This window comes from Salmo salar, chromosome ssa06 (genome assembly GCF_905237065.1).
Source record: "Salmo salar chromosome ssa06, Ssal_v3.1, whole genome shotgun sequence".
Classification (NCBI taxonomy): Eukaryota; Metazoa; Chordata; class Actinopteri; order Salmoniformes; family Salmonidae; genus Salmo; species Salmo salar.
Genome location: NC_059447.1, coordinates 7,503,996 through 7,564,943, shown reverse-complemented (window position 1 = coordinate 7,564,943; position 60,948 = coordinate 7,503,996). Strand labels below are relative to the sequence as shown.

Below are 60,948 nucleotides of genomic sequence, written 5' to 3'. Positions count from 1 at the left end.
AGACCAGGACACAAAGACACACCTCCACTCCACAGATGGCAGATACACACTCTGACATAGAGACAGTCCACAACAGCTCTCCATCACTTTCATTGAGCTCTCCATCTCTTTATCTTTCACCCCCTGTATTTCTCTTATTCCCCCTCTTCCCCTGTGTGTGTGTTTGCCACTCTGATATCTCACTCACACCTAATCTCTCTCTCTGTTCCTCTCTCTGTTTTTGTTCCTCTCTCTCTCTCTCTCTCTCTCTCTCTCTCTCTCTCTCTCTGCTTCAATTATTATTATTATTAACTTTTTCTCGCTCTCTCTTCTGACTTTCACCCTCTCTCTGTGTTTCCCTCCCTTTCCCTCACTCTCTCTCTCTTCCTCTCTCTCTCTTTTCCTCTCTCTCTCTTCTTGTCCTCCTCCTCTCTCCCTCTCTCTGTGTTTCTCTCCCTTTCCTTCTCTCTTCCTCTCTCTCTCTCTTCCCCTCTCCCTCTCTTTTTGTCATCCTACTCTCTCCCTCTCTCTGTGTTTCTCTTCATTTCTCTTTCTCACTCCCTCATGCTCTGTACACCTCTTTCTTTCTCGCTCTTATTTGCCTCACCACGTCTATCACTCTCTCTGTTTCTCTCTCTTCTCTCTCCTCTCCTTTTCCCAGTATGGTGAGGCTGACTCTGGGAGCACTGGCACTGTTTGTAGCTGTGTGTGGAGTGTCCAGTTTTGTGTTGCTGGGGGTGGCTATAGGGACAGACTACTGGTACCTCATAGATGTCGCTCAGAGGCAAAACAACTCCAACCTCTCCCTCAGCTCACACTCAGGACTATGGAGAACCTGCAACTGTAAGTCACTGCATGTTACTTTTATTTGATCAGGGAATCAGATACTGGTCCTTTGTGGCTTAGTGTGACCATCTGTAAACTCAGCTGGTAGAGCATGGTACTACCAGGGTTATAACATGTATAGTGTAGTCCTCTGTAGCTCAGCTGGTAGAGCATGGTACTACCAGGGTTATAACATGTATAGTGTAGTCCCCTGCAGCTCAGCTGGTAGAGCATGGTACTACCAGGGTTATAACATGTATAGTGTAGTCCCCTGTAGCTCAGCTGGTAGAGCATGGTACTACCAGGGTTATAACATGTATAGTGTAGTCCCCTGTAGCTCAGCTGGTAGAGCATGGTACTACCAGGGTTATAACATGTATAGTGTAGTCCCCTGTAGCTCAGCTGGTAGAGCATGGTACTACCAGGGTTATAACATGTATAGTGTAGTCCTCTGTAGCTCAGCTGGTAGAGCATGGTACTACCAGGGTTATAACATGTATAGTGTAGTCCTCTGTAGCTCAGCTGGTAGAGCATGGTACTACCAGGGTTATAACATGTATAGTGTAGTCCCCTGTAGCTCAGCTGGTAGAGCATGGTACTACCAGGGTTATAACATGTATAGTGTAGTCCTCTGTAGCTCAGCTGGTAGAGCATGGTACTACCAGGGTTATAACATGTATAGTGTAGTCCTCTGTAGCTCAGCTGGTAGAGCATGGTACTACCAGGGTTATAACATGTATAGTGTAGTCCCCTGTAGCTCAGCTGGTAGAGCATGGTACTACCAGGGTTATAACATGTATAGTGTAGTCCCCTGTAGCTCAGCTGGTAGAGCATGGTACTACCAGGGTTATAACATGTATAGTGTAGTCCTCTGTAGCTCAGCTGGTAGAGCATGGTACTACCAGGGTTATAACATGTATAGTGTAGTCCTCTGTAGCTCAGCTGGTAGAGCATGGTACTACCAGGGTTATAACATGAATAGTGTAGTCCTCTGTAGCTCAGCTGGTAGAGCATGGTACTACCAGGGTTATAACATGAATAGTGTAGTCCTCTGTAGCTCAGCTGGTAGAGCATGGTACTACCAGGGTTATAACATGAATAGTGTAGTCCTCTGTAGCTCAGCTGGTAGAGCATGGTACTACCAGGGTTATAACATGAATAGTGTAGTCCTCTGTAACTCAGCTGGTAGAGCATGGTACTACCAGGGTTATAACATGTATAGTGTAGTCCTCTGTAGCTCAGCTGGTAGAGCATGGTACTACCAGGGTTATAACATGTATAGTGTAGTCCTCTGTAGCTCAGCTGGTAGAGCATGGTACTACCAGGGTTATAACATGAATAGTGTAGTCCTCTGTAGCTCAGCTGGTAGAGCATGGTACTACCAGGGTTATAACATGAATAGTGTAGTCCCCTGTAGCTCAGCTGGTAGAGCATGGTACTACCAGGGTTATAACATGAATAGTGTAGTCCCCTGTAGCTCAGCTGGTAGAGCATGGTACTACCAGGGTTATAACATGAATAGTGTAGTCCCCTGTAGCTCAGCTGGTAGAGCATGGTACTACCAGGGTTATAACATGTATAGTGTAGTCCTCTGTAGCTCAGCTGGTAGAGCATGGTACTACCAGGGTTATAACATGAATAGTGTAGTCCCCTGTAGCTCAGCTGGTAGAGCATGGTACTACCAGGGTTATAACATGAATAGTGTAGTCCCCTGTAGCTCAGCTGGTAGAGCATGGTACTACCAGGGTTATAACATGAATAGTGTAGTCCCCTGTAGCTCAGCTGGTAGAGCATGGTACTACCAGGGTTATAACATGTATAGTGTAGTCCCCTGTAGCTCAGCTGGTAGAGCATGGTACTACCAGGGTTATAACATGAATAGTGTAGTCCCCTGTAGCTCAGCTGGTACTACATGGCTGTAAAATGCTTTGGATAAGCTCCAGCTAAAGTGTCAGCTAGATGGCAGATATTCTATTATCAGATATTCTATTATCAGATATTCTATCATCAGATATTCTATTATCAGATATTCTATTATCAGATATTCTATCATCAGATATTCTATCATCAGTTATTCTATTATCAGATATTCTATTATCAGATATTCTATTATCAGATATTCTATCATCAGATATTTTATTATCAGATATTCAATTATCAGTTATTCTACCATCAGATATTCTATCATCAGATATTCTATCATCAGATATTCTATTATCAGATATTCTATTGAGACCCAGGTGTCTTTTACAAATAAAACCCTTTACTCTGCTGTTCTGTTCTTCAGTCCTGGTCCTGTGCAAGTCTTTTGTTCTAACCCAGCACTAACACAGCTGATTCAACTTATTAGACATCATAATGACCTTGATTACGTGGAACAGGTGTATTAGTACTGGGCTGGAACAAAAACAGTCCCACCCTGACAGTCCCCAGGACCAGGGTTGAGGAGAGCTGCTTTACTGCAGTGTGGGGTTAAGAGCCAGTGTGGGTGACGGCATGTCTGGGTTGTAACAATGTCATAACAGACAACTCAACCTAGGCTAGGACTGCTGTGGTGTTTAGAAACAGACTGACACCCAGGCTAGGACTGCTGTGGTGTTTAGAAACAGACTGACACCCAGGCTAGGACTGCTGTGGTGTTTAGAAACAGACTGACACCCAGGCTAGGATTACTGTGGTGTTTAGAAACAGAGTTGAGGGGGAGGTGATGAGGGGGAGGATATGGGAGAGTTGAGGGGGAGGAGATGAGGGGGAGGAAATGGGAGAGTTGAGGGGGAGGAGATGAGGGGGTTGGAGATGGGAGAGTTGAGGGGGATGAGACAAGGGGGAGGAGATGAGGGGGAGGAGATGGGAGAGTTGAGGGGGATGAGACAAGGGGGAGGAGATGAGGGGGAGGAGATGGGAGAGTTGAGGGGGTTGGAGATGGGAGAGTTGAGGGGGAGGAAATGAAGTGGAGGAGATGAGGAGGTTGGAGATGGGAGAGTTGAGGGGGATGAGACAAGGGGGAGGAGATGAGGGGGAGGAGATGGGAGAGTTGAGGGAGAGGGGATGAGGGAGAGGAGATCAATCAAATATATTTATAAAGCCCTTTTTACATCAGCTGATGTCACAAAGTGCTGTACAGAAACCCAGCCTAAAACCCCAAACAGCAAGCAATGTAGAAGCACTACAGGGGGGGTGTGGTCTACCTAGAGAGGGAGAGAGATGAGGGGGAGGAGATGAAGGAGAGGAGATGAGGGGGAGGAGATGAGGGGGAGGAGATGGGAGAGTTGAGGGGGAGGAGATGAGGGGGAGGAGATGAAGAATGAAGGAGAGGAGATGGGAGAGTTGAGGGGGAGGAGATGAGGGGAGGAGATGAGGGGAGGAGATGAGGGATGGAGGATATGAGGCGGGAGGAGATGAGGGAGGGAAGACATGAGGGAGGGAGGAGATGAGGGGGGAGATGAGGGGGAGGAGATGAGGGATGAGGAGATGAGGGAGGGAGGAGATGAGGGAGGAGGAGATGAGGGAGGATATGAGGGGGGAGGAGATGAGGGAGGGAGGATATGAGGGAGGGAGGAGATGAGAGAGGGAAGATGTGATTGGTTGATCCATGTGTTCTGTCTTCTCTCCCAGCCCAGAAGCTCTGTCAGCCATTTGTCAACCCGTTTGAAGGCGGACAAAACCTCACAGACTCTTACAGACAACTTTTAAGTAAGAACACAGTAACTAAAACACTTATCATCATCTTCATCATTACCATTGTCATCAAATGATTACCACCTTTTGGCCAGTATTTGCTGTGTGTAAATGTTAAATATATTGGTGAGTATTTAGCAGTGTTTAAATGTAAGATATATTGATGAGTATTTAATCAAATCACTCCAATTTATTTATATAGCCCTTCTTACATCAGCTGATATCTCAAAGTGCTGTACAGAAACCCAGCCTAAAACCCCAAACAGCAAGCAATGCAGGTGTAGAAGTACGGTGGCTAGGAAAAACTCCCTAGAAAGGCCAAAACCTAGGAAGAAACCTAGAGAGGAACCAGGCTATGAGGGGTGGCCAGTCCTCTTCTGGCTGTGCCGGGTGGAGATTATAACAGAACATGGCCAAGATGTTCAAATGTTCATAAATGACCAGCATGGTCAAATAATAATAATCATAGTAGTTGTCGAGGGTGCAACAAGTCAGTAACACAAGAGTAAGTGTCAGTTGGCTTTTTCATAGCCGATCTTTGAGAGTATCTCTACCGCTCATGCTGTCTCTAGAGAGTTGAAAACAGCAGGTCTGGGACAGGTAGCACGTCCAGTGAACAGGTCAGGGTTCCAGCAGGTCTGGGACAGCAGAACTGGGACAGGTAGCACGTCCAGTGAACAGGTCAGGGTTCCAGCAGGTCTGGGACAGCAGGTCTGGGACAGGTAGCACGTCCGGTGAACAGGTCAGGGTTCCATAGCTGCAGGCTGAACAGTTGGAACTGGAGCAGCAGCACGGCCAGGTGAACTGGGGACAGCAAGGAGTCATCAGGCAGTTAGTCCTGAGGCATGGTCCTAGGGCTCAGGTCCTCCGAGAGAGAGAAAGAAAGAAAGAGAGAAAGAGAATTAGAGAGAGCATATTTAAATTCACACAGGACACTGGAAAAGACAACAGAAATACTCCAGATGTGACAGACTGACCCTAGCCCCCCGACACATAAACTACTGCAGCATAAATACTGGAGGCTGAGACAGGAGGGGTCAGGAGACTCTGTGGCCCCATCCGATGAAACCCCCGGACAGGGGGTTTCATCGACACAACACAAGGGGGGGCGCCAACCCAGACAGGAAGACCACGTCAGTGACTCAACCCACTCAAGTGACGCACCCCTCCCAGGGACGGCATGGAAGAACACCAGTAAGCCAGTGACTCAGCCCCTATAATAGGGGTAGAGGCAGAGAATCCCAGTGGAAAGAGGGGAAACCGGCCAGGCAGAGACAGCAAGGGCGGTTCGTTGCTGCAGCCTTTCCGTTCACCTTCACACCCCTTGGCCAGACTACACTTAATCACAGGACCTACTGAAGAGATGTGTCTTCAGTAAAGACTTAAAGGTTGAGACTGAGTCTGCGTCTCTCACATGGGTAGGCAGACTATTCCATAAAAATTGAGCTCTATAGGAGAAAGCCCTGCTTCCAGCTGTTTGCTTAGAAATTCTCGGAACAATTAGGAGGCCCGCGTCTTGTGACCGTAGCATACGTGTAGGTATGTATGGCAGGACCAAATCGGAAAGATAGGTAGGAGCAAGCCCATGTAATGCTTTGTAGGTTAGCAGTAAAACCTTGAAATCAGCCCTTGCCTTAACAGGAAGCCAGTGTAGGGAGGCTAGCACTGGAGTAATATGATAACATTTTTTGGTTCTAGTCAGGATTCTAGCAGCCGTATTTAGCACTAACTGAAGTTTATTTAGTGCTTTATCCGGGTAGCCGGAAAGTAGAGCATTGCAGTAGTCCAACCTAGAAGTAACAAAGGCATGGACTAATTTTTCTGCGTCATTTTTGGACAGAAAGTTTCTGATTTTTGCAGTGTTAGGTAGATGGAAAAAAGCTGTCCTTGAAACAGTCTTGATATGTTCTTCAGAAGAGAGATCAGGGTCCAGAGTAACGCCGAGGTCCTTCACAGTTTTATTTGAGACGAATGTACAACCATCCAGATTAACCTGTTGGGTCTAGGGGGCAGCATTTGCACGTCTGGATAAAAAAAATGTACCCGATTTAATCTGGTTACTAATCCTACCCAGTAACTAGAATATGCATATACGTATTATATATGGATAGAAAACACTCTAAAGTTTCTAAAACTGTTTGAATGGTGTCTGTGAGTATAACAGAACTCATTTGGCAGGCAAAACCCTGAGACATTTTCTGACAGGAAGTGGATACCTGATGTGTTGTATTGACTTTAAACCTATCCCATTGAAAAACACAGGGGCTTAGGAATATTTTGGCACTTCCTATTGCTTCCACTAGATGTCACCAGCCTTTACAAAGTGTTTTGAGTCTTCTGGAGGGAGATCTGACCGAACAAGAGCCATGGAACGATGATGTCCCATTAGACACCTGGCGCGCGAGTTCATGTTGGGTACCCTCGTTCCAATACGTTATAAAAGAGTATGCATTCGTCCACCTTGAATATTATTCATGTTCTGGTTAAAAAGGCCCTAATGATTTATGCTATACAACGTTTGACATGTTTGAACGAACGGAAATATATTTTTTCCCCTCGTTCATGACGAGAAGTCCGGCTGGCTTACATCATGTGCTAACGAGACGGAGATTTTTGGACATAAATGATGAGCTTTTTTGAACAAAACTACATTCGTTATGGACCTGTGATACCTGGAAGTGACATCTGATGAAGAGAATCAAAGGTAATGGATTATTTACATAGTATTTTCGATTTTAGATCTCCCCAACATGACGTCTAGTCTGTATCGCAACGCGTATTTTTCTGGGCGCAGTGCTCAGATTATTGCAAAGTGTGATTTCCCAGTAAGGTTATTTTTAAATCTGGCAAGTTGATTGAGTTCAAGAGATGTAAATCTATAATTCTTTAAATGACAATATAATATTTTACCAATGTTTTCTAATTTTAATTATTTAATTTGTGACGCTGACTTGACTGCCGGTTATTGGAGGGAAACGATTTCCTCAACATCAATGCCATAGTAAAACGCTGTTTTTGGATATAAATATGAACTTGATAGAACTAAAAATGCATGCATTGTCTAACATAATGTCCTAGGAGTGTCATCTGATGGAGATTGTAAAAGGTTAGTGCATCATTTTAGCTGGTTTTATGGTTTTGGTGACCCTGTCTTTGACTTGACAAAACATTACACACAACTCTTGTAAATGTACTGTCCTAACATACTCTAAATTTATGCTTTCGCCGTAAAACCTTTTTGAAATCGTAAAACGTGGTTAGATTAAGGAGATGTTTATCTTTCAAATGGTGTAAAATAGTTGTATTTTTGAAAAATTTGAATTTTGACATTTATTTGGATTCAAATTTGCCGCTCTTGAAATGCACCTGCTGTTGATGGAGTGCACCACGGGTGGCACGCTAGCGTCCCACCTAGCCCCAAGAGGTTAATTGTCAGGTTCAACAGAAGATCTCTTTGTTTCTTGGGACCTAGAACAAGCATCTCTGTTTTGTCCGAGTTTAAAAGTAGAAAGTTCGCAGCCATCAACTTCCTTATGTCTGAAACACAGGCTTCTAGCGAGGGCAATTTTGGGGCTTCACCATGTTTCATTGAAATGTACAGCTGTGTGTCATCCGCATAGCAGTGAAATTTAACATTATGTTTTCGAATGACATCCCCAACAGGTAAAATATATAGTGAAAACAATAGTGGTCCTAAAATGGAACCTTGAGGAACACCGAAATTTACAGTTGATTTGTCAGAGGACAAACCATTCACAGAAACAAACTGATATCTTTCTGACAGATAAGATCTAAACCAGGCCAGAACTTGTCCATGTAGACCAATTTGGGTTTCCAATCTCTCCAAAAGAATGTGGTGATCGATGGTATCAAAAGCACCACTAAGATCTAGGAGCACAAGGACAGCTGCAGAGCCTCGGTCTGACGTCATTAAAAGGTCATTTACCACCTTCACAAGTGCAGTCTCAGTGCTACGACGGGGTCTAAAACCAGACTGAAGCGTTTCGTATACATTGTTTGTCTTCAGGAAGGCAGTGAGTTGCTGCGCAACAGCTTTTTCACAATTTTTTGAGAGGAATGGAAGATTCGATATAGGCCGAGAGTTTTTTTTATAATTTCTGGGTCAAGATTTGGCTTTTTCAAGAGAGGCTTTATGACTGCCACTTTTATTGAGTTTGGTACACATCCGGTGGATAGAGAGCCGTTTATTATGTTCAACATAGGAGGGCCAAGCACAGAAAGCAGCTTTTTCAGGTGTTTAGTTGGAATAGGGTCCAGTATGCAGCTTGAAGGTTTAGAGGCCATGATTATTTTCATCATTGTGTCAAGAGATATAGTACTAAAACACTTGAGTGTCTCCCTTGATCCTAGGTCCTGGCAGAGTTGTGCAGACTCAGGACAACGGAGCTTTGGAGGAATACGCAGATTTAAAGAGGAGTCCGTAATTTGCTTTCTAATGATCATGATCTTTTCCTCAAAGAAGTTCATGAATTCATTACTGCTGACGTGAGAGCCATCCTCTCTTGGGGAATGCTGCTTTTTTGTTAACTTTGCGACAGTATCAAAAATAAATGTCGGATTGTTCTTATTTTCCTCAATTAAGTTGGAAAAATAGGATGATCGCGTAGCAGTGAGGGCTCTTCGATCCTGCACGGTACTGTCTTTCCAAGCTAGTCGGAAGACTTCCAGTTTGGTGTGGCGCCATTTCCGTTCCAATTTTCTGGAATCTTGCTTCAGAGCTCGTGTATTTTCTGTATACCAGGGAGCTAGTTTCTAATGACAAATGTTTTTAGTTTTTAGGGGTGCAACTGCATCTAGGGTATTGCGCAAGGTTAAATTGAGTTCCTCGGTTAGGTGGTTAACTGATTTTTGTCCTCTGACGTCCTTGGGCAGGCAGAGGGAGTCTGGAAGGGCATCAAGGAATCTTTGGGTTGTCTGAGAATTTATAGCACGACTTTTAATGCTTCTTGTTTGGGGTCTGAGCAGATTATTTGTTGCGATTGCAAACGTAATAAAATGGTGGTCCGATAGTCCAGGATTATGAGGAAAAATTTTGCCCAACCTATGTCGAGGCACAGACACGGTCTCAATGGGGATAGCTGAGCTGTCTACACTGACTGTGCTAGTGGCAGACTCCACTAAGCTGGCAGGCTGGCTAACAGCCTGCTGCCTGGCCTGCACCCTATTTCATTGCGGAGCTAGAGGAGTTAGAGCCTGTCTATGTTCGTAGAAAAGATGAGAGCAGCCCTCCAGCTAGGATGGAGTCCGTCACTCCTCAACAGGCCAGGCTTGGTCCTGTTTGTGGGTGAGTCCCAGAAAGAGGGCCAATTATCTACAAATTCTATCTTTTGGGAGGGGCAGAAAACAGTTTTCAACCAGCGATTGAGTTGTGAGACTGCTGTAGAGCTCATCACTCCCCCTAACTGGGAGGGTGCCAGAGACAATTAATCGATGCCGACACATCTTTCTAGCTGATTTACACGCTGAAGCTATGTTGCGCTTGGTGACCTCTGACTGTTTCATCCTAACATCGTTGGTGCCGACATGGATAACAATATCCCTATATTCTCTACACTCGCCAGTTTTAGCTTTAGCCAGCACCGTCTTTAGATTAGCCTTAACGTCGGTAGCCCTGCACCCTGGTAAACAGTGTATGATCGCTGGATGATTCGTTTTAAGTCTAATACTGCGGGTAATGGTGTCGCAATGACTAGGGTTTTCAATTTGTCAGAGCTAATGGTGGGAGCCTTCGGCGTCTCAGACCCCGTAACGGGAGGAGCAGAGACCAGAGAAGGCTCGGCCTCTGACTCCGACTCGCTTAATGGGGAGAACCGGTTGAAAGTTTCTGTCGGCTGAATAAGCGACACCGGTTGAGTATTCCTACAGCATTTCCCTCCAAAAGCCATGAGAAAGTTGTCCGGCTGCGGGGACGGTGCGAGGAGATTTATACTAACGTTACTATCTGTACAGCCAGCCGAGCGGAAATGGAGGAAAACTCGCCTCCCTGCGGACCTGGCATCCTTTCACTCACTCCTCTCTACATTCTCCTCTTCTGTCTCTGCTGCTAAAGCCACTTTCTACCACTCTAAATTCCAAGCATCTGCCTCTAACCCTAGGAAGCTCTTTGCTACCTTCTCCTCCCTCCTGAATCCTCCTCCCCCTCCCCCCCCTCCTCCCTCTCTGCGGATGACTTCGTCAACCATTTTGAAAAGAAGGTTGACGATATCCGATCCTCGTTTGCTAAGTCAAACGACACCGCTGGTCCTGCTCACACTGCCCTACCCTGTGCTTTGACCTCTTTCTCCCCTCTCTCTCCAGATGAAATCTCGCGTCTTGTGACGGCCGGCCGCTCAACAACCTGCCCACTTGACCCTATCCCCTCCTCTCTTCTCCAGACCATTTCCGGAGACCTTCTCCCCTTCCTCACCTCGCTCATCAACTCATCCTTGACCGCTGGCTACGTCCCTTCCGTCTTCAAGAGAGCGAGAGTTGCACCCCTTCTGAAAAAACCTACACTCGATCCCTCCGATGTCAACAACTACAGACCAGTATCCCTTCTTTCTTTTCTCTCCAAAACTCTTGAACGTGCCGTCCTTGGCCAGCTCTCCTGCTATCTCTCTCAGAATGACCTTCTTGATCCTAATCAGTCAGGTTTCAAGACTGGGCATTCAACTGAGACTGCTCTTCTCTGTGTCACGGAGGCTCTCCGCACTGCTAAAGCTAACTCTCTCTCCTCTGCTCTCATCCTTCTAGACCTATCTGCTGCCTTTGATACTGTGAACCATCAGATCCTCCTCTCCACCCTCTCCGAGTTGGGCATCTCCGGCGCGGCCCACGCTTGGATTGCATCCTACCTGACAGGTCGCTCCTACCAGGTGGCGTGGCGAGAATCTGTCTCCGCACCATGCGCTCTCACCACTGGTGTCCCCCAGGGCTCTGTTCTAGGCCCTCTCCTATTCTCGCTATACACCAAGTCACTTGGCTCTGTCATATCCTCACATGGTCTCTCCTATCATTGCTATGCAGACGACACACAATTAATCTTCTCCTTTCCCCCTTCTGATAACCAGGCGGCGAATCGCATCTCTGCATGTCTGTCAGACATATCAGTGTGGATGACGGATCACCAGCTCAAGCTGAACCTCGGCAAGACGGAGCTGCTCTTCCTCCCGGGGAAGGACTGCCCCTTCCATGATCTCGCCATCACGGTTGACAACTCCCTTGTGTCCTCCTCCCAGAGTGCTAAGAACCTTGGCGTGATCCTGGACAACACCCTGTCGTTCTCCACTAACATCAAGGCGGTGACCCGATCCTGTAGGTTCATGCTCTACAACATTCGCAGAGTACGACCCTGCCTCACACAGGAAGCGGCGCAGGTCCTAATCCAGGCACTTGTCATCTCCCGTCTGGATTACTGCAACTCGCTGTTGGCTGGGCTCCCTGCCTGTGCCATTAAACCCCTACAACTCATCCAGAACGCCGCAGCCCGTCTGGTGTTCAACCTTCCCAAGTTCTCTCACGTCACCCCGCTCCTCCGCTCTCTCCACTGGCTTCCAGTTGAAGCTCGCATCCGCTACAAGACCATGGTGATTGCCTATGGAGCTGTGAAGGGAACGGCACCTCCATACCTTCAGGCTCTGATCAGGCCCTACACCCAAACAAGGGCACTGCGTTCATCCACCACTGGCCTGCTGGCCCCCCTACCTCTGAGGAAGCACAGTTCCCGCTCAGCCCAGTCAAAACTGTTCGCTGCTCTGGCACCCCAATGGTGGAACAAGCTCCCTCACGACGCCAGGACAGCGGAGTTAATCACCACCTTCCGGAGACACCTGAAACCCCACCTCTTTAAGGAATACCTAGGATAGGATAAAGTAATCCTTCTAACCCCCCCCTTAAAAGATTTAGATGCACTATTGTAAAGTGGTTGTTCCACTGGATATCATAAGGTGAATGCACCATTTTGTAAGTCGCTCTGGATAAGAGCGTCTGCTAAATGACTTAAATGTAATGTAAATGTAAATACTTACTGGTGGCACAGACGCTGTTTCATCCTTTCCTACACTGAAATTGCCCTTGCCTAACGATTGCGTCTGAAGCTGTATCTTCGCCATAAAGCGATCGTTCTCCTGTATATTATAAGTACAACGACTGCAATTAGAAGGCATCATGTTAATGTTACTTAGCTTCGGCTGTTTGAAGTCCTGACGAACAATGCCCAGATAAAACCTCCGGGGTGGAAAAGTTGAATGAAAAAAGTTGAGTGGGGGAAAAACTAAAAATATACGGTAATGAAAAAGTAAAAACTGTGAAGTAGTCAAGTAGCAAAGTAAGATTGGCAACAAAACGCACAGCAGCATGTAAACAAGTCTGCAAGTGTTAAAATGTGTTAAAGTGTTAAAATGTAAGATATATTGGTGAGTATTTAGCAGTGTGTAAAATGTAAGATATATTGGTGAGTATTTAGCAGTATTTAAATGTAAATGATATGGCTCATTCTTTTTCAGTGCTTCTGCAGCAGGAGGGGTTGTTGGAGGTGTTCATTATTGTTTAGCATAATTAACCATGCTCCTGTAGAGGTATTGGCTGGCTATTGATAAAAAACATTTTAACAGATGTTCTTATCCAGAGCAACTTACAGTTAGTACATTCATCATCAGATTGCTAAGTGGGACAACCACATACAGTGCCTTCAGAAAGTATTCACACCACTTGACTTTCCCCACATTGTGATGTGTTACAGCCTGAATTTAAAATGGATTACATAGAGATTTTTTGTCACTGGCCGACACACAACAGCACCATAATGTCAAAGTGGAATTATGTTTTTCGAATGTTTTACAAATTATATGTCACGACTTCCGCCGAGGTTGGTCCCTCTCCTTGTTCGTTCGGCCGTCGACGTCACCGGCCTTCTAGCCATCGCCAATCCACTTTTAATTTTCCATTTGTTTTGTCTTACACACCTGGTTTCAATCCCCCAATTACTTGTTCATTATTTAACCCTCTGTTCCCCCATGTTTGTTTGTGAGTAATTGTTTATTGTATTGCGGTCCGTATTTGTGGCCTGGTATTTTTACTACGTGTAATGTTATATTATTGAGTAAAATTGCTTTCATTACTCATATCTGCTGTCCTGCGCCTGACTCATCTCACCAGCCACACACAGACCTCATGACATTATAAAAAAATGTAAGGCTAAAATGTATTGAGTCAATAAGTATTCAACCCTGTTGTTATGGAAACGCCTAATAAGTTCAGGTGTAAAAATGTGCTTAACAAGTCACATAAGTTGCATGGACTCACTGTGTGCAATAACAGTGTTTAACATAATTTTTGAATGACCACCTCATCTCTGTACCTCACATATACAATTATCTGTAAGGTCCCTCAGTCGAGCAGTGAATTACAAACACAGATTCAACCGTAAAGACCAGGGAGGTTTTCCAATGCCTTGCCAATAAGGGCACCTATTGGTCGATGGGTAAAAATGATAAAAGCAGACATTGAAAATCCCTTTTGAGCATGGTGAAGTTAATATTTACATTTTGGATGGTGTATCAATACACCCAGTCAATAGAACTCATTTGCCGGAGAGGTAGGAAACCACTCAGTGATTTCAACATGAGGCCCATGGTGACTTTAAAACATGGCTGTGATAGGAGAAAACTGAGGATGGATCAACAACATTGTAGTTACTCCACAATACTAACCTAAATGACAGATTGAAAAGAAGGAAGTCTGTACAGAATAAAAACATGGATCCTGTTTGCAACAAGGAAATAAAGTAAAACTGCAAATAATGTGGCAAAGAAATTAACTTTATGTCCTGATGTTTGGGGCAAATCTGAGTACCACTCTCCATATTTTCAAGCATAGTGGCTGCATCACGTTATGGGTATGCTTGTAATCGTTAAGGACTGGGGAGTTTTTCAGGATAAAAAAATTAAATAAAATGGAGCTAAGCACAGGCAAAATCCTAGAGGAAAACCTGGTTCAGTCTGTTTTCCACCAGACACTGACTTGAATTCACCATTAACCTCAAGGCCAAATCTACACTGGAGTTGCTTACAAAGAAGACAGTGAATCTTCCTGAGTGGTTGAGTTACAGTTTAGACTTAAATCTACTTGAAAAGTCATGGCAAGACGGGAAAATGGTTGTTGAGCAATGATCAACATCCAATTTGACAGAGCTTGAAGAATTTTGAAAAGAATAGTGGGAAAGTATTGAACAATCCAGGTCTGGAAAGCTCTTACAGATTTACCAAGAAACATTCACAGCTGTAATCGCTGCCAAATGTGCTTCTACAAAGTATTTATTTTATTTTATTTAACCTTTATTTAACTAGGCAAGTCAGTTGAGAACAAATTCTTATTAACAATGACGGCCTACCAAAATACAAAAGACCTCCTGAGGGGATGGGGGCTGGGATAGAAAAATAATAATAAATAACATATATAACTGTCACGTCCTGACCGGTAAAAGAGGTTGTTTGTTATTGTAGTTAGGTCAGGGCGTGGCAGGGTGTGTTTGTTTTGTGTTGTCGGGGTTTTTGGGTTGTGTTCTATGTTTTGTATGTCTATTTTCTATTTTTTCTATATCTATGTCTAGTTTATTGTTTTGACCTACAATTGGAGGCAGCTGTTCCTCGTTGCCTCTAATTGAAGGTCCTATTTAGTAGGGGTGTTTTTTCTATGGGATTTGTGGTTGTTGTTTCGTGTATAGCTGTATGCCTTACAGGACTGTTTGTCGTCGTTGTGTTTTGTATACTTTTGTTTTGGTTTTCCTTCTTTCTGCCAATAAAAAAGAAGATGAGTATACAGACTCCCGCTGCATTTTGGTCCACTTTATACGACAGCCGTGACAATAACATAAGACAAAACACACATCACAACAAGAGAGACAACACAACACTACATAAAGAGAGACCTAAGACAACAACATAGCAAGGCAGCAACACATGACAACACAGCGTGGTAGCAACACAACATGGTAGCAGCACAAAACATGGTACAAACATTATTGGGCACAGACAACACAAAGGGCAAGAAGATAGAGACAACAATACCTCACGCAAAGCAACCACAACTGTCAGTAAGAGTGCCCATGATTGAGTCTTTGAATGAAGAGATTGAGATAAAACTGTCCAATTTGAGTGTTTGTTGCAGCTTGTTCCAGTTGCTAGCTGCAGTGAAATGAAAAGATGAGAAACCCAGTAATGTGTATGCTTTAGGGACCTTTAACAGAATGTGACTGGCAGAACGGATGTTGTATTGACTCAGAATGAAATGAGAGATTGACTGTGTGATATTAGGTGCTACTTGTGTAAATATTTTCCGTCTGGATTTTAATGATTTGTATGTAAATGAGATATTTCTGTATTTCATTTTCAATACATTTGTGAACATTTCTTAAAACATGTTTTCACTTTGTGATTATGGGGTGTTGTGCATAGATGGGTGAGAAAAAATCAATTTAATCAATTTTGAAATCAGGTTGTAATGCTACAAAATGTGGAATAAGTCAAGGGGTATGACTACTTGAAGGCTCTGTATCACAGTCATAGTAAGTACATTTTTCATCAAAGTTACTATCAGCAAAGTCAGAGCCAGTAAGGGGGGAAAGGTCAAGTGTCAGTGTTAGACAATCTCAAACCCAACACTTGGCCCCTAAGCCCTTTATCGAGTGGCCACTTGCTGTTGTGTTCGATAGTGATTTATTTTATTTTATTTTTATTTAACCTTTATTTAACTAGGCAAGTCAGTTAAGAGCAAATTCTTATTTACAATGATGGACTACCAAAAGGCAAAAGGCCTCCTGAGGGGACAGGGGATTAAAAATAAAAATACATTAAATAAATGTATATAGGACAAAACACACATCACGACAAGGGATCACTTGAGTCTGCAAGTGTTTTGGTCAAAAGGAACATTGATGACCCATCTGACATTTTGCGAGCATCGTCTCCCGCAACCTGTCTTGTAGCATGGCTCACTTGCTATAAAACATGGGCACCGGGGATCTGCAGCAGACACAAGACACACACTCTGATAGACAGTGAGAAAGTTGTAAAAACAAAACGACATCTCTCTACTCCTGCACAAAATATGTATAAGTATATCGGTCGCCAGTGATTCCATCAGCTGAGTTAGCTTGTTGTAGCCTGTCTTCTGCTAGCTAGCTTCACTGACAAACACAGCCAACTAATGATGTTGGGGCACTGCACTGATAAACAGCATGCAGCTTGTTACTTATTTAGGATAGCTTGACAGCTTGCTGACGAAGTTGTAGACATGTTCCCAGCAGTCAGTCTGTACTACAGCCTGTTTCCAAAGCACCACTCTGTAGAGTCTAATATACTGGCTTAACAAAACACCACTATGTAGAGTCTAATATACTGTCTTAACAAAACACCACTATGTAGAGTCTAATATACTGTCTTAACAAAACACCACTCTGTAGAGTTCAATATACTGTCATAACAAAACACCACTATGTAGAGTCTAATATACTGTCTTAACAAAACACCACTCTGTAGAGTCTAATATACTGTCTTAACAAAACACCACTCTGTAGAGTCTAATATACTGTCTTAACAAAACACCACTATGTAGAGTCCAATATACTGGCTTAACAAAACACCACTATGTAGAGTCTGCTAACATCACAAACTGCAATGGTCTCTCCAGAGGCCCATAGATACACTCCTCATACAATAAGATGACGAGGATTCTTTAAAAGGGAATTGGCCGCCCTTTGTGATGCAGACAGTGGAGGTGGGCAAAGCAGGAAGCAGATTTTACAGTCAACTTTCCTGCCAGTTCTTGGTGAAACTATTTATCAGATTGCAGCAGCCACTACTCTTCATCCTTCGGATGCTGGACTTCTAGCATAGAGCCCTTTGCTTTATCACAGGTGACAGTTTTAAAACTCACCATTGCATCCTGTAACAAAAGGTTGGCTGGTCCTCATTAAAGTCCTGTAGATCACTTAATTATTCCCTTTACTGCACAAGCTTTTGACTAACTTCACTGTTAAAATATAAAAACAGTACATTAGTCAACAAGCTTTGTTAGGCTTGAGCTGCTTCATCTACCCCTCGGTCAGTACATTAGTCAACAAGCTTTGTTAGGCTTGAGCTGCTTCATCTACCCCTCGGTCAGTACATTAGTCAACAAGCTTTGTTAGGCTTGAGCTGCTTCATCTACCCTTTGGTCAGTACATTAATCAACAAGCTTTGTTAGGCTTGAGCTGCTTCATCTACCCCTCGGTCAGTACATTAATCAACACGCTTTGTTAGGCTTGAGCTGCTTCATCTACCCCTCGGTCAGTACATTAGTCAACAAGCTTTGTTAGGCTTGAGCTGCTTCATCTACCCTTTGGTCAGTACATTAATCAACAAGATTTGTTAGGCTTGAGCTGCTTCTTCTCCTCGGTCAGTACATTAATCAACAAGATTTGTTAGGCTTGAGCTGCTTCTTCTCCTCGGTCAGTACGTTAGTCAACATCGTTTGGACTGGGTGGACGAAAGCAGGTGGAAATACCGGGGGGATGGTTAGCTACTCCACGTGCTACTAACTCAATGGAGACGTGCTCTATGTAGTCAATAGGATGTAGTCTATCTGGACAGGATGGAGGGGTAAGCATTCTGGATGTAGTCTATCTGGATAGGATGGAGGGGAAAGCATTCTGGATATAGTCTATCTAGACAGGATGGAGGGGTAAGCATTCTGGATGTAGTCTATCTGGATAGGATGGAGAGGAAAACATTCTGAATGTAGTCTATCTGGACAGGATGGAGAGGAAAACATTCTGGATGTAGTCTATCTGGACAGGATGGAGAGGAAAACATTCTGGATGTAGTCTATCTGGACAGGATGGAGAGGAAAACATTCTGGATGTAGTCTATCTGGACAGGATGGAAGGGAAGACTACATCCAGAATGTTTTCCTCTCCATCCTGTCCAGATATACTACATCCAGAAAGTTTATCTGGACAGGATGGAGGGGAAAGCATTCTGAATGTAGTCTATCTAGACAGGATGGAGGGGAAAGCATTCTGGATATAGTCTATCTAGACAGGATGGAGGGGTAAGCATTCTGGATGTAGTATTTCTGGACAGGATGGAGGGGAAAGCATTCTGGATGTAGTCTATCTGGACAGGATGGAGGGGAAAGCATTCTGGATGTAGTCTAAGGCTATCTGGACAGGATGGAGGGGAAAGCATTCTGGATGTAGTCTATCTGGACAGAGTGGAGGGGAAAGGATTCTGGATGTAGTCTATCTGGACAGGATGGAGGGGTAAGCATTCTGGATATAGTCTATCTAGACAGGATGGAGGGGTAAGCATTCTGGATGTAGTCTATCTAGACAGGATGGAGGGGTAAGCATTCTGGATGTAGTCTATCTAGACAGGATGGAGGGGAAAGCATTCTGGATGTAGTCTATCTAGACAGGATGGAGGTGTAAGCATTCTGGATGTAGTCTATCTAGACAGGATGGAGGGGTAAGCATGCATCTCATTGATCTGAGTTAGAATCAGTCTCCTTCCTCTTTCCCCTCTCCCATATGATTACTGTCCTGCAATAACCTGGTTATCAGACCATGCTGGTTCATTTATCCAACACCGAACTCCCTCTCTCACTCACACTCACACACACACACACACACACACACACACACACACACACACACACACACACACACACACACACACACACACACACACACACACACACACACACACACACACACACACACAAACAATCACCCCAGTGCTCAACCTCTCCCTCAGCTCTCTTCCTCCCCGTTGATTGTGTGGTCAGATGCTGTCACCCGTGGGGTAAATGTAAGTTACACAGTAAGTCTCTCAGCAAACACAGGTTTATTTACCAACGGAGCCAGCTCCTCCCCTGCCTCCTCCACCATGTTACTGGAAAGGGAGAAGGAAGGATGGAGAAAGGAGGGTTGTATAAGTATAGACTATGATTTCCTGCTGAGCACATATCACATATTCCATTTTTTGTTGCGTGTGTGTGTACGTGTGTGTGTGCATGCATTTATGTGTGTGCGTGTCTATTGCGTAGGTAGAGGAGGACATTATCAGTGTGATATGCAGCAGCTGTTTGGGATCAGAGTTCTCCCACTGAGAGACAAAGGACGCTGATTGGCGCCAGTCTAGGGTAGATTATCAGCTTATGTTTACTAGGACCACAGGTGCATAATTTAACAGGTACTGGCCACTCAGGCTCTGTGGCCAAAACACTTACCCACTAGTTTTGTAAGGAACCTGATGCCCCTCTGCTTGGCACTCAACATCAAAAGGTCCTTCACAGTCATTCTTATTCCCATGTAAAATAGCCTTTTGAGCGACAGAAACATTACCCATAATAACCCCCCCTGATAAATGCTCAGAATAGAAAGAAAAAATTACCAGGAAGTCTGAAAACACAGACTGAGTGGGCAGGGAGTAGAGTGAGATTGAAAACACCTGTGTCAAACAACATGGACTCAGTGAGCAGTGTGATTATCTCAAGCAAATTTTCTGCAACCTCAAACAACATTGAAATTGCACGCAACATCTAATCCTGTCGTACATCATCACATCATTACATATAAGTTAACTAGCTAGCCCAAATGGAATTGTCAGCACGGTTTATCAAGACAGCTTGCTAGTTATTCTTGGACTATTTCAGTTGGGGTACAATTCATAACGTATTTATGTATATATATATATATATACACACACACACACACACACACACACACACACACACACACACACACACACACACACACACACACACACACACACACACACACACATACATACATACATACATACATACATACATACATACATACATACATACATACATACATACATACTGTCACGCCCTGACCATAGAGAGCCTGCACCCTAAACCCTATACCCTACACCCTATACTATACACCCTTACCACCAGAGCTTACCTACTACTGCTGATGACTGGTGTAATGCTACTACTGGCAGGTAAGCACCCTACACCCTATACCCTACACCCGGTTGGACGTAGTGCCAAATTCTTTAAAACGGCTCTGGTGGACATTCCTGCAGTCAGCATGCCAATTGCCCGCTCCCTCAAAACTTGAGACATCTGTGGCATTGTGTTGTGTGACAAAACTGCACATTTTAGAGTGGCCTTTTATTTCCCCCAGCACAAGGTGCACCTGTGTAATGATCATGCTGTTTAATCAGCTTCTTGATATGCCACACCTGTCAGGTGGATGGATTATTTTGGTAAAGGAGAAATACTAACAGGGATGTAAACAAATTGGTGCACAAAATTTGAGAGAAATAACATGTGACCAACACTTTACATGTTGCGTTTATTCTTTTTTTCAGTATATATAACTGCCTTCCAAAAAACCCTGATAAATGCTTAGAGCTGAAAATGTGATGGTTTTATGAACGAAGGCTTAGAGCTGAACATGTGATGGTTTTATTAGTGAAGGCTTAGAGTTGAACATGTGATGGTTTTATGAATAAAGAAGCATTTTTATTACCTTCCACAAGGCTCTGACGAAGGCCAAGAGGTGACAGCTCAAAGAGGAAAATCATTGTTTCTGTTTTGAACTGCAATAACCTCATTCAGATGGGCCAGTGCTAATACGACGATTGAATACGACCTTTCGTTGAATATGACCCTCCATTGAATACGACCTTCCATTGAATACGACCTTCTAAGAATGACTGGATTGTTTTCTCACTTCAGTGTGATACACCAAGAAAAGAGGGTTCCTCCAGGGTTCTAATGGATGGTTCTATGTGAAACCATATTGACTCAAAGAACTCTATGTGGCCTTCACGGGTTCTTTGCTCTTTAGTGAGTGAGACTGTCATTCTAGTTGATCTAATCCCGGGGGATTTGATGTCATTTCATGTTACATGACCATGGCCAGTGATGGTGTCTTGTGAAAGACTCACGTACTGTATGGCCTTGTGTCTATTGAGAACGGATGTCTCAATCAATGGTTCTCAATGATCTCTTCAGGGTAGTTATGGGGAAATAAAGCTTCCTGAAGTATTTCCATTCAAATAGGTTTGTTACTCAGAGCTTCATTATCCGTTCCCGGTGCACATTAGTGACATTTGCGGGTCAGCAACAAGTAGCAGCGTGTGATAATCAGAGTTTTTTTCCCTTAATCAAAACTCTGTGTTGCAGCGGTAATTTGTTGTCTTTAGCAAGCCTACAGTCTGTTGGATTGGCAGATTCACATTTTACATCATTCTTCCCTTGTTGTCTTCAGCTTTACTATGTGTCTAAAACAGAATCTATGGTATTATTTGGGATGATTACAGTTTTTTTTTACAATCGCTAGGACCCATTTCTCAATACTTAGGTCACTTTTTCAAAACTCTTCACACAGTTCTCCTAACCAACTTTCAGCTTGGCACAGCAGTTAATTTCACATCCAAAATGCACTAAAACTAACAAAACACTTCATACATGTCTCAAATCAACTCATTCTTCCATAACACTAGCAAAGGTTGTCCCCCAACAAGCACACTTTGTCACTCATAAAACAACGACCTAAACAACACTAACAACAGGTAGCATTACACAATGTTTTCTTTTGTCAAATGTCTTTACAAAACAAGAGTGACACCTCTCTACTGTTTAGAATTCACTGCAGTATATGTTACAGGAATGACACCTCTCTACTGTTTAGAATACACTGCAGTATATGTTACAGGAATGACACCTCTCTACCGTTTACAATTCACTGCAGTATATGTTACAGGAATGACACCTCTCTACTGTTTAGAATTCACTGCAGTATATGTTACAGGATTGACACCTCTCTACTGTTTAGAATTCACTGCAGTATATGTTACAGGAATGACACCTCTCTACTGTTTAGAATTCACTGCAGTATATGTTACAGGAATGACACCTCTCTACTGTTTAGAATACACTGCAGTATATGTTACAGGAATGACACCTCTCTACTGTTTAGAATTCACTGCAGTATATGTTACAAGAATGACACCTCTCTACTGTTTGGAATTCACTGCAGTATATGTTACAGGAATGACACCTCTCTACTGTTTAGAATACACTGCAGTATATGTTACAGGAATGACACCTCTCTACTGTTTAGAATACACTGCAGTATATGTTACAGGAATGTATCAGACATGATGCAATATGCTTCAATATGTTTTATGTCATTTTATGGCATTGAGTAATTCCAAAATACAAGAATTTGTATATACACCATCTACCGATACAGATACAGTAGCAATGATAGTCAATGATAGTCTTCTGCGTTTGGCCACAGGTTCTCATCCACATCACATCTTATGTCATCTTGGGCAATCTTTTGGCATGCCTGGTCCATCCTTGGCAATCTTCTGCAGATATGTCCAGGAGGGACATTTTATCATGTGGATGGTGGTCATAAACCTTCCACCTCCATGAGGAAAAGTGACACCATCCTGGGATGGGCTGCAAACAACTCTGACTGCACGGGAGTGGTGAAATGCCACATTGTCCCATACAATTACAAACGTTGTCCGATTCCACCTCACTGCAAACCTTTCTTCACCTGGCACAACCCTTCCATAGAGGTCATCCAGGAATGAAATGAGACGCTCGGTGTTGTATGGTCCAATGAGTGGTTTGTGTAACAGCAATCCATCAGAGGATATTGCTGCACACATTGTGATGTTGGCACCCCTCTGGCCCGGGACATCCACTGTGGCTCTTTTCCCAATCACATTCCTTCCTCACCGCCGTGTTTTGGCCACGTTGAAACCAGTCTCATCCACAAAGATGAATATGTGTGGTGTTTGCCTGGCTTCAATCTCCATGACTCTCTATAATAAATTCACAAGGCAACATAAGAGTTAGGCTGTTATGGTAGTTTACATTATACCTAAAAACATGCCATTGTGTGTCTCTGCCCTGTTTGGTTTTGTTCAAAACCAGTTGTGTATTTTATAGTCATCTTACCTGGACATATTGGTTCCTGAGTTGCTTGACTCCTTCAGAGTTCCTCTCAAAGGGGACAGTGTACAACTGCTTCACCCTGACTTGATGTTGTTTCAGGACTCTAGAAATATTTATGCTTACATTGTGAATATTTCCAAATGTAATGTTGTCTGCCAACACTCTGTCCCGAATCTCTGTGAGTTTTATTCCATAGTTTCTGATGACCATATCAACGATTGATTCCTGCACAGCAGTGAGAATCCTACCTCTCCCGCCTGTGGGAGGTAACCGTTGGGTCCTAAGCAGAAATACAAAAACAATTACACACAAGTGGGTTTGGAGGTTTTGCTCAATTTACTTCTGTAATGTGCAGTTCAGTCAGATGCCCTTGCAGAATGCACATCTTACCTGTTGTTTTGCTGGAAATTTCTCACAATAGATGCCACTGTTGAGCATTACAGATTTGGCTGCACCCTCAGACCAGCCTCTCTCATTGATAGACCATGATTTATTACATGATCAATTATAGTAGCCCTAATCTCATCTGAGACTACAGCTCTTGATCTTCCTCTGTCTTCTTCCACCACACATACGTACTCCTCTCCCTCTCCCTCTCCCAGCCACTCTTCTTCCTCTGTCAGCCACTTCTCTATCTCTGGCTGGGTCCATGTTTACATTACAGTACAGCATTATTCCTAAGATGTCCCCTTTTGTATAGTAATTGAAAGAATGTAATTGAAAGACTAACACCTGTGTAGGTGTTCAGCTACAATGGGAATCAGCTGTAGTTGGTCTATTTGTTTTGATAGTATTTCATGTTTTAGATTTGGAATATATTTCAATACGGTATTACTGTGGAAATTTAGCAGATTTCTGTCTTATTCAATGTTGTGTTATTTTAGGTTTTGAACTTAAGTTTAACAGTTTTGAAAAGAGTATGTAAACATGTGCAAATTGGCCTGTAAGTAAATAGAGTTTTGGTGGTGGTTGTGTCTGAGTGAGAAAATAATTCATGAAATTTGAAAGATGTAGTCATTGAATGCATTTTGTTCCAAAGCAATGAAAATGATCCACAGTTTAGCCCACATAGACTGCTGTTGTGTTCACTGTGTGAAGAGTTTTGAAAAAGTGACCTAAGTATTGAGAAATGGGTCCTAGCGATTGTAAAAAAACTAAGACAGAAGCTTATACTATACTAAATACAACACATTATTTAGGATGATTAAGACAGAAGCTTATACTATACTAAATACAACACATTATTTAGGATGATTAAGACTGAAGCTTATACTATACTAAATACAACACATTATTTAGGATGATTAAGACAGAAGCTTATACTATACTAAATACAACACATTATTTGAACAGTGCAGTGTAGTTTCACATAACTATTTTAAAACTATTTTCTAAATAGTGTGCCTTCAATGGGATTCAACCTCACACCCTAACGTTCTTGAATGTTCCATAGTTACCTACTAGTATGCTTAGCTACCAGTCAGTTTTAATTACATGTACAAAATCCTAACTAGGTGTATAAGTACGATAACCAGTAAAGGTCGATGTTTGAAAGCAGGTTCATGAAAGAAAGCACCGGAACCTGTAGGAAATTAATGGGATCTCGCAAAATCAGCGAAATCTGTTGGATCTCGCATTTTTTTGCAACACACGGTTTGAAAAAGCACATGCTCAAACGAAGCTTCGGACGTCACTGATGATGTAATGCTGATAAAGTGATACACGCATCGGAACACTGCTTTTGAAGTTAGCTGCTTGGCGATTGCGACTCATGCCTCGGAACTCCACTATTAAAAACGTAACTTCACTACTTCAGGGACCCTCAGCTGTTCCAGCGCTAGCACACCTGGTTCACCCTCTCAATAATAACACCTATGGAATATTAACAACACAATATTGCTAACCCTGTATTATTCTTCAAAAAGGTTATTTGTATAACATTTGAGATTGAGGAAAGATCATTACAGAACCATTCCATATAAAGGTTCCATAAAGAACCATTAAAAAAGGTACCATAATGCAGCAAAAACTGTTGGAACCACAACAACCCTTTTTGGTGCTATATATTGTATTTTTTAATAGTTCTTTATAGAACCTTAGGAAAGGGTTCTATGTAGCACAAACAAGACAGGGTGGACAGTGGGCTGAAAGGGCAGGGTGGACTGTGGGCTGAAAGGGGAGGGTGGACTGAAAGGGGAGGGTGGACTGAAAGGGGAGGGTGGACTGTGGGCTGAAAGATGAGGGTGGACTGTGGACTGAAAGGGGAGGGTGGACTGAAAGGGGAGGGTGGGCTGAAAGGGAAGGGTGGACTGTGGGCTGAAAGGGAAGGGTGGACTGTGGGCTGAAAGGGAAGGGTGGACTGTGGGCTGAAAGGGGAGGGTGGACTATGGACTGAAAGGGGAGGGTGGACTGAAAGGGGAGGGTGGACTGTGGGCTGAAAGGGGAGGGTGGACTGTGGACTGAAAGGGAAGGGTGGACTGTGGGCTGAAAGGGCAGGGTGGACTGTGGGCTGAAAGGGCAGGGTGGACTGTGGGCTGAAAGGATAGGGTGGAATGTGGACTGAAAGGGGAGGGTGGGCTGAAAGGGGAGGGTGGACTGTGGGCTGAAAGGGGAGGGTGGACTGTGGACTGAATGGGGAGGGTGGACTGTGGACTGAATGGGGAGGGTGGACTGTGGGCTGAAAGGGAAGGGTGGACTGTGGGCTGAAAGGGGAGGGTGGACTGTGGGGGCGAAAGGGAAGGGTGGACTGTGGGGTTTACAATCAATGTAAAGTGGATGAAATGACTGATTATTGCTCGCTGATCTACATGGCATGTGAATGATACTTGGAAAGAAAGGTGCTATCTACAACCTAAAGGGGTTATTTTGAGAACCCTTTGAAGAACCCTGTTGGAGAACCCTATCCTATGAGGACACCCGAAGAACCCTGTTGGAATCCTTTTTTGTGTAGAGAGAGACTGTCCTCCCAGCACAACAACAGAGAGAGACTGTCCTCCCAGCACAACAACAGAGAGAGACTGTCCTCCCAGCACAACAACAGAAAGAGACTGTCCTCCCAGCACAACAACAGAGACTGTCCTCCCAGCACAACAAGAGAGACTGTCCTCCCAGCACAACAACAGAGACTGTCCTCCCAGCACAACAACAGAGAGAGACTGTCCTCCCAGCACAACAACAGAGAGAGAGACTGTCCTCCCAGAACAACAGAGAGAGACTGTCCTCCCAGAACAAAAACAGAGAGAGACTGTCCTCCCAGCACAACAACAGAGAGAGCTGTCCTCCCAGCACAACAACAGAGAGAGACTGTCCTCCCAGCACAACAACAGAGAGAGACTGTCCTCCCAGAACAACAACAGAGAGAGACTGTCCTCCCAGCACAACAACAGAGAGAGACTGTCCTCCCAGCACAACAGAGAGAGACTGTACTCCTAGAGGCAATGTAGACATATGTTTACCATGCCAATAAAGCCCTTAAATTGGAGAGAGAGAGAAAGAGAGAGAGAGAAAGAGAGGCAGAGAGACAGACCATGGCAAGTAACAGATGGGGTTGGTTCGGTCCAGTTAATCGTTAGTAATGATAGAGATACAGTAGAAGTTCACCCTGGCAACCAGAGGGCAATACAAACACACATACTCCCACACACAGAAATGTGCAGCCACATACACAAACAATGATTTGACCTCAGAAACACAAACAGGTACTGTAGAATTAGTATCTAATCAAACAAACACAAGCCCAGGTTTCTAGATGAGATTAGAACCCACGGTACTGGGACAGATAAGGAAGCATCCCTGCTGTACCTTGGTGTGTGTGTGTGAGGGTAGTGACATTGTCACAATGAAACAGAATAGATGTTAATTTGTGTAAACCCCATGGGGATAGACAGACAGAGAGGAAGGAGGGAAGAGATTCTGTCTTCTCTTGAGAGCCAGGTCTGCCTACGGCGGCCTTTCTCAATAGTAAGGCTCACTGAGTCTGTACATAGTCAAAGCTTTCCTTAATTTTGTGTCAGTCCCAGTGGTCAGGTGTACTCTCTGTTAAGGGCCAAATAGCATTCTAGTTTGCTCTGTTTTTTTGGTAAATTCTTTCCAATGTGTCAAGCAATTATCTTTTTGTTTTCTCATGATTTGGTTGGGTCTAATTGTGTTGCTGTCCTGGGGCTCTGTGGGGTGTGTTTGTGTTTGTGAACAGAGCCCCAGGACCAGCTCTCTCAAATTGAATTGAATTGAATTAAGGGATTTATTGGCATGGGAAACATATGTTAACATTGCCAAAGCAAGTGAAGTAGATAATAAACAAAGTGAAATAAACAATAAAAATGTACAGTAAAAACTGTGTTTACTGTAAATGTACAGCAAAAGCTCACAGAAGTTCCAAAAGAATAAAGACATTTCAAATGTCATATTACGTCTATATACGATATACAAATGGTTAAAGTACAAAAGGGAAAATAAACAAGCATAAATATAGGTTGTATTTACAATGGTGTTTGTTCACTGGTTGACCTTTTCTTGTGGCAACAGGTCACAAATCTTGCTGCTGTGATGGCACACTGTGGTATTTCACCCAGTAGATATGGGAGTTTATCAAAATCGAGTTTGTTTTCGAATTCTTTGTGGATCTGTGTAATCTGAGGGAAATATGTGTCTCTAACATGGTCATACATTGGGCAGGAGGTTAGGAAGTGCAGCTCAGTTTCCACCTCATTCTGGGGGCAGTGTGCACATAGTCTGTCTTCTCTTGAGAGCCAGGTCTGCCTACTGCAGCCTTTCTCAATAGCAAGGCTCACTGAGTCTGTACATAGTCAAAGCTTTCCTTAAGTTTGGGTCAGTCACAGTGGTCAGGTATTCTGCCACTGCGTACTCCAAATATTCTAGTTTGCTCTGTTTTTTGTTAATTCTTTCGAATGTGTCGAGTAATTATCTTTTTGTTTTCTCATGATTTGGTTGGGTCTAATTGTGTTGCTGTCCTTGGGGCTCTGTGGGGTGTGTTTGTGTTTGTGAACAGAGCCCCAGGACCAGCTTGCTTAGGGGACTCTTCTCCAGGTTCATCTTTCTGTAGGTGATGGCTTTGTTATGGAAGGTCCGGGAATCGCTTCCTTCTCTCTCTCTCAAGAGAGTGCATTATAGCATAGTTATATATTCGTTCTCTCCCTCCCCTCCCCCTCTCTCAGATATGCACGGGACATTCATGGTGTTGCTTCCTCTCAGCATGATCATCATGGTTGTTGGGGGACTAATGGGGTTCATCGGCCTGCTGGCCAGAGCTTACCTACTACTGCTGATGACTGGTGTACTGTTACTACTGGGAGGTAAGCACCCTTTACCCTATACCCTATACCCTTTACCCTACACCTTATACCCTACACCTTTTACCCTACACCCACACCCTATACCTTATACCCTATATCCCCTTGGGGCGGCAGGGTAGCCTAGTGGTTAGAGTGTTGGACTAGTAACCGAAAGGTTGCAAGATCGAATCCCCGAGCTGACAAGGTACAAATCTGTTGTTCTGCTCCTGAACAAGGCAGTTAACCCACTAGGCCGTCATTGAAAATAAGAATTTGTTCTTAACTTTAAGGTAAAAAATAATAATACACAATACACCCTTACTTCCAGAGCTTCCAGAATGAATATGCACTGGTGTACTGGGAGGTAAGCACCCTATACAAGCCCCACCACCAAACCACCACAGTCTATAGACTATACCGACCACTTTCCACTCTAATTTATATTCAAAGTACACTAAATATAAATGCAATAATTTCAACAATGTTACTGAGTTACAGTTCATATGAGGACATCAGTCAACTGAAATAAATTAATTAGCTCCTAATTAATCTATGGATTTCACATGACTTAGACTACAGGTATTTACTTATTTTACCTTTATTTAACGACAGATTTTTACCTTGTCAGCTCGGGGATTTGATCTAGCAACCTTTCAGTTACTGGCCAAACACTCTAACCAGTAGGCTACCTGCAGCCCCTACACTCTAACCACTAGGCTACCTGCCGCCCCTACACTCTAACCACTAGGCTACCTGCCGCCCCTACACTCTAACCACTAGGCTACCTGCAGCCCCTACACTCTAACCACTAGGCTACCTGCCGCCCCTACACTCTAACCACTAGGCTACCTGCCGCCCCTACACTCTAACCACTAGGCTACCTGCCGCCCCTACACTCTAACCACTAGGCTACCTGCCGCCCCTACACTCTAACCACTAGGCTACCTGCCGCCCCAACACTCTAACCACTAGGCTACCTGCCGCCCCTACACTCTAACCACTAGGCTACCTGCCGCCCCTACACTCTAACCACTAGGCTACCTGCCGCCCCTACACTCTAACCACTAGGGTACCTGCCGCCCCTACACTCTAACCACTAGGCTACCTGCCGCCCCTACACTCTAACCACTAGGCTACCTGCCGCCCCTACACTCTAACCACTAGGCTACCTGCCGCCCCACACTCTAACCACTAGGCTACCTGCCGCCCCTACACTCTAACCACTAGGCTACCTGCCGCCCCTACACTCTAACCACTAGGCTACCTGCCGCCCCTACACTCTAACCACTAGACTACCTGCTGCCCCTACACTCTAACCACTAGACTACCTGCCACCCCTACACTCTAACCACTAGGCTACCTGCCGTTCCAGGTATGCAGCTGTTGGTCACAGCTACCTTAAAAATCTAAAAATCACCATTTGTCTCATGCAGCACGACAAATCTCCTTTGCATATATTTGATCAGGCTGTTGACTGTGGCCTGTGGAATGGCACTGAATGGCACGACAATGGGCCTCAGGATCACGTCACGGTATAACGGTATGGCCATTGTTTGGTGTCCGTAACTTATGCCTGCCCAGCCATAACCCCACTCTGTTCACAATGTTGACATCAGCGAACTGCTCGCCCACACAACGCCATGCACGTGGTCTGCGGTTGTGAGGTAGAAACATTTCTGGGATCTTTTATTTCAGCTCATGAAACATGGGATCAACACTTTACATGTTGTGCTTATAATGTTGTTCAGTGTAGTTCAGAGGTTGTTTATACAGAAAATGGGTATGAGACCCATATAAACTGTATTTATAATTATATCACAATATTTTAGGTTGACAATAATTCTATTACATAATGTCTGATACATCACGTCTTACTATTTTCCTGCATAGTAAAATCAGGATGATGCCTCTACTGCCATTCATTCCAATTAGAATGGGTTTTGGATTTCTCCCTGACCAAGATGGCTGCCATTTTCACCCCATTCTGGAACTTTGAGGCATAACTTTATGACATATCCCCTGTAGTAATTTAATAGAATCTATATGGGCACACCTCGTCATCGGGCTGATGACAGTTGGTCTGACACCAGTGCTGCAGAGTGGAGAACATTTATTTTCACTAATCAAGCACACACACACACACACACACACACACACACACACACACACACACACACACACACACACACACACACACACACACACACACACACACACACACACACACACACACACACACACACGAACGGATGAAAAGACATGCGGAGTATGTCCCATACATCAAATCAAATCAAATGTATTTATATAGCCCTTCTTACATCAGCTGATATCACAAAGTGCTGTACAGAAACCCAGCCTAAAACCCCAAACAGCAAGCAATGCAGGTGTCGAAGCACGGTGGCTAGGAAAAACTCCCTAGAAAGACCAAAACCTAGCAAGAAACCTAGAGAGGAACCAGGCTATGAGGGGTGGCCAGTCCTCATCTGGCTGTGCTGGGTGGAGATTATAACAGCACATGGCCTAGATGTTCAAATGTTCATAAATGACCAGCATTGTCAAATAATAATAATCATAGTAGTTGTCGAGGGTGCAACAAGTCAGTAACACAAGAGTAAGTGTCAGTTGGCTTTTTCATAGCCGATCTTTGAGAGTATCTCTACCGCTTCTGCTGTCTCTAGAGAGTTGAAAACAGCAGGTCTGGGACAGGTAGCACGTCCGGTGAATAGGTCAGGGTTCCAGCAGGTCTGGGACAACAGGTCTGGGACAGGTAACACGTCCGGTGAACAGATCAGGGTTCCATATCTGCAGAACAGTTGGAACTGGAGCAGCAGCATGGCCAGGTGAACTGGGGACAGCAAGGAGTCATCAAGCCAGGTAGTCCTGAGGCATGGTCCTAGGGCTCAGGTCCTCCGAGAGAGAGAAAGAAAGAAAGAGAAAGAGAGAATTAGAGAGAGCATATTTAAATTCACACAGGACACCGGAAAAGACAACAGAAATACTCCAGATGTGAAAGACTGACCCTAGCCCCCCGACACATAAACTACTGCAGCATAAATACTGGAGGCTGAGACAGGAGGGGTCAGGAGACACTGTGGCCCCATCCGATGAAACCCCTGGACAGGGCCAAACAGGTAGGATATAACCCCACCCACTTTGCCAAAGCACAGCCTCCACACCACTGGAGGGATATCTCCAACCACCAACATACCATCCCGGGACAAGGCCGAATATAGCCCACAAAGATCTCCGCCATGGCACAGCCCAAGGGGGGGCGCCAACCCAGACAGGAAGACCACGTCAGTGACTCAACCCACTCAAGTGACGCACCCCTCCCAGGGACGGCATGGAAGAACACCAGCAAGCCAGTGACTCAGCCCCCGTAATAGGGGTAGAGGCAGAGAATCCCAGTGGAAAGAGGGGAAACCAGCCAGGCAGAGACAGCAAGGGCGGTTCGTTGCTCCAGCCTTTCCGTTCAACTTCACACCCCTGGGCCAGACTACACTTAATCATAGGACCTACTGAAGAGATATGTCTTCAGTAAAGACTTAAAGGTTGAGACTGAGTCTGCGTCTCTCACATGGGTAGGCAGACTATTCCATAAAAATGGAGCTCTATAGGAGAAAGCCCTGCCTCCAGCTGTTTGCTTAGAAATTCTAGGAACAATTAGGAGGCCCGCGTCTTGTGACCGTAGCGTACGTGTAGGTATGTATGGCAGGACCAAATCGGAAAGATAGGTAGGAGCAAGCCCATGTAATGCTTTGTAGGTTAGCAGTAAAACCTTGAAATCAGCCCTTGCCTTAACAGGAAGCCATACATAGGGTTGTGACGTTTATGGAATCATGGGTAATGATTAATTGTCATGCAAATACACACCGTTATTGTCATATTTGTCGTTTTTTGTAATCCCATCACAATCCCTCTTTGACAATGATCGGCAACACTTTACTTTACTTAACACGTTATGACATGGTCATAAACATGTCATAACCATGTCATAACAACTAACATAACTTAAGTCCGTTGTTATTGTAATGAATTTCTTTACAGTCATGCTTTTCTCCCAATCATATTTTAAATAACTTGCAGGAAATACACTTTATGACACTGTCATGAAACATTATGACCGTCCTGTGTCACTTTACTTGGACTAAGAAAATACACTTTATGACACTGTCATGAAGCATTATGACCGTCCTGTGTCACTTTACTTGGACTAAGAAAATACACTTTATGACACTGTCATGAAACATAATGACCATCATAATCATACAAGCCAGGCCTATCACGTACATGCCTTGCTCCTGCATTCATCCCAGTCATCAGCAACAGAACATTGATATGTGCATGTCTGACATCAATTTGTTCACAATTACAATGATCATTTAATATGGTAAATTTCAGAAAATGTTATATACTGTAACAAACATACTGTTGACAAGTAGGCTATGGTGTAATTGAATGTTTTACCTTGTGTGGTAGGTTTTGTGGGTGTTGACACGCTTATATAGGTGTTATAACCAGCCATAAAATGTAACATATGTCACAACAGGTTTAAATATATGAAAGTGTTATGACCATATTGTGACAGGTTAAGTCAAGTTATGTCAGCTGTTATATATGACATGGTTATGACCGTTATCACGTGTTATGACGCTGGGTGTCAAGTAAAGTGTTAGCAAATGATCTGACATACTTTGGTTCACACCGGTCTCAAAAACAAATGGTTTTGGAAACGATGTGCACCTGGTGCCTCACTACAGAAATGTACAGAACGCCCCAAGGTATGTTCATTATGGCATTAGTAGCATTTGGATTGCAAACTGGAAACTGCATATCCTGAGGCAGTATTTATTGTAGCTGGGGACTTTAATAAAGGAAATATGAGGAAAATGCTACAGAAATTCTATCAACATGTCTCCTGTGGTACACGCGCAACATGGACCCTGAATCATTGCTATTCTCCCTTCCTGATACGGCTACAAGGCCCTCCCCCGCCCTCGCTTTGGCAAATCAGATCACGCCTCCATTCTGCTCCTCCCCACCTATAGGCAGAAAGTTAAGCAGGAAGCACCCATGGTAAGGACTGTTCAACATTGGTCTGACCAATCAGAATCTATGCTTTAAGATTGTTTTGGTCACACGGACTGGGAAATGTTGCTGGTCGCTTCTGAGAATAGTACCGACGTATACATTGACTCGGTGAATGGGTTAATGAGGAAGTGCATGGAGGACGTTGTTCTCACTGTGACGATTAGAACTTGACAACAAAAGTGTGCGAAGGGTGGCTACTTTGAAGAATCTCAAATATAAAATACATTTTGATTTGTTTAACACTTTTTTGGTTACTACATGATTCCATATGTTATTTGATCGTTTTGATGTCTTCACTATTATTCTACAATGTAGAAAATGGTAAAAATAAAGAAAAACCCTTGAATGAGTAGGTGTGTCCAAAATGTTGACTGGTACTGTATACACACATTATATATGTATACTGTACATACACTGGGGCCAGTTTATTAGGTACACCCATCTAGTACTGGGTTGGACCCCCCTTTGCCTCCAGAAAAGCCTGAATTATCCACGGCATTGACCTAACGTATGCCTGTAAAACATTCCTCACACCATTACACCATCACCACCAGCCTGTACCGTTGACACCAGGGAGGATGGGGCCATGGACTCATGCTGCTTACGCCAAATCCTGACTCTGCCATCAGCCTGTACTGTTGACACCAGGTAGGATGGGGCCATGGACTAATGCTGCTTACGCCAAATCCTGACTGCCATCAGCCTGTACTGTTGACACCAGGCAGGATGGGGCCATGGACTCATGCTGCTTACGCCAAATCCCGACTGCCATCAGCCTGTACTGTTGACACCAGGTAGGATGGGGCCATGGACTCATGCTGCTTACACCAAATCCTGACTCTGCTATCAGCCTGTACTGTTGACACCAGGCAGGATGGGACCATGGACTCATGCTGCTTACGCCAAATCCTGACTCTGCCATCAGCCTGTACTGTTGACACCAGGCAGGATGGGGCCATGGACTCATGCTGCTTACACCAAATCCTGACTCTGCCACCAGCCTGTACTGTTGACACCAGGCAGGATGGGGTCATGGACTCATGCTGCTTACGCCAAATCCTGACTCTGCCATCAGCCTGTACTGTTGACACCAGGCAGGATGGGGCCATGGACTCATGCTGCTTACGCCAAATCCTGACTCTGCCATCAGCCTGTACTGTTGACACCAGGCAGGATGGGGCCATGGACTCATGCTGCTTACGCCAAATCCTGACTCTGCCATCAGACTGTACTGTTGACACCAGGCAGGATGGGGCCATGGACTCATGCTGCTTACGCCAAATCCTGACTCTGCCATCAGACTGTACTGTTGACACCAGGCAGGATGGAGCCATGGACTCATGCTGCTTACGCCAAATCTTGACTGCCATCAACATGACACAACAGGAGCCGAGATCGTCCGACCAGGATTCATCCGCTCCTCAATTGTTCAGTGTTGGTGATCGCGTGACACTGGAGCCACTTCTTGGTTTTAGTTGATAAGACTGGAACCCGGTGTGGTTGTCTGCTGCAACAGCCAGTCCGTGACAAGGACTGACTAGATGTGTTTTCCCGACATGCCGTTCTGCACACCACTGTTGTACTGCGCCGTTATTTGTCTGTTTACCTGTTAGCTCGCACCATTCTTGCCATTCTCCTTTGACCTCTCATCAACTAGCTGTTTTTACCCACAGAACTGTCGCTGACTTGGTGTGGTGGTTAATTTCTGTAGTAATCAAATTAGGAGAGACTAACTTATCACACAAGTCAGCGTTATAATTCAACTAAATCTTTATTGACTTATTCATAAGGGAACAGGTTAATACAACACATACAAGGTGAATCGATTGAGTGCTGGAATAATACAGAGACAGGGTTTATATAGAAACCCAAGAACTGCTTAGTCATGGTTGGTTCCACCCCTCCCTAGCAGATCAAGGCATCGAAAGCTTCCTTGTTTTCTTCTTGTGGCCAGGTGTATCGGGTCACAGCGGACAAACAAATGATAACGGCAGTTACGTTTTACTCCCTTCTCTACCAAGCTAGCCCCCACAGCTGTGCCCTTGGAAGATAGTAAAGGAACAGGATAGGCTGAAGAACTGTGGTCACTTCTCAGAGGTTCTTTGTCATAATGCCGTGTGACCAGGTTACTCAGAAGCAAAGATACATTGAAACAATACAGGCCTATCTGTTCCTCAAGCTGATCTCTATCCCATGTCCTTGACTACACACCTAGACCAGCTGCGGGGAGTGAAAGATGAACCCTCCTTTCTCAGAAGCATAGCATTGGCACTAAAGAAAAGTCCCTACTATTGTTAAGCATATTAATTGTTAACTATTAATATTAAACAAATCAGGTAAATATGTGATTTTTCTCTCACACTGTAACGGTCGTCGTGGTGGATGGACCAAGGCGCAGTGGGTTGAGTGCTCATGTTCACTTTATTAGAACACTTAAGAACAAAACAAGAAAAACAAAACGAACGACAAACAGTCGTGCAGGCAACACACAGCTATGCAATGAACAACCTCCCACAAAACCCCATGAAAAACAAACTCCTAATTATAGGACCCTCAATCAGAGGCAACGATAACCAGCTGCCTCCAATTGAAGGTCCAACCCCAATTACCTAAACATAGAACTACAACAAACTAGACAGAACCTAGAAATAACCTAACATAGACCTAACATAAACTGTACCTAGACTAACAAAACCCCGAACCACATAAACCAAACACCCCTCTACCTAAACACATAGCCCAAACCACATAAAACAAATACCCCCTGCCACGTCCTGACCAAACTACAATAACAAATAACCCCTATACTGGTCAGGACGTGACACACTGGATGTTTTTTGTTTGTATAAACCATTGTAGGTAGCAACCATTAACTCTAGAAACTGTCGTGTGTGAAAACCTCAGGAGGCCGTCCGTTTCTGAGATAACTGGAACCGGCGCACCCGGCACTGATGATCATACCACGCTCAGTGGCTCAGGTCACTCGTTTTGCCCATTATAACGTTCAATTGAACAGTAACTGAATGCCTCAATGCCTGTCTGCCTGCTTTATATAGCAAGCCACGGCCACATGACTCACTGTCTGTAGGAGCAATCCTTTTTCATGAACGGGGGGGGGCTTGTACCTAATAAACTGTACCTAAAAACATTTATTCCTGTCTCTGACATTGCTCATTCTGATATTTCTTAATTTCCTGTATTACGTGTGTATTGTTTTGTATTGCTAGATATTACTACACTGTTGGAGCTAGAAACACAAGCATTTCTCTGCACCTGTGATAACATCTGCAAATATGTGTATTGTGACCAATAAACTTCGATTTGGGATTTGATTTGATGACCTTTGGGCCAGAACAATGTGATGATTTTTCCCTTTCCACCTGTGTCTCCCTAGTGGTCAGTATGTGTCTCCCTAGTGGTCAGTATGTGTCTCCCTAGTGGTCAGTATGTGTCTCCCTAGTGGTCAGTATGTGTCTCCCTAGTGGTCAGTATGTGTCTCCCTAGTGGTCACTATGTCCCTGTATCTTCCTAGTGGTCAGTATGTGTCTCCCTAGTGGTCAGTATGTGTCTTCCTAGTGGTCACTATGTGTCTCCCTAGTGGTCACTATGTCCCTGTATCTCCCTAGTGGTCAGTATGTCCCTGTCATTTCGTATTTTATCAGTAAACACACCTTTTCTCCTTTCCCCCATTTCTCTCCTTTCTTCCTCCCTCCCCTTCCTATGTCCCTCCCTCCCGCCAGCTCTGTCGTCACTCACAGGGGTGAGTGTGTACATGGCCTACTCTGCTGCAGTCTTCCAGGAGGCTCTGTGTCTGGCTGAGCAGATGGGGGTCAATATGGAGGGGGTCCAGATCCTGTTTGGCTGGTCCCTGGTCCTGGCCTGGATCTCTAGTGGAACGGAGCTATTCACCTCCGCCGGCTTCCTGCTGGTCTGCAGAACCATCACTACACAGAGACAGGATCTGAAATTATGAGACAGGGAGGGGGAGAGAGAGGGAGGGGGGAGAGAGCAGTAGAGAGAGAGAGGGAGGAGGAAAGAGAGAGCGGGAGAGAGAGGGGGAGAGAGAGGGAGGAGGAGAGAGAGGTAGGGGGATGGAGGGAGAAAAAAATACAACATGTTTTCATGAATTTTTACAATATAGCCAATTTTAACTTTGCAGCTGGCCTATCTAAGGGAAAAATCACTCAGTTCTGCCTCCAGGACAAGACTCATGACAATAAACATCGACCTGCATCCTTGATGCATTTCAACTCTGTCCTCTCTCGTCTTGACATATCCATTTGATTGGTTAAGACACAAGGTGTACCTGGAGAGAAGGCGTGCTCATGTAACCGGGAAAAGATCACACAGTTAAAGGGGACAATCTGTGATTGCTACATCCATCTTCTAGAAACTTTCAGTGGTGGTGTGAATGCATTGTTGATGTTTGAACTGCAGATTGCCCCTTTAAGTGTACTTGTATGGAGGAGAGATGTCTTGATGTAGCCAGGAAGGAAATACACGTCCCTGCACCGCCTTACGTGGCTCCTAGTCAAATTCCACATCACCTACAAGAAAACTACACCTCACAGCATCATCCTTCCTCCGCTGCTTGGTCCGTTGTTGGTGGGTAATTCTGTAATGGCCGTCGTCAGAATTAGACCAAGGTGCAGCAGAGGATGTGTTCATCATTAGAATTTTAATTAAAAAAACAAGAGAAGACTACAAAAATGAACAAAAACGACAGCAAACAGTTCTGTTAGGAGAATACTCAAAACAGAAACAATTACCCACAAAACCCAAAGGAAAAACATGCTCCTTATGTGTGACTCCCAATCAGCAACAACGAGCTTCAGCTGTGCCTGATTGGGAGCCACACACGGCCCAAAACAAAGAAATACAAAAACATAGAGAAAGGAACATAGAACGCCCACCCAATGTAACACCCTGGCCTAACCAAAATAAATAACAAAAACCACCTCTCTATGGCCAGGGCGTTACAGAAAGATACCACGAGCAGGTCAGACCAGACCTCTTAATTATATATTTTGTCATGAAATGTGCTCGCGCGTCACTTTCGGATAGGGACCTGAACGCACGAACAAAACGGAGCTATTTCAATATAACTATGGATTATTTCGAACCAAAACAACATTTGTTGTTGAAATAGAAGTCCTGGGAGTGCATTCTGACGAAGAACAGCAAAGGTAATCCAATTTTTCTTATAGTAAATCTGAGTTTGGTGAGGGCCAAACTTGGTGGGTGTCAAATTAGCTAGCCGTAATGGCCGGGCTATCTACTCAGAATATTGCAAAATGTGCTTTCGCAGAAAAGCTATTTTAAAATCTGACACCGCGATTGCATAAAGGAGTTCTGTATCTATAATTCTTAAAATAATTGTTATGTATTTTGTGAACGTTAATTGTGAGTAATTAAGTAAATTCACCGGAAGTTTGCGGTGTGTATGCTAGTTGCTAGTTCTGAACATCACATGCTAATGTAAAAAACTGTTTTTTGATATAAATATGAACTTGATTGAACAAAACATGCATGTATTATATAACATAATGTCCTATGAGTGTCATCTGATTAAGATCATCAAAGGTTAGTGCTGCATTTAGCTGTGTTTTTGGTTTTTGTGACATATATGCTTGCTTGAAAAATGGCTGTGTGGTTATTTCTGGCTATGTACTCTCCTAACATAATCTAATGTTTTGCTTTCGCTGTAAAGCCTTTTTGAAATCGGACAATGTGGTTAGATTAACGAGTCTTATTTTTCAAACGGTGTAAAATAGTCCTATGTTTGAGAACTTTGAATTATGACATTTTGTGGTTTTAAATTTGTCGCTCTGATGTGTCACTGGCTGTTGAATAGTGCGGGACGATTTCGTCCCACCTACCCTAGAGAGGTTAAATGTTTGATATTGAAACTGTTTGTTAGGAGTTTAAATGTAATTTTAGCTTCCAAATGAGAGAATTGGTTTTCATAAGGAAAGAGCCCTGACCAATCAGTGGCCCGCCCCTGTGAAGAGACAGGGGTTATAAACGATGAAACACACCCTGCTCCCCTCGCCACTATATAAGTCAGTGACAAAATGTAATCAGTCAGTTCCGGGTACGTGAGGTCTGCAGCCTCTGTGTTAAAAGGACACACATGTCAAGTACAGAACTAAGCCAACCTCGGCGTGAGCTTTGGTTGCGAATGGTATGAACCTTGAACTCTTATTCACTACAGAAGTGATACTTCCTAGCCGCTGAGTTAGCAGCGGCCGCTGTAAACGTAGGCTAGGAAAGGACGGACGACGGATCCAATCTAACACACAACGAAGATACTACAAGGTATCCATTTTACCACCAGTGACATTCTTCCGATGACAGGAAGATCTCTGTTGGCCAACACAGCCAGCATCTATGACCAACCTACCGAAGCGCAGCTCAGAGTAAATATTTATTGCATTTTCCTTTTCCAAATGGGCGGTAATTTAGAATGCATACGATAATGTATTTACGATGGCATAGCTGCTTTTTCTTGTTACTCAGTCTTCCCGCTCTTTCATTCAAGCCCAACCCCTTTCTTTGTGTAACAAGCCGCCATGCCGATTTAGCCCACTAGAGCACATTCTCCTATCATTTCCTTGTAACCATATCTGTTTGTTTTGCATTTCTGTGAATTACTTAGATTAGTAAATAAATTATTTTAAGACAATTGATGTATGGATGACTCATAGTGAAGACTGGGTTCGTGCAGATAACCAACAATTTACGACGTTTGGAATGAGATTGACGTGAGGTAAATAACACATCATTAATGAGGAGACAAATCGATCAGATATTATAGTATCTGAAAGTTATATTGGGAAAATTGTAACTTTGCAATTGTAATGGAAATTATATGATTAAAGGTTTGACTAAATGATTTCACTCAGAAACCATATAACCTGTTGAAATGTATTCGAAATTATAAGGCTATAATAATGGGTAAAAAACTATATTCCAATACTGTGTGTGAGTAAGACACTGTTACTATTTCAAAATGAACAGGGCATAGTTGATAAGATTACCTTGTGAGAGGAACAGGAACAGGGCCTCCCTAAGTTAGGGAGGGGAACAACTGCCCGAAAACGGCTAGGCTGGCAAAAGATAAGGAGACAGGTGGTCTGGGTACTGTGGAAAAATGCAGCCGCCTAAAGCGGGGTGGAGTTCTCTACTGATGTCAGTTTATTTGTGTGTGGCAATATAAAAGGCTGTGTGCATTGTATGAATTTGAGAGCTCTCATAAATAAACGTTTTGACCATTGTAGGCTGGTTCTCCGTCTGCTTCATTCAACCGGAATCTTACACACTCTGGGGGCAGACTGAGTAGTTTAATTGAAGATCGGTTTAAGAACATTGATAACTTAATTCACATAACAGTAATCTGAATATTTTCCTTGGTGCCCCGACCTTATAGTTAATTACAGTTACACGATTAATCAGTTTAATCGCGTAATAATAATTACAGAGAGTTATTTGATAAACGTGTCTTCCGTTTTAATGATGCCAAAGACACGACAACAGTCGCTACAGTCCCATTAGTTTTCTTTGCAGCCTCGTTTGAATGTCGCGGTTGGGCACATTTGTACGGAATGGGGTGAGTTTACGTTAGTTCACTTTATGTTAGAAATTAATCTGTTTTTGTTCCCGGGGGGGAAGGGGAAGGCACCTTGGCAGTGCTTAGGCAAGAGGCCTGCGGGCATACATAACCCGTAGTATTTACTATCTATGCACACTAGGTAAGACCTGGGCGGACCACCCCCTGTATTTTGGTTAGCGCGCCAGGTGGTGTTAAGTTTAGATAAGTAGTGGGTAGGCAGCTAAGGTAGGAGAGGGGGCTCTTTAACTTTAACTTTCTTTGGTTCCGTCCAGACCCTTTTCCCCACATTACCATGTTAAGGAAATATATATATTTGTTTATATTCTCCGCCTCTGTCATCCCTACCCGCACGTACAATCACATACCTCTTTCACTCCACGGGGAGTTGAGTGTAGCAGAGTGTTGCGTTCCCTCCGCCAAGAGGCGTTCCGTAACACCAACAAAAAGGGGTCACAACTCCTGCAGCTCTGTCGCACGCTGGGTAGGTACATAGTCAATGGTAGGCTTCAAGGGGACTCCTATGGGAGGTACACCTATAGCTCATCTCTTGGCAGTGGTACTGTAGACTACTTTATCACTGACCTCAACCCAGAGTCTCTCAGAGCGTTCACAGTCAGCCCACTGACACCCCTATCAGACCACAGCAAAATCACAGTCTATTTGAACAGAGCAATACTTAATCATGAGGCATCAAAGCCAAAGGAACTGAGTAATATTAAGAAATGCTATAGACGGAAGGAAAGTAGTGTGGAAACCTACCAAAAAAAACTATTAGGCAACAACAAATTCAATCCCTTTTAGACAACTTCCTGGACAAAACGTTCCACTGTAATAGTGAAGGTGTAAACTTGGCAGTAGAAAATCTTAACAGTATATTTCACCTCTCAGCTTCCCTATCAAATCTAAAAAACTCAAATAGAAAACCAAAGAAAATGAACAACAATGACAAATGGCTTGTTCTAAGAAAGAAAGAAATTGAGAAACCTGTCCAACCAAAAACATAGAGACCCGTAAAACCTGAGTCTACACATTCACTATGGTGAATCACTAAAACAATACAGAAATACACTACAGAAAAGAAGGAACAGCACGTCAGAAATCAGATCAATGTAATTGAAGAATCCATAGACTAACCACTTCTGGGAAAATTGGAAAACACTAAACAAACAACACGAAAAATAATCTATCCAAAATGGAGATGTATGGGTAAACCACTTCTCCAATCTTTTTGGCTCTATAACAAAGAACAAACAGCAAAAACATACATGATCAAATACAAATCTTAAAATCAACTACGAAAGACTACCAGAACACACTGGATTCTCCAATTACCTTGAACAAACTACAGGACAAAATAAAAACCCTTTAACCCAAAAAGGCCTGTGGTGTTGATGGTATTCTCAATGAAATGATCAAATATACAGACAACAAATTCCAATTGGCTATACTAAAACTCTTATACTAAACTGTTCATCGTTAGCTCTGGCATCCTCCCCAGTATTTGGAACCAAGGACTGATCAACCCAATCCACAAAAGTGGAGACAAATTTGACCACAATAACTACCGTGGGATATACGTCAACAGCAACCTTGGGAAAATCCTCTGCATTATCATTAACAGCGGACTTGTACATTTCCTCAGTGAAAACAATGTACTGAGCAAATGTCAAATTGGCTTTTTACCAAATTACCATACAACAGACCACGTATTCACCCTGCACACCCTAAATGACAAACAAACAAACCAAAGCAATGGCAAAGTCTTCTCATGCTTTCTTGATTTCAAAAAAGCCTTCAACTCAATTTTGCATGAGGGTCTGCTATACAAATTGATGGAAAGTGGTGTTAGCGGGAAAACATACGACATTATAAAATCCATGTACACAAACAACAAGTGTGCGGTTAAAATAAGCAAAAACACAAATTTCTTCCCACAGGGCCGTGGGGTGAGACAAGGATGCAGCTTAAGCCCCACCCTCCTCAACATATATATCAACGAATTGGAATGGGCACTAGAAAAGTCTGCAGCACCCGGCCTCACCCTACTAGAATCTGAAGTCAAATGTCTACTGTTGTCATTGTCGTGTGTGTAGGTGGCAGGGAAGTCAGGCGCAGGAGAAACCAACTTGGTATAACTGGAGTAGTTTAATTATTATAATACAAACTCCAAAAACCAATGTACATAAAAATAAACATGGGTAAACATACCCGTCGCGCACCTATACAAAATTCACAAACACATAACCACAAACAATCTCCGACAAGGACATGAGGGGAAACAGAGGGTTAAATACACAGCATGTAATTCATGGGATTGGAACCAGGTGTGTAGGAAGACAAGACAAAACCAATGGAAAATGAGAAATGGATCAATGATGGCTAGAAGACCGGTGACGTCGACCGCCGAGCACCACCCGAACAAAGAGGGGCATCGACTTCGGCAGAAGTCGTGACAACTGTTTGCTGATGATCGGGTGCTTCTGTCACCAACCAACTAGGGCCTACAGCAGCACCTAGATCTTCTGCACAGATACTGTCAGACCTGGGCCCTGACAGTAAATCTCAGTAAGACCAAAATAATGCTGTTCCAAAAAAGGTCCAGTGACCAGGACCACAAATACAAATTCCATCTAGACACCGTTGCCCTAGAACACACAAAAAACTATACATACCTCTGCCTAAACATAAGCGCCAAAGGTAACTTCCACAAAGCTGTGAACGATCTGAGAGACAAGGCAAGAAGGGCATTCTATGCCATCAAAAGTAACATAAAATTCTACATGCCAATTAGGATCTGGCTAAAAATCCTTGAATCAGTTATAGAACCCATTGCCCTTTATGGTTGTTAGGTCTGGGGTCCGCTCACCAGCCAAGAATTCACAAAATGGGACAAACACCAAATTGAGACTCTACATGCAGAATTCTGCAAAAATATCCTCCGTATACAACGTTAAACACCAAATAATGCATGCAGAGCAGAATTAGGCCGATACCCACTAATGATCAAAATCCAGAAAAGAGACGTTAAATTCTACAACCACCTAAAAGGAAGCGATTCCCAAACCTTCCATAACAAAGCCATCACCTAGAGAGAGATGAACCTGGAGAAGAGTCCCATAAGCAAGCTGGTCCTGGGGCTCTGTTCACAAACACAAACAAACCCCACAGAGCCCCAGGACAGCAACACAATTAGAACCAACCAAATCATGAGAAAACAAAAAGATAATTACTTGACACATTGGAAAGAATTAACAAAAAACAGAGCAAACTCGAATGCTATTTGGCCCTAAACAGAGAGTACACGGTGGCAGAATACCTTACCACTGTGACTGACCCAAACTTAAGGGAAGCTTTGACTATGTACGACTCAGTGAGCATAGCCTTGCTATTGAGAAAAGCCGCAGTAGGCAGACCTAGCTCTAAAGAGAAGACAGGCTATGTGCACACTTCCCACAAAATGAGGTGGAAACTGAGCTGCACTTCCTAACCTCCTGCCCAATGTATGACCATGTTAGAGACACATATTTCCCTCAGATCACACAGATCCACAAATAATTTGAAAACAAACCCAACAGTGTGCCATCACAGCAGTAATTACATTAGTGCCACCAGACAGCAGTCTAAAAATGGCAGCATTGCGACACCGTGTATAGCTTAGTGAAATGTTAGACTGACGACCAAATAGTTGGACCACTATACATTTATCCATTAGCTAAAGCAAAGCTATACAGTACAAACCCTGGCACCACAGATAGCCTATCATATTCAATTTGCTTGCAGCCGCATAGACACGTCGCAATTTCAACACTATGGACAGTGATCGATAGCCTATAGGACTACTTTGTAAGTGGCTGTCTGGCTGATGCATTAGATTTCAGAGGGGGACTCCGACCTTGCTGTGGTCCAGAGAAAGTGCCGTGCGCCACTGATCACAGGTCAGAGGTTAGAAGTTGTTGAGGAGCAGAACATGGAACAGAGTTATTCGTTTTCGCCGTAGATGATTGGCTTTCAAAGAGAGACACTTTGATCAGCCCAGCAGGAACATGCACAGTTAGCTAATAATGGTCCAATCGTCTCAAAGGTGGAGAGGCAAGGAGACCAGGAGAACACAAGGTAGTAATAGAAGATATAAATAGGATTTCAACAAGACAGCCTCCCTCCACCAAGAGCATTGTTTTGTCCCAGCTATATAACAGGTTAAACAACAAGAGAATCTCCCTCTACCAAGAACATGGTTTTATCCCAGCTATATAACAGGTTAAACAACAAGAGAATCTCCCTCTACCAAGAGCATGGTTTTGTCCCAGCTATATAACAGGTTAAACAACAAGAGAATCTCCCTCCACCAAGAGCATGGTTTTATCCCAGCTATATAACAGGTTAAACAACAAGAGAATCTCCCTCTACCAAGAACATGGTTTTATCCCAGCTATATAACAGGTTAAACAACAAGAGAATCTCCCTCTACCAAGAGCATGGTTTTGTCCCAGCTATATAACAGGTTAAACAACAAGAGAATCTCCCTCTACCAAGAGCATGGTTTTGTCCCAGCTATATAACAGGTTAAACAACAAGAGAATCTCCCTCTACCAAGAACATGGTTTTATCCCAGCTATATAACAGGTTAAACAACAAGAGAATCTCCCTCTACCAAGAGCATGGTTTTGTCCCAGCTATATAACAGGTTAAACAACAAGAGAATCTCCCTCCACCAAGAGCATGGTTTTGTCCCAGCTATATAACACTGTGGGTTAAACTGATAGTGCTTCTAAATGGTAGAAATCGGCCAACTCCTGCCTGTCACATACCTATAGTGATTAGTGTAATGTGCTGTTATAGGGTTTTGATCCACCACATAAAGTTAATTGAACCACCACACTGTAATGTAATCAGCTGTATTAAAAGGATGTGGTGCAGCAACCGAAGGTCAGGGTCTTACTTAATTTCTACACTTTGTCTTCATTTTAACAGTTTGGTCATTTAGCAGATGCTCTCATCCAGAGAGACTTAGTCAGGGTATTCACCTTAAGGTAGCTCCCTCATCTAGAGAGACTTAGTCAGGGTATTCACCCTAAGGTAGCTCCCTCATCCAGAGTGACTTAGTCAGGGTATTCACCTTAAGGTAGCTCCCTCATCCAGAGTGACTTAGTCAGGGTATTCACCTTAAGGTAGCTCCATCATCCAGAGTGACTTAGTCAGGGTATTCACCTTAAGGTAGCGCCCTCATCCAGAGAGACTTAGTCAGGGTATTCACCTTAACCTGTTTGGGATAGGGGGCAGTATTTTCACGGCCCGATAAAAAACGTACCCGATTTAATCTGGTTAGTACTCCTGCCCAGAAACTAGAATATGCATGTAATTAGTAGATTTGGATAGAAAACACTCTAAAGTTTCTAATGGTGTCTGTGAGTATAACAGAACTCATATGGCAGGCCAAAACCTGAGAAGATTCCATACAGGAAGTGCCCTGTCTGACAATTTGTTCTCCTTCTAGGGCATCTCTATCAAAAATACAGCATCTCTGCTGTAACGTGACATTTTCTAAGGCTTCCATTGGCTCTAGGAAGGCGCCTGAAAGCGGAATGACGTCTCTGCAGTCTCTGGGTGAAAAAAAGCAGGAGTTTTTGTGAGTGGTCAGGCAGGGAACAATGACAATGGAGATGCGCGTCCACGAGACGACTCCATGTTTTTCTTTCAGTCTATGAATGAATATAACATCGCCCGGTTGGAATATTATTGCTATTTTACGAGAAAAATAGCATAAAAATTGATTTTAAACAGTGTTTGACATGCTTCGAAGTACGGTAATGGAATATTTAGCATTTTTTTGTCACGAAATGCGCCCGCGCGTCACCCTTCGGATACTGACCTGAACGCACGAACAAAACGGAGCTATTTGGATATAACTATGGATTATTTCGAACCAAAACAACATTTGTTGTTGAAGTAAAAGTCCTGGGAGTGCATTCTGACGAAGAACAGCAAAGGTAATCCAATTTTTCTTATAGTAAATCTGAGTTTGGTGAGGGCCTAACTTGGTGGGTGTCAAATTAGCTAGCCGTGATGGCCGGGCTATGTACTCAGAATATTGCAAAATGTGCTTTCACTGAAAAGCTATTTTAAAATCTGACACCGTGATTGCATAAAGGAGTTCTGTATCTATAATTCTTAAAATAATTGTTATGTTTTTTGTCAACGTTTATCGTGAGTAATTTGGTAAATTCACCGGAAGTTTGCGGTGGGTATGCTAGTTCTGAACAAAACATGCTAATGTAAAAAGCTGGTTTTTGATATAAATATGAACTTGATTGAACAAAACATGCATGTATTGTATAACATAATGTCCTAGGAGTGTCATCTGATGAAGATCATCAAAGGTTAGTGCTGCATTTAGCTGTGGTTTTGGTTTATGTGACATATATGCTTGCTTTGAAAATGGCTGTGTGATTATTTTTGGGAGGGTACTCTCCTGACATAATCTAATGTTTTACATTTACATTTACGTCATTTAGCAGACGCTCTTATCCAGAGCGACTTACAGTAGTGAATGCATACATTTCATAATTTTTTTTTCTCCATACTGGTCCCCCATGGGAATCGAACCCACAACCCTGGTGTTGCAAACACCATGCTCTACCAACTGAGCCACACGGGCTTTCGCTGTAAAGCCGCTAGCGGAACGTCTGTCCCTAACAGGTTTTAAGGTAGCGCCCTCATCCAGAGAGACTTATTCAGGGTATGGTAGCGACACAAGACAAACACATAATGGTATTAACTAAAACCAAAGATCATCTATTATATTGACTAGATAGTCGAGTGACCACTCTAACAATGGAAATACATCTCCTCAATGATTGAAGGCAGGCGAGATCAGGTGGGACCATTTTAGCCAATGAGAGGGCAGGTTCGCGTGTGAACAACAGGCACAACTAAGTTGTTTTTCTCAAAGTTGCCGGAATGCCACGTGCATCCACTTATATCAGTACATTTGTAACAGCCCCAACATTACAAATCAGCTACTCGCTGTTTATGTCTATGCACAGTCACTTCACCCCTACCTACATGTACAAATGACCTCGACTAACCTGTAAGCCCGCACATTGACTCCGTACCGGTACCCCCTGTATATAGCCTCGTTATTGTTATTTTATTGTGTTACTTTTTATAATTTTTTACTTTAGCTTATTTGGTAAACATTTTCTTAACTTTTTCTTGAACTGCGCTGTTGGTTAAGAGCTTGTAAGTAAGCATTTCATGGTAAGGTCTACACTTGTATTCGGCACATTTGACAAATAAAGTTTGATTTGATGTGATAAGCCTCACGTAATGTGACACTGTCTCATAGACCTCCATACAAAAAAGGGCTTATCTCACGTGGACAGATTTTGGGGTGGAGTAAATCCTCTTGCTTCGCCTCTTCCTGCCTGGTAAACTTTTCTCAGCAGTTATCAGCTAAATCTTTGCTAGCATGAGAAGACAAGTGTCGGTATTAGTGCAAGAAAATGAAGGACAACGGTAAGGTGTTCAGGTACATTATTTATTCCCCCTGACAAGTGATGAGTTTCACTACATAGACAAAAATCTCCACCTTGCCCAGTGATAGGCTAGCTGAAATGTTTTCCACATTTCTTAAGTAGGCAGCTGTTTCTGTAGCTTGAGGCAGCTTGATGTACAGTACACCCTTAGACTAGTGTCCTGTCTATCTCCTGTTTCTGTAGTGAGACAGCTTGATGTACAGGACACCCCCTGGACAGGACACTAGTCTATCTCCTGTTTCTGTAGTGAGGCAGCTTGATGTACAGGACACCCCCTGGACAGGACACTAGTCTATCTCCTGTTTCTGTAGTGAGGCAGCTTGATGTACAGGACACCCCCTGGACAGGACCCTAGCTTATCTCAGAGCTTTACTCCCAATCTACGGTATCTCCTTGATTCTAAGTGTCAAGCAGAGAGGAATCAGGTCCCATTTTTACAGTCTGTGGTATGACTCGACAGGGGACCGAACACCGACCTTCCAATGTCAGGGTGGACACGCTAACCCCAAGGCCACTTTGAAAAGTAAATATTTGAAAAATAAACACTTACCTCTGGGTAGGGGTTAGGAGCTAGGGTTTAAGGCGTAGGGACTAGGGACTAGGGGTTGATGCGGGTTTGGCTCCATGAGATGTTCTTATGTTCTTATCTGCAGATGCAGCCTAACCCTAACGGAAAAAAAAGCTTCTGGGAATGAAATGTAGAATGAATTTAGATTAAAAACATACTGCAGCAAGATATTAATTAATAGTGTTGTATTGATTGAATCAAATATACAAGCAGCTGTTTAAACTAATGCCCCCTGGTTCTACCCTGCTTGATCTGTCATGTTATTCTGGTTGATTTGTCTGGTTGATCTGTCCTGTTATATATTATACTGGGTCTGGTTGATCTGTCCTGTTATATATTATACAGGGTCTGTATCTGATCTGTCCTGTTATATATTATACAGGGTCTGTATCTGATCTGTCCTGTTATATATTATACAGGGTCTGGTTGATCTGTCCTGTTATATATTATACAGGGTCTGGTTGATCTGTCCTGTTATATATTATACAGGGTCTGTATCTGATCTGTCCTGTTATATATTATACAGGGTCTGGTTGATCTGTCCTGTTATATATTATACAGGGTCTGTATCTGATCTGTCATGTTATATATTATACAGGGTCTGTATCTGATCTGTCATGTTATATATTATACAGGGTCTGTATCTGATCTGTCCTGTTATATATTATACAGGGTCTGGTTGATCTGTCCTGTTATATATTATACAGGGTCTGGTTGATCTGTCCTGTTATATATTATACAGGGTATGTATCTGATCTGTCCTGTTATATATTATACAGGGTCTGGTTGATCTGTCCTGTTATATATTATACAGGGTCTGTATCTGATCTGTCCTGTTATATTTTATACAGGGTCTGGTTGATCTGTCCTGTTATATATTATACAAGGTCTGTATCTGATCTGTCCTGTTAAATATTACACAGGGCCTGTATCTGATCATGATCCTCCCTGTTTATCACCAGTGAAGTTCTGAACAGCTGAATGTATGTATCTTAGAAATAGTTTTCACACCCAAACTTCATACGTCCAAACTCAAATGTGCTGATCAAAAATAACATGTTCGCTGTAGTAGAACGTTTATTTTGATTGCCAATGTTCTGCATTTAACCGAGTGCAATCAGGTAGCCTGCTTTCAGATGTGTCCATGTAAATATGATCATTAGGGAAAATTGTTATTTTTGCAAAGGATGTAAAGTTTTTAAACAAACTATTATGTTAATCGCCTTATTGTGTGCATATAACCGCACTCAATGAGAAAAAAAGTAGTTGGCTTGAGCATAAATTCAGCCGCTACTCAGCAGGTCTGGTCTGGCTAATAGCCTACACAAATGAGCTGCAATATTCGAGGTAGATTTAATTAAATACAATTAAATCCAACTTGAGACTCCCCTTGTCTCCTGAAGTCCTCCTGAAGAGGATTGTCAGTGTCCTTGTTCTGATCTGAACTGTGCATTGTGCTCTCTAGCTTTGCTACATCTCACTATCCCTGTCTCTTTCTCTCTTCATCTCTCTCTCCATCTCTCTCTCTCTCTAGGTATCCCCCTTTCCCTTTCCTCTCTCTCTCTCTCCCAGTCACTCTCAACCCCCGCCCTCTCTTTCTCTCTCTCTCTCTCCATCTCTCTCTCTCTAGGTATCCCCCTTTCCCTTTCCTCTGTCTCTCTCTCTCTCTCCCAGTCACTCTCAACCCCCGCCCTCTCTTTCTCTCTCTCTCTCTCTCTCTCTATCTCTCCCCATCTCTCTCTCTCTAGGTATCCCCCTTTCCCTTTCCTCTCTCTCTCTCTCTCCCAGTCACTCTCAACCCCCGCCCTCTCTTTCTCTCTCTCTCTCCATCTCTCTCTCTCTAGGTATCCCCCTTTCCCTTTCCTCTCTCTCTCTCTCCCAGTCACTCTCAACCCCCGCCCTTTCTCTCTCCATCTCTTTCTCTCTTCATCTCTCTCTCTAGGTATCCCCCTTTCATCTCTTTCTCTTTCTCCCCCACTGACACTCTCAACCCCTCTCTCTCCCCTCTCTCTCTGTCACACTATTGCTCTCTCTCTGTCTTTCCCCCTCTCTGCTTTTCTCTCTCCATCTTTCTCATTAACACACGTTTATTGTTCTCCACCAGCACAAAGCTGTTTCACCTTTGACACATCTGTGTAATTACTCTATTCACAACTAGGTTGAGGGCAGATGACTGCCGCTATTGAGACACCCACACAACCACGAGGGTTATTGACAAGCTGCTACAGAGACACCCACACAACCACGAGGGTTATTGACAAGCTGCTATTGAGACACCCACACAACCACGAGGGTTATTGACAAGCTGCTATAGACACTCACACAACCACGAGGGTTATTGACAAGCTGCTACTGAGACACCCACACAACCACGAGGGTTATTGACAAGCTGCTATTGAGACACCCACACAACCACGAGGGTTATTGACAAGCTGCTACAGAGACACCCACACAACCACGAGGGTTATTGACAAGCTGCTACAGAGACACCCACACAACCACGAGTGTTATTGACAAGCTGATGATGAGTTATAGAAAGAAAAAAGCTGTTTATTAAAGACTAGTTGGTAACGAACTAACATATTATGTTGAAGAAAGACTGTATTGACGTGGCCCGACTATATTCAGAAAAATGTCTCAAAGTTTTGACTTTAAAATCATAAGAAATCAGATTATCTGATTTTTAAAGGTAAAACTGATTCTAGATCAGCATTCCTACTCTGGGACACTATATGAATCCAGGCACATCTAGCATCAGTTGTGACTTATAGATCATCATGAATAATAAGATTGCATCGACAGATCCTAGACCAGCATTATACTAAAATGTTTTGTGGATAGGGGCCCAGGTCTCTGACAAGCTTACTCATCACTTATCTACCTCAGTTACACTTGTTACACACATCTCCAGGATGAGATCGCTCTCACAGAGGTGAGAATGTCTTTAAAAGAGAACATCCAGATATGGTATTCATCATGACATGAGTGGTCTGAGAATGCTGGAACAGCAGCACTCACTGAAATAGTCAATGTTTCATTTGTTGCCGTAAGAACATTACAACATAAAGATGATTTCAGTGAGTGGAGGTTATTTCACAGTTCATAAGCCTTTTAAACCCTGCACCAAAAAATACTTTGGATTATAGACTTCTGAGTCAAGCTATTATTTTACTGGATGGACTGAGGAAGCTCTCACAGTGGTGTGCTAATGGTTGCATCCCAAACAGCACCCTAGTCAAAAGTAGTGCACTGTATAGGGACCAAGGTGCTAAAAATAGGGACAAGGGTGCCATTCAGGGCACAAACAATGTCTGTTTTCAAAAATAACATTTACATCCATCATGAATGTTCTGAGAAAGCTCTCACAGAGGAGTGGTAATGTTGGTATCCCAAGTGGCACCCTATTCCCTATATAGTGCACTACTTTTGACCAGAGCTCTATGACACCCTATTCCCTATGTAATGCACTACCTTAGACCAAGGCCCTATGGCACCCTATTCCCTATATATAGTGTACTACTTTAGACCAGAGCCCTATGGCACCCTATTCCCTATATAGTGCACTACTTTTGACCAGAGCCCTATGGCACCCTATTCCCTATATAGTGCATTACTTTTGACCAGAGCCCTATGGTACCCCATTCCCTACATAATGCACTACTTCGACCAGAGCCAATAGGTATTGCACTAGGGACTAAAGGGGCCATTTGGGAGATAGCCAATGTCTGTTTTCAAAAAGAACATCTTGGAGGCATCCAACATGAGCGTCTTGAGACATACCGCTCTGACAGAGGAGTGATAATATCTCTCAAAGAGAACATCCATATTTGGTATTCATCTAGACAGATATTCAGTACTTAGTCGTCCCCACGTCTCCCCTATAAAAGAACTGAAAGAACGTCCACGTGTTATTACAGATAATCAATAACAAACATGTACTGCAGTTGTTTGCTTTTGTTCAAGGGAGAGTGCTTAGAGACAGCTCTCACAGCAGGGAGGTAATGTATGTGTTTGAAAAGCTGAAAGTTATTACACCCGGCTGCGTTGGAAACAACAGCCCCAGCTAGCAACACCTCAGAGTTTAGAGTTTTTCTCCACGCGGCTGACACACAGTTCATACTTAATAAGGCCCGAGGGGGGTGTGGTATATGGCCAATATACCGCGGCTAAGAGCTGTTCTTAGGCACAATGCAACGTAAATCGAAAAACTTAAATCTACGTAATCCACCAAAAGTAATTATTTATCATGAGAGGGCCATAAACAATAACTAGTAATGCTGCATACTGTTTGAAAGGTTAAAATCTCAGCTTTCTATAATAAAAAAAAAAATTGCTGAGGAGTAGTCACTTTTGAGGACACAAGCTCAAGTACACAGTACAAATGTACAAATGTTCACAGATCGATTTATAAGCTAAAATGTTGGTCAGAACTGGTACCAGAACCACATACATCCAAGAGGATTTATAGTCCTACTCCAGTCTCTTTTTCAGCTCATTTATCACCTGATTTACTTAACAGAATGTACATCTCAGTAGGTGGTCCGGTGTCCTCTGACATGACACAAGTGGTGGGGGTGGGGGGGGGGGTATGTTCCTCAGGCAAGGGGAGGCCGATGACAGATCTCACCATCAGACCAACACCACAACGTTTTCAATTGTGTCAACAAAAAAATAAATATTTTGCTTAAAAAAAACAAAAAACACTTAAAAGAAAAATCCACCCAAAACCACTGATTCCTTTAAATTACAGTGTTAAATAACACAAATATGTGAGAACAATAGTTTTTGTGAAAAAATGTTTCATTTTCAAATCAAACTTTGTCACATTTGCCGAATTCAACAAGTGTAGAACTTACCGTGAAATGCTTACTTACAAGCCCAAAAGTGCAGTTAACCAACAGTGCAGCTCAAGAAGAGTTAAGAAAATATTTACCAAATAGACTAAAGTAAAAAATGATACAAAGTAACACAATAAAATAACAATAACAAGGCTATAAACAGGGTCAATGTGCTGGGGTACAGGTTAGTTAGGTAATTTTTACATGTAGGTAGGGGTGAAGAGACTATGCATAGATAATAAACAGCGAGTAGCAGCAGTGTACAAATCAAATGAAGGGGGGGGGGTCAATGTAAATAGTCTGGTGGCCATTTGATTAATTGTTCAGCAGTCTTATGGCTTGGGGGTAGAAGCTGTTAACCAGCAGGGCTAGCCATCTATCCAACATACCCAGTCCTAACCAACAGGGCTAGCCATCTATCAAACATACCCAGTCCTAACCAACAGGCATAGCCATCTATCCAACATACCCAGTCCTAACCAACAGGGCTAGCCATCTATCAAAAATACCCAGTCCTAACCAACAGGGCTAGCCATCTATCAAACATACCCAGTCCTAACCAAAAGGGCTAGCCATCTATCAAAAATACCCAGTTCTAACCAACAGGGCTAGCCATCTATCAAAAATACCCAGTTCTAACCAACAGGGCTAGCCTTCTATCAAACATACCCAGTCCTAACCTGCAGGGCTAGCCAGCTATCCAACATACCCAGTCCTAACCAACAGGCATAGCCATCTATCCAACATACCCAGTCCTAACCAACAGGGCTAGCCATCTATCAAACATACCCAGTCCTAACCAACAGGCATAGCCATCTATCCAACATACCCAGTCCTAACCAACAGGGCTAGCCATCTATCAAACATACCCAGTCCTAACCAAAAGGGCTAGCCATCTATCAAAAAATACCCAGTTCTAACCAACAGGGCTAGCCATCTATCCAACATACCCAGTCCTAACCAACAGGCATAGCCATCTATCCAACATACCCAGTCCTAACCAACAGGGTTAGCCATCTATCCAACATACCCAGTCCTAACCAACAGGGCTAGCCATCTATCCAACATACCCAGTCCTAACCAACAGGGCTAGCCATCTATCCAACATACCCAGTCCTAACCAACAGGCATAGCCATCTATCCAACATACCCAGTCCTAACCAACAGGGCTAGCCATCTATCAAACATACCCAGTCCTAACCAACAGGGCTAGCCATCTATCCAACATACCCAGTCCTAACCAACAGGGCTAGCCATCTATCCAACATACCCAGTCCTAACCAACAGGGCTAGCCATCTATCAAACATACCCAGTCCTAACCAACAGGGCTAGCCAGCTATCCAACATACCCAGTCCTAACCAACAGGCATAGCCATCTATCCAACATACCCAGTCCTAACCAACAGGGCTAGCCATCTATCCAACATACCCAGTCCTAACCAACAGGGCTAGCCATCTATCCAACATACCCAGTCCTAACCAACAGGGCTAGCCATCTATCCAACATACCCAGTCCTAACCAACAGGCATAGCCATCTATCCAACATACCCAGTCCTAACCAACAGGGCTAGCCATCTATCAAACATACCCAGTCCTAACCAACAGGGCTAGCCATCTATCCAACATACCCAGTCCTAACCAACAGGGCTAGCCATCTATCCAACATACCCAGTCCTAAACAACAGGGCTAGCCATCTATCAAACATACCCAGTCCTAACCAACAGGGCTAGCCAGCTATCCAACATACCCAGTCCTAACCAACAGGCATAGCGATCTATCCAACATACCCAGTCCTAACCAACAGGGCTAGCCATCTATCCAACATACCCAGTCCTAACCAACAGGGCTAGCCATCTATCCAACATACCCAGTCCTAACCAACAGGGCTAGCCATCTATCCAACATACCCAGTCCTAACCAACAGGCATAGCCATCTATCCAACATACCCAGTCCTAACCAACAGGGCTAGCCATCTATCAAACATACCCAGTCCTAACCAACAGGGCTAGCCATCTATCCAACATACCCAGTCCTAACCAACAGGGCTAGCCATCTATCCAACATACCCAGTCCTAACCAACAGGGCTAGCCATCTATCAAACATACCCAGTCCTAACTAACAGGGCTAGCCATCTATCAAACATACCCAGTGTTAACTAACAGGGCTAGCCATCTATCAAACATACCCAGTCCTAACCAACAGGGCTAGCCATCTCTCAAACATACCCAGTCCTAACCAGCAGGGCTAGCCATCTATCCAACATACCCAGTGTTAACTAACAGGGCTAGCCATCTATCCAACATACCCAGTGTTAACCAACAGGGCTAGCCATCTATCCAACATATCCAGTCCTAATCAGAGAACAGCCATCTATCCAACATACCCAGTGTTACCCAGTGTTAACCAGCGTGCTTCTACAGCATTGTCTCAGCTAATGAGCTGTTTCAGAACACTACATATATAGCTACACAGCTCTATGCCGTCGTCTGACATCCACCCACCCACACACAAATAAAACATCTCTGCCATACTGTGACATTCACACACTGGTTGCACTACAATAATCTCTCCTTTCCCCCAAAGTGTACACTTGTTCAATTCCCTACATGGATTTGATAGGAAATGACTTGTATATGGAAAATCCATCCATGCTTTAAACTTGTGGGGCAAAGTGAACATGTGTGCACTTCCTCCAGTGTATAGATCAGTACTTTCCCTGTCAGCATCTTCTGTAAAAACTGTTCACCACTAGAACCACTTCCAGAAGGCCTCACATGTGTGGCTAGTGTTGGGAGTTCACAGAACAAGTTACAAAGTGGCTTAACCAACAGTAGGGTTGTAGACACTGATCAACCTTTTGCTGTTATTTGGTAGTTTTTATTGATTGCATTTTTTCTTTTCACAATTATTTTTGATTATTTTTAATCCCAGCTAGGGACTTTTTATTATTTAATAGATTTTTTAATGTGAAATGTTTGATGCAAAATGTTTTTTCTTTTTATCTATCTGCCCCAGGGACTACAGATGAAAACCAGCCATCTGGTTAAATCTAGCACATTTACAGAGTTAAATAAATAAATGTGTCTGAAGATGACATATTGTTTCAGGAAGGTAAAAGGTTAAAGCAGTAACATCACTATGTTGTTGTACTGAGACAGTCTCACGGTGATGAGGAACACAGCAGTAGAGAGGAGAGGGTCAGTAACATCACTATGTTGTTATACTGAGACAGTCTCACGGTGATGAGGAACACAGCAGTAGAGAGGAGAGGGTCAGTAACATCACTATGTTGTTATACTGAGACAGTCTCACGGTGATGAGGAACACAGCAGTAGAGAGGAGAGGGTCAGTAACATCACTATGTTGTTGTACTGAGACAGTCTCACGGTGATGAGGAACACAGCAGTAGAGAGGAGAGGGTCAGTAACATCACTATGTTGTTATACTGAGACAGTCTCATGGTGATGAGGAACACAGCAGTAGAGAGGAGAGGGTCAGTAACATCACTATGTTGTTATACTGAGACAGTCTCATGGTGATGAGGAACACAGCAGTAGAGAGGAGAGGGTCAGTAACATCACTATGTTGTTATACTGAGACAGTCTAATGGTGATGAGGAACACAGCAGTAGAGAGGAGAGGGTCAGTAACATCACTATGTTGTTATACTGAGACAGTCTCATGGTGATGAGGAACACAGCAGTAGAGAGGAGAGGGTCAGTAACATCACTATGTTGTTATACTGAGACAGTCTCATGGTGATGAGGAACACAGCAGTAGAGAGGAGAGGGTCAGTAACATCACTATGTTGTTATACTGAGACAGTCTCACGGTGATGAGGAACACAGCAGTAGAGAGGAGAGGGTCAGTAACATCACTATGTTGTTATACTGAGACAGTCTCATGGTGATGAGGAACACAGCAGTAGAGAGGAGAGGGTCAGTAACATCACTATGTTGTTATACTGAGACAGTCTCACGGTGATGAGGAACACAGCAGTAGAGAGGAGAGGGTCAGTAACATCACTATGTTGTTATACTGAGACAGTCTCACGGTGATGAGGAACACAGCAGTAGAGAGGAGAGGGTCAGTAACATCACTATGTTGTTATACTGAGACAGTCTCATGGTGATGAGGAACACAGCAGTAGAGAGGAGAGGGTCAGTAACATCACTATGTTGTTATACTGAGACAGTCTCATGGTGATGAGGAACACAGCAGTAGAGAGGAGAGGGTCAGTAACATCACTATGTTGTTATACTGAGACAGTCTCATGGTGATGAGGAACACAGCAGTAGAGAGGAGAGGGTCAGTAACATCACTATGTTGTTATACTGAGACAGTCTAACGGTGATGAGGAACACAGCAGTAGAGAGGAGAGGGTCAGTAACATCACTATGTTGTTATACTGAGACAGTCTCACGGTGATGAGGAACACAGCAGTAGAGAGGAGGCCTACTGCCCTGTTGGACAACAGACAGATATCAACATGACTTTCAGTGGACCAATAATCTGTCCTTCCTCCTGAAGTTTGCATTTTTCACTACTTCCCAAATGTAAAAGCATTGGATTGACACCATTGGATGGTAGAGGGAGTTGGGCTACAGAGAGTTGACACCATTGGATCGGTAGAGGGAGTTGGGCTACAGAGAGTTGACACCATTGGATCGGTAGAGGGAGTTGGGCTACAGAGAGTTGACACCATTGGATGGTAGAGGGAGTTGGGCTACAGAGAGTTGACACCATTGGATCGGTAGAGGGAGTTGGGCTACAGAGAGTTGACACCATTGGATCGGTAGAGGGAGTTGGGCTACAGAGAGTTGACACCATTGGATGGTAGAGGGAGTTGGGCTACAGAGAGTTGACACCATTGGATCGGTAGAGGGAGTTGGGCTACAGAGAGTTGACACCATTGGATCGGTAGAGGGAGTTGGGCTACAGAGAGTTGACACCATTGGATCGGTAGAGGGAGTTGGGCTACAGAGAGTTGACACCATTGGATCGGTAGAGGGAGTTGCGCTACAGAGAGTTGACACCATTGGATCGGTAGAGGGAGTTGGGCTACAGAGAGTTGACACCATTGGATCGGTAGAGGGAGTTGCGCTACAGAGAGTTGACACCATTGGATCGGTAGAGGGAGTTGGGCTACAGAGAATTGTTTTAAGATGGTCAAATGATTTGGAATTTTAGGGGCCCTTTAGGTGTAGTCCATAACAGACTAAAAGCTTGACCCATCAGGACAGACCTGCCTCACCTGTACCCATCAGGACAGACAGGCCTCACCTGTACCCATCAGGACAGACCAGCCTCACCTCTACCCGTCAGGACAGACCTGCCTCACCTCTACCCGTCAGGACAGACCTGCCTCACCTCTACCCGTCAGGACAGACCTGCCTCACCTCTACCCGTCAGGAGAGACCTGCCTCACCTCTACCCGTCAGGAGAGACCTGCCTCACCTCTACACATCAGGACAGACAGGCCTCACCTGTACCCATCAGGACAGACCAGCCTCACCTCTACCCGTCAGGACAGACCTGCCTCACCTCTACCCGTCAGGAGAGACCTGCCTCACCTGTACCCATCAGGACAGACAGGCCTCACCTCTACCCATCAGGACAGACCTGCCTCACCTGTACCCATCAGGAGAGACCAGCCTCACCTGTACCCATCAGGAGAGACCAGCCTCACCTCTACCCGTCAGGACAGACCTGCCTCACCTCTACCCGTCAGGACAGACCTGCCTCACCTCTACCCGTCAGGAGAGACCTGCCTCACCTGTACCCATCAGGACAGACCTGCCTCACCTGTACCCAGCTGTGTGTTCATGAAGAGTGATCAGTCCATAATGCAGCCAATTCAAGTCAGAGATACATTCCTACAGAGCAAAAGTAAAACATTTAATGTGACATTTCTCTCCATAATAAAAGTATTTCCGACTTCCTTAGACCTAAACAAACACAGACAGTATTTCATTATGATCAATATACCATTTACATTTTACATTTAAGTCATTTAGCAGACGCTCTTATCCAGAGCGACTTACAAATTGGACCAGAGACCACAAGGGGTTGGTGGTAACTTCACAGAGGAGGATGGGCTCGTGGTCAAGGCTGAAGCAGAATCCGTGGCATGGTTTCCATGTGTGTGATTCCATCCGCTCTGTTCTGGCCATTATTATGAGCCGTCATCCCCTCATCAGTCTCCTGTGTGAGAGGCTGAAGGCTTTACTGTGTGTTGAAGCCTAACAGGAGAGACGACTCACCTGTAGCCAGCCGTCTGTCCATGAAGCCTGAGAGCTCTATGCTGCAGCTGCTATAGGGGTGACGTAGTGTATAAAGGACCCAGCAGGAGAGGAGGAGCTGTTGACTGGAGGACACAATGAAATATCCTGGAATCTGCTCTGCTCTAACGACAGTCACACTGCCTGGCTCAATAATGAGGAAACTGACATACCTGTCCCATCAGCCCACTCCAACAGACTGGCCAGCCGGCACTCTGTCCTTCTACAGAGTCTCCTCTCACACACTGACCCA

The 60,948-nt window shown here is 43.8% G+C and overlaps 1 protein-coding gene across 2 annotated transcripts; it reads left to right on the top strand.

Annotated features, from left to right (window-relative positions):
• Positions 1-530: 530 nt before the first annotated feature.
• On the top strand, positions 531-38,630 carry tmem114 (transmembrane protein 114). Of its 2 annotated transcripts, XM_045719677.1 has the most exons (4): positions 531-822; positions 4,420-4,497; positions 28,650-28,787; positions 37,598-38,630. In XM_045719677.1, the coding sequence occupies exons 1-4, from the start codon at positions 642-644 to the stop codon at positions 37,828-37,830; spliced, it is 630 nt and encodes a 209-aa protein (XP_045575633.1). In that variant the 5' UTR covers positions 531-641; the 3' UTR covers positions 37,831-38,630. The 2 variants fall into 2 exon arrangements, with proteins under 2 accessions (XP_045575633.1, XP_045575634.1); XM_045719678.1 differs by lacking the exon at positions 4,420-4,497.
• Positions 38,631-60,948: the final 22,318 nt, after the last annotated feature.

Bases quoted from the DNA above. Each gene is read 5' to 3' on its own strand.
- tmem114 (XM_045719677.1), top strand. From the start codon at position 642: ATGGTGAGGCTGACTCTGGGAGCACTGGCACTGTTTGTAGCTGTGTGT. The intron at 823-4,419 runs GTAAGTCACTGC...CTTCTCTCCCAG, and splicing joins ACTATGGAGAACCTGCAACT to CCCAGAAGCTCTGTCAGCCA. The intron at 28,788-37,597 runs GTAAGCACCCTT...CCCTCCCGCCAG, and splicing joins TGTACTGTTACTACTGGGAG to CTCTGTCGTCACTCACAGGG.